Genomic DNA, 70,513 nt, shown 5'->3' with positions numbered 1-70,513 from the left:
CACATTACCGAGGGAGAAAGAGGAATTCCCTGTGCCCGGGGGTGTAAGCTGGGCCCCAGAAGCCGAGTGCGGACGCCTGCCCGACCCCGGCAGCACGGCCATCCCCGCCGGCTGCTGCTCCCTGCATCGCCCTGGCCTTTCCCGGTCCGGGTCTTCCCTCCTCTCCGGCCGTCTCCTCCTGCTACTCCTCAAAAAAAGCCCTGCAACACTCGGTAAGGGAGAGCCCAAAGTAAAAACAGAGGCATAAAGCTGTGTAATAAGCGCGTTTGAACTCAAATACAAACCAAGCCTCTTTAAAACATGCTCTCTTCCAGAATTCTTTAAAACTCAGGGTACATGTTTTCCCTTTTCTGTCACAGCTTTGGCAGATGAATGAAAAGCCGGCAACCAGCTTGTATGCGTTACGGCAATATTTTTAAGTTATAGCTCCTTTCAAAGCCTTTCAATCCTCTCAGCGTTCGTTCAAGCGCCCCAGCAGCAGCTGCCCCGGGAGAGCTCAGCAATTCTACGCAGCCTCGACACGCTGCGGGAAGGCAGGGCAGCTTCAGGTGTCCGGCCCTTTCCCAGGGCAGCCCGACGGCGATGGAAACGCCGATGCCCGCGGGAAGGCGCCCGGCTCGGGGGCAACACCTCATCCATCACAGCCCATCACAGCCCCTCGCTGCGCTCCTTCCTGCACGGGGGATGGCTTGTTTTCACATACATCTACGCACAAAGCCTATTTCAAGCTAGCCAGCGGCGTCTTAGCGAAGAAGTTTCCAGAATACATCTTTGTGAGGTTAAATACAAGTGCGAGCACACTTACACAGTAATTACTACCAGCCCACAGGGACCCCCATAACACACCAGCCTGCGCGGAGAAACTTCTTGCTGACTTCACTCGTGCCTTCCTAAAAAACCCCAACAGCCTGTGAACTCGGTCCAGGGCACGAGTCCAAGCCCTCTGTAGTGCTGAGCATTAAAAACTTTGAAAGGGGATCTTTATGAATTAACATTCCCCCCCCTTTCCCTCCCTAAAAAATAATGAAAGCATGCTATCTGCTCTGCGTTAACACCGGGAAGAGCGGGTGGGACAGCGGTGCGTTCGGAGGGGAGCACTTACCGGCCTGTATTTGGGGGGGATGCGTAAGAAGGGGTACTTCAGGAGAGCCCAAAGGCTGCTGCCCCCCGGCCCCGCCGCCCCCCGTCACCTGCCGCCGGCCCCGCTCCCCCCGCCCCGGCTCACCCTGGAGATGGTTAACGGGGCGCTGAAGTCTTTACCGCCCACCAAGCGAAAACCCCACGGCGAAGGACCGCGCAGGGCCACCGAGTGGGACATAGCGGCGGCGGGATGCTCCCTGCCCACGGGCGGCTGCGGCTCCGGCTCCCACTCGCGACCGCCGGTCGAAACACTTCGCGCGGCTCCGAATCGCCGGGACGGGTCGGTCCCGCCTCCCCGACACGCCCCGCGTGTCGGGGAGGCGGGACCGACCCGTCCCGGCCCTCCTCGGGGGGAGCTTCAAGCACGGATTTTTCCCAGAACACTTTTATCAGTGGGTTTCGGAGCGGCTGCTCGCAGTGGTAAAGCGCCTGCGTTTGGTGCGGTCAAAACCTCCGCTTGCTGCCCCTTCGTCCCCTGGAGTGGAAGGAAAATGATGTAATACATCAATAAGCACGTAGTCACAACTATTTTATTCACCGCAAGCAAGATGTTGAAGGAGAAAAGAGAAAAACTCAAGAAAATAATCAGGTTGGGTTTAAAGCAGTTTGGGGGGTCGCTTGGCCAATGCACCCCAGCATCACTGTGCCTTTGCAGGGTCTCTGGGGCAGCGCCAGGCACCGCAGAGCATCCCTGACCCCCCGAGCGCCCAGAAGATGCCCATGCTGCAGAGGGTGTTCAACGCGATGGCTTGTGGGCACGCAGCGGTAGCTCGGAGGTGGGGTGGGCGGGCAGCACAGCTGCTCGGCCTCTCCCCCGAAAGCTGAGAGCAAAACTCAAAACGCCTGGGCTTGGGAAAGCTCCCTCTCTTCCTGGAAAGGGCTGGGCCAGAATATCCCGCTTCAAAAAAGAACCTAACAAAGGATTCGTTGTTTGAAAAGTCCAGTTTCATCAAGTTACCTTCTCGTTGCTCGCTTTCCGTGACTTTGATTTATGTGCTATTTGCTGTGAAGTCTTTTTGCACGCGTTTGCTCCTGACACGGGACGGTTTGCGTGACCGTCTCGCCACCGTGCCCGTGTGATTTGGGAAGCTTTGGTCCGGGACAGCGGTGGGAGCTGAGACTTTTAGACACGCTCCCAGGCGATGCTGCAGCCTTGTGATTCAGCAGTGTGAATACAGCGAGCGCACTGTGTTACGAACCCAAACCACAACAGCCTCTGTTTCCTTCGCTAGAAAGGTGCCTACGGAGCACCTTTCACCTTTCACAGCTTTCACCCACACTCTTTGTTCCATGCGAGCGGGTGCCTCCACCGAGAGAGGCTATAAAAGCTGACTTTTGTCTGTGCAACTGGTGATGAATCATACCTCCTCATTCCTGTATGATATCACCGAGCCTGCAGAAGCCTGGGAATAGGCTGGCCTGAGGTTTCTTCGCTTGCGTTAGAAAATCCACCCAGCCAAGCACCGAAATTTGTCTTGCAGAGAGCTGGAGGACTAGCTTATGTCCCGCTTCTGCTGCTCTCGCTGTTTGGTGGCGAGGAGTGCTTCCCCGAAGGACTGAGTTAAAGACGTGCACAAATGCGGCGTGTTGGCACTGGCATCACTTTCCTTTCAGGAGGGAAAAGAAAAAAAAGAAAAATCTTTTCTCTAAGAGAAACTCAATTTGCTGGAAAATAGCAGCAATAAAATCAGGGAAAAGGAAAAGAGCAGGAAAAAAATGGAGACTGCATCTCTGTGGAGTCAAACATTTTCCACTGGCATTCATCGGGGCTTCATTATCGGGTGGTTTCTAAGTTGCGCTCAGGCTGTGAGTGGCAGGCTCTGCTGTGCGGCAAACCGTCGGGGTTTTCAAAGTAATTTGCTGGCATAGGAAACAGATGATCAAAACACAGAAATCCCCACTATTAAAGTATTCATTTCAAAAGCTGATGGGAAAGCTGCTGGCTCCGAGGCACTTTCTCTTCAAGGCCTTTTGAATGTTCAGCCTAGGTTACCCCTCATGTAACTTAAGGCTTGTCAAAAGCTTAACCCAAGTAAAACACAATTACAATTAGCCAAACTGGTATAAACTTGTGGGTGTCCTTGTTCCAGATGAGGCTATATTCCAAAATACATTAAATTGAGCTGAAATAGAGGCAGTTTTACTCTGAATAAAAATATCTGCAGTTGAATTACTCCTGATGGAAAGTGTCCACATGTAAAGCAGCCCTCAGACTTCAGAAATGCATCAGGAATTAATCTGGCACCCCTCTATCAGCAATAGATATTTTTTCTTTTCCTAGGATTTGGGGAATAAGAACGTTAGATAAAGAACTCCACATTTCACAGGTGCTTCATTTTCCTTCAGTTGCTCACACACCTTTTCACATGTGCTTTCTCCGAGCAAAGCCAATGCAGTTTCGCAGCCTGCTGAGGACCCAGCCGTAGCCTCCCTTTGGTCAACTGAAGTGGGCTCATTAATTCTTTTTTTTTTTTTGGTCTTTGATAACTTGAGAACTTTAAAATTATGTTTTCAGTCATTTCCAAAAACTAATTAGAGGTCTGCTTCTGGAGCAGAAATCAACCGACAGAGGTTTCTGTGGGAGCAAGCCTTAACATCCAAATCAAACAGAGAATCTCCAACATTCTTCTGCCGAGGGCTGAAACCCTACAGCGAGCTCTAACAAAGATCGCACGTTATTCAAGGGAGGTCAGACGTGGTCATGAATTCAATCTCATCACTCCATTCGCTTCACCTCCCCCCCCTCCCCACAATATTTTCCTCTGTGTCTGTTTCCAGTATTTTTCCACCCCCAAAGCCTTATCACCTCTTTGTTTCTTTTTTGAATATTCCATTCCGGCTCCCCTTTGCCGCTGGTGACACTCTCGGTTTCCTTCCTTTGTTATCACAGATCGACCGGGTAAACTACGGATATCCAGCTCTGTGTCCCATTTTGAATGAGCATTCAGGTTTTCCATCTGCCACGCTCCCAACGTCTCGCAGGGGCCCCGTGCTTATCTGGGAGGCCCGATAACGACTCCCCCCAGTGCTGCTTTTGAACACCTGCCCACATGAGAATGATTTCAAGCATCGTTATGGCTTGATAGTTCTTCTCCAGGTCAGGGGATGTTCTTGCTCTGCAAATTGCTGCCTTCCGGACTGTGGCTGTTTCTCCTCAGGTTTCAGGAGGCTGAAGTTAGCCATGAGCCCTCTGTAGCAGCAGGGTGGGTCTAGTGGAAGTAGAAACAAGATCCTCTGATAGTTTCACATCACTTTAAGGGTGATAAGTTGATGTATGGGTTGTTATGAACATTTTCTTCAGTGTTTTCCGTCTTATTAGGGTAGAAGTTAGTAATTCAGAAATTGCTGGATAGACACAATTTCATTGTCAGTCAGTGATAAATCGCTGCCCTCTTTGCACAGCCCCCAGGCCCTTTATGAGAGATTTTATCTTTAGACTGTGGAAAAAAACCCCTTGTAAGTTCCATAAATGACTACGTTTGTGAGAGAGGTCTGCAAAAGGCTCGGTAAGATAAAGCTTCTTTGTTTTTCAGTGTTTGAGGTAGGATTCAGCCACTCTCTAGATGGATGGGGTTTTCATGTGAGCCTAAAAATCTTCACCCGTGCAACTCTGCTTGCCAGAGCAGGGGCATCTCTCTTGGTTGCATATACCTCATCTTGACAGGTTGCTCAGCGTATCATCGTGCACTGTCTGCTTTATTCCTGGCAGGCGCAGCTTGCTTTTTGAAGTGGCTTCATGAGACTCATGTGGCACTCACAGCTCCCCTAAACCAGCAGCACCTTCTTGTAGAACCACCCAGATGTTTGCGGAGTCCCCAGGGACGACTGCTGGCACCTCCCTTACCTGGTAGTTACGCTGCTATCCCTCCTTTTCTAGCTGGAATGTTTCACTGCAAGATTAACTATTCAACAAGGATGTAGGGCCTGTAACTGGGAATGTGCTGGGAATGACGGTTCTCACTCATCCATCAGCCATGCCTAATTTACCTTCTAGAAAGGGCACATTTGGAAACGCTAATCCAGTACGTTGATGGAATGGCGTCTGAAGAAGACGAAGTGAACTGTCAGTCAGTCATCTTTTGGCCAAAGAGATAGATTAAAAGGGCATCTGAAGTGTGGGAAGGTGATTATTTGGTACTAGTGGAAATGATTAAACTTTATGAAGGCACTCTCTGCAACTACCTGAAAGGGGCTGTAGGGGGGGGGTGGGGTGGTCTCTGCTCCCAAGTCACCAGTGACAGGACGAGAGGAAACGGCCTCAAGCTGCGTCAGGGGAGGTTTAGGTTGGATGTGAGGGAAAATGCCTTCCCTGCCAGAGCAGTCAGGCCCTGGCACAGGCTGCCCAGAGAGGTGGGGGAGTCACCGTCCCTGGGGGTATTTAAAAGATGTGTAGACATGGCCCTTGGAGGCATGGTTTAGGAGGCCTGGGGGTGTTGGGTTGACAGTTGGCCTTGATGACCCTGGAGGTCTTTTCCAACCTTAATGATTCCATGCTTCTGTGATTCTGTAATAATGGTTTGTTTGGCAGGTCCCTGCTTCATATAGAAAGCTCTTGAGAAAAGTATTAACTGAACTTCTGTGGCATTCCCATGCCTCTGGGTGAAGAGAGGTCTGTAATGCATTTATGTTACAAAGACACTTCTCATCATATTCCTGTGTAACGCGGAGAGGACCTTTACCAATAGATGGTTCTCAGTGGAGTCCACACGATGCCCATTCCCCTCCCCCAGTCCTTCTCCTGCCGCCTGAATCCTTGGACATCCCCCCGAGCCAGACCGTGTGCCAGAGCTGGGCACGGCGCAGCTACAAGCAAGAGGGAACCTGGAGCAAGGCAGCCCAGCAACATCCTTCCTTTATACACCAGAAAGTGCAGCTCCATATCGCTCACTGAAGCAGCAAGCTCCTCTATGATGAAAAGTTCATTTTGAAGTAACATTCATCAAGTTCAGAAATACTTCTTGCAGCGCACTTACCCAGAGGTTCCAGGTGGGTGACCTCTCTGAAAGAGCTTTTATTGCGCTGACGTCTAACGTAGCCAACGTAAAATTCCAAACTCCAGTTAATTTTATCACCTGAGAATTTAAATACTTCTGCCATTAAGGTAAGGAAAATATTTTTATGGCCCCTCTGCTTCAACTCACGGTGGTTACCCAAGGTGCAAGATCTTTCTCTGCTGTTGGAAATGTTTTAAACTAACGTACTTACGTGTTTCATAGGATGCACTTTTTAATCCATACAAGCATCCATATTTAATTTTTAAACAAAGGTGGGAATCTAAGGTAGTTCCCTGGCTGCAGCATGGAACAATCCATAATGCCCCTTTAGACCATTTGTGAACAGATTTATACAGACATTTGACTTCTAAAAGCAGCTTTAACTAGATGTTACGTTGTGGGTTGGGTTCCAGGTTCAGTGACTCACGGTTTGTGTTTGAAACTCATTTGTTGTGAACGTTCAGTTGCATGTTCTAAGGCTGGTTGTTCCTCTTAGTACTTGTGATTGGAAACGGGCCCTGGAAGCGATGGTGAACACATGAATTCAAAATTCTTGTGGGAGTAAAGACGCCAAGCAATGTTTCATGGCGTTTGTGTGATTTGCCCTCCCAGTAGTCAGCATTTCTGAGAGTAAAACCTCTTTTCCTTTCTTACATTAATCAGTAGTCCTTGACAGTTTCATCTTAATTTCCTTTTCCATTGCCTAAACGATCCCTTTCTGGTGCCTTCCTAACCCAATGGGATTCATATACAACAGATTCTTAAGGGTTTCAGTTTATTTCTTTAATAATTAAAAAAAATCCAAAACATCCAAAAAACCAACATCCTGTGAAAACAGTTAATTTTGAAACTCATTATTTGGATTAAGTCCAGTCCAAATCTCAACCCTATGGCAGATTTAACTGCAGGTCTCCAAAGGATTACTTAATTTATAAGCTCGGATCTGAGTTATTATTTTGGCTTTTGAAAGATCCTTGGCGGATGCCCAAGGGTTGGGAGCTGCCATTCTGAATTCTATTGAATTAATTTGTTTGTCTAAATCATTTCTAAAAAGTTTATCTCGTGGAACTAAGCGTCCCACAGAGAAAAATCCAGCTGTGATAGAAATCATTAGGATAATGAAAGAAATCTCGTCGGTCCAGTAGAATTTCTTGTTCTGTAATTGCCTTCAGGTGGAGCAGACTGCTGCCTCCCAAGGCTTTCTAGCTTTGTAGGATGGCTACGGAGAAAACCGTACAGAAGAAGCTGTGCTGTGCAAGGTCAGTTCTACCTCCGATTCTCTTAAACACCGTGGAGCAGATGCAGATGCACAGTAAGCACCAACATAAATCCTTTGTAAAATATATTCAGAGCGTAACAAGCAGCAGGGCCTGACCCAAAATGTGGTTTATTCCTATGTTACGGCAAATATTAAGGAGACAGTTTTTACACATTATTCTAATCCTTGCTGATCAGAGCAGCCATTTACCAGCACTTCATACGGCCGGGGCTTTGCAGCCCACTGAACAGCAGGGATAAATCCCTACATCACAGACTTGCAGACAAAACACAAGATAAGAGCCAGCAGATGGATCTCCCGAGGGGGAACACCAGGGAGCGGTGACAAAGCGCGGTCGGCTCATGCCGAAGCCCAGCTTGTTCTCGATAGCGGGTAACTTCAAGGAGGGCTGTAGAGAAGGACAAGGCAGCTCGTCAGGGTTCATGGAAAGCTCACAAGATGTTCCATTGTACTGTCTGCAAACAAAACACAGTCTTTTTATATTCCCTGCTTCTTATCAATTTTGCTGAAAAATGAATTGGCTCTGCGTTCACCCCGTTCTCAGTCCCACTTTCCATCTCAGGCTGCAGAGCAAACGAATGAGCAAGTGCCTGTTAGCTCGGGTCTAATCTTACTCCCAGCCTATAATCTCCAGACTGAGATAAACCCGATGGCGAGCCCGGACAGCACGAAGCGGGCAAGTGGGGACCCTGCCGCCACCGGGGCCGTCCCGCTGCCGGGCCACCGCCAGCTGCCGCACCGGAGGAGATGCTCGGTTCCTTTTCATCTCGCCCGTGAGGTTGCAAGCCTGGAATATATTGGCCAGATGCAAGGAGCTGGTCTGTTTGCTTTGGGGGGTGCATGACCTCCTCCCAAGAGCTTCAGCTGCTGCCCTGGCTCTGACAGCGAGGGCAGGATTAACCCCCGCTCTTCCTCTCCATGAGCTGTAACCTCTTCGCAGGCACGGCAATGTGACCGATGAGCAGCGGCTGAGAAAATAAGAAATAATATTGGCATAATAATGTAAGCAGAAGATGAGATTAGAAGGGACCTGCTTTTTTTCTGTAAGGCTAATTGTTCCTATTATGGGATTAAACTGATTGATTTCCTGTCAGAAACGGTGCCTGGAAGAACAAAGTCAAAACCCCTGGTATAACGTGAGTCACTTCACCAAGCAGCTAAACACTGAGCTTTTGTATTTTTTTCTTGTGAAATCATGACAGCTGTCAGCTGCTGGTATATTCTGCAAACAAATTTGGTACATTTTCACTATCAGTGTTCCATAGAGTAGAAACCAAGCAATTGTACCCATTCAGCAGAGGAGGTCCCCAGCCTTTCTTTGGGATTCCAGCGTTTATCACCCTAACTCTTGACTCCGTTGGTAGCGATGCTTCCTTTTTTGGGTGTCGTACAGCTCCAGAATGCAGACAACTGGAGAAAATTAAGCTGAATGTTCCCAATTTATGCAGGTCAAGGAAAGTTTGCCTTTTATCGTTTGGAGATAAGTACAGCAAACTAGCTGTTTTTGAAAGGCCGAGTTCCACAGATGCCAGTATTAAGCCTCAGTAATCACCAAGGTTTCTGTAGGTGGGTTTCATCGAAGCTTCCCCGTCTATTTCAGAATGTCCCACAGCCTTACACCGATAGGGACAGAGGGACAAAAAGTAGGCTAAAAAATGGGGGGGGATAAGCCTTGTGATGTCTTATCCCAGTGCATTCTGCCAAAATTCATTTAGCCCAGTTCCTCAGCTGCTGTCTCGCCTGGTGCTAAGGCACCACCGCTGTGCCGAGGGTATCCGATACGCTCCCCAGGCAGAATCCGGAGCGAGCAGCCCTCATCCAGCCTAAAAAGCTGCACTCTGCAACGTGTATAATGCATGGCAAGGGCAAAGCAACGCCGATAAAATGGCTTAGGGCGTGGGGCCAGGACGTAAGGCACGCAGTTCAGCTCAGTGCTTAGCGTAGATGCTTTCTCCCTCCTCGCAGGCTGTTCTTCAGTGTTTACGGGGCTTTTGCAGATGTTCGCAATGGAGGCACACGCATCTTCACACCACAGGTGAAAACCGCTAATGCGCAGTGAATCACAGCATCGCTGCTTACTGCCGGGGGGGCACTGAAGGAGACATCCCCTAGAATTAAATGGAAAAGGCAGAGCATATTTAGCAGTGTTTATCCCGGATGAGAGGCGCGTTTAACAATTTGAACTCTCCCCCTTTCCTGAGTTCATCGGATCGCTGGAGGAGGATTTCAAAAAAATATTTTGAAAAATATTTTGCTTGAACTTTGAGGTGAAATGCTGTGATGTGCTCAAGCCAGACAGAAGAATAAGCATTCTTCATCCCTGAGCATTAAATGAAGAAACTCTCAGTAACACTAAATGAAGAAGCTCCCTACTGACGTCACGGGCTTTAGCTCAGCCCTGATCTTTTTGATATTGCAACGAGACAAATGGACTAAGCCTTCCTCTCACTACCAGGGCCTGCAGGCCAGAATTAAGGCACTTTGGTGTCCAAGTCATGCCTTTTCTGGGAACGAATCTCCTGGGCACCAAGTGAGACCGAAAGCAGTCAAATAACATGCAAATATAATTTTCCAAATTACCGCAATGATTCAAGATTAACCTTTTGAATTACTATGTCTCTTATCTTATTTCTCTCTTAATATTGCCCAAATTTGTATTTGTGCACCCAGATTACACAAATGTAACGGCACAAACTCCAAAACCCTGAATCCGGGCAGTAACTTTACTGAATGGGCAAAAATTAAAAGTAATTGCCAATATTTATGTCCTAACACATAAGCGGGAATTCATAAACCCTTGCAGGAATGTAACATATCAACCTCCTTAAACAGCCGTATCCTGTTTCTTTTGTTTCCTTCTCTGCTTTTGCAGTGACTGTTGCTACAACACTATCCATCACTGCTCCTTTCATCTGTCAGGCCCTCCAGCCGCCCGCCTACTGCTCCGTACCTGCCCCCTCAGGTCTGAGCTCTCTGGATTTCCCCCGTGTTTGTCCTTCTAGGGTGTAGATGCCCATCCTTTTCAGCTGGGGCTGTGTAGGCGATGAAGTTATCCCCTCCGGTTCCTCAGCACCCTTCCCATACCTGCTCAGCTGGTTGCATGAATAAGTTTCAGTCAAACAAGATTAGTTTTAACTGGTTTCGTTGTAGGGCATTCCTACTGGGACTGAAATGACAATTAGGATGGGCATGGTCTCAGCTGAGCTCCAGACCGCGATGGCTGCGGTCGGAGGACAACGCACATCGACATCCAGGCACGTCTTTGTCCATCCCTTTCCTCTGATATCATTAGGTTCTCAACACATAATTACGTGGCTGACAAGCTGCAGGCTCCTGCCACTGAAGACGCTCCTCTGATCTCTTCAGAGCATTGCACTAGGCTACCTTCTGGAGCATATTCCTTGAAGAAATTAGTTCTGCACAAATGGCAATTTAATTTCCTTTTTCCCCTTATTCCAAGCACGCAGTTACTCAGACGTGGAAAAGCTGAGCCTGAAACAAACGTTTAAAGCACTTTGAAGGATTTGTCATTACTCAGAGAACTAGGTCTGCTGTTTACTGGAGCACAAGGAAGTGGAGAGAAAGAAATGCGTTACTCAGAAACTGCATCGGCCAGGCCAAAGTTCTGCCTTCGGCTGCATCTGGGCAACTCATTTAGGTCGAGAGAGCTGCGTCACGTGATTTGGAGTAGAATTTGCCCTCAGAGTTTAAAGAAAATAAATGCTATTTAAGAACCTGCAAGGCTGTTAGGTGGTATTGTACAAAAACGTGTCTACCAGCATCGAAAACTTTGATCCAATGTTCAGCGATGTCAACAGAAAAGCTCCCACCAGTGGTGGTGGGGATGTCATCAGTGAGCAGCTTGGCCGTTACCCTGAGTGTTTAGTGGGCATCAGGAAAATCAGAGATTCCACCTAATGAAGGGTCGGATATCTTACGTTCTTCATATGTTCTTCATTATGTTCTCCAGCCTTTTTCTGGCTATCTTAGGAAAGGGTATGACCTGACTATGGAGTAAAGATGCCTCGTGTTAAGAAAAAACAACAAAAAACACTTAAAATTCAAGGAGCATGGGAAGCAAATGCTACGAACATTTGAAGTATTTGCCTGCTTCAAGCACAGTATTACATTATGGTAATGAATCTATATCTGAACTGTATTATTAAGAAAAAACCTCTATTTGCTTCTCTAAGCGTGGCACTTAAGGGCCTTTTGCAAATATTACCTCCAAATTTGTCCTTGCACACAGGATAAATAATGTTTCTAATAAATGAGTGGGACTATGGCATCAAATGGTTAAATAACTGCTTCCAAGACAAACAGGCAGCTCATGCTAGAAATAGTACCCGATCTTCTAATTCGCTCTCCTGTGGTTTATGCAAAAGATGGATGTGTCTGAAAAACCCACGAGGGACTGAGGGTCCCCTTCTGTCCCATCGTTTGCCCCAGCGTCCCAGCAGTTAGCGGGAGAAGCTAACGGTATTCCACCGAAAGGGAACGATCGAATCTTTTAAAGGTATCATATAAAATAACACTTGGTTGCCAAAGAATGTGGTATTTTATGGATATTTAGGAAGGCAAGGTGAGGTGTCACGAGATCAAACAAATCCTAGCAATTCTGGGGGCTCATAAAATGTGCAGGAAGGACGATTTGTTCAGCTTCTTTAATTCCTCTGTGCCTCTTTGAAGATTTAATATGATTTTTTGGTTGGCTTTAAGCCTTAATGGTGCTTTAAAGCTTGTTATTTTTTCTCAGGAGCAGTAACGTTGACCTATGGATGGTTCTGCTGAGTGTGGCCAGCGGCTGCTCTCGGGCCGGCTGCCCCTGCCGTGCCGTGGTGTTGCCTCTGGTTGCCTGTTTTCAGGAAAAAGTCATCGTTTTTCTTTAGTTCACCCCAAGAACCATTCACTGCTTCTTTCAACATCTTAATTTCAGCACTACTTCTACAGCGATCAATGTCACTGCCCGGGGAGAGAGCACACAAATACTTGGCGCAGGTTGATATTTACTTTTCTGTTTTCATGGATGCGGAGCCGATTGTGCCTGTTCGGAATGTCTCGGGAGAAGCATGAATAGTTTAAACATGTGTTCAAGGAAGCTTTTCAGTTTATGGTTCCCCAGGTATTTTTCCAAGTTGTGCTTTTGTAGAATTTCTTAAATAGGTGTACTGTTGTTCTTCTAAAAGAGGCTGAAAACATAATTCTGGACAGAAGAATAGAACATACTTTAGACCACACTTTGTGAAGGAAATGAAAATTGCTGAGTTAGTGCTAAGGGGAGCCCTGCACGGCTCCAGCCCCTCGCCCACCTTCCCAGGGGCTCCCACGCGTGGCCCCTCCGTGCGGCTCCCACGGGAGGCAGAGCCCGGCCTCGCCGCAGCCACGGGGAGCATCCCTCCGGGACAGCACGGCCAGCCTCTCCACGCCTTTCAGGTATGTGTCAGGTGAGTATTTCTCAAATCCTCTTCACCAGAGGTCAATGTAACCTTCCGGGGGAAATAAAAATTCATCGGATTTCCTGTGCCGCATTGGCGCAATTGTTTTAATTTACAGCCAAATAAAGAGGTTAGTTTGGGGGTTTTCCCTGTTTCACTCGTATGCAAAAACACGTGTGTGGGGGTTTGGGTGGGTTTTGGCAGCAGTTTCGCAGATTGCTTTGGGATGTCTCCAGTGGTCGGTGGCCCAAAGGTGGCGAAGCATCGCGGTGAGGAACAGGGAGCGCTGTGGGACGACTGCTGGGTGATGCACCCTGGCCAGGAATGGCTGCTCCCCTCACCCCCAATAGATGCTTATTGCAAAGGCTTGACTAGAGAAAGATTTTATAGTTGCACAGTTATTTTATGTTGGCTAACTCAGTCCGGGAGTGTAGTGCAGATGTAGCTGTGGGAGCCCAGGCCGTGGCTTTTGTATGCGCTCCAAGCTTTAGCCACACTTGCCTTTCAGAAATGCACTCGTTAGCAAGTGCTGGCCAGCATGCACTAACGGAACACCTTGAAGAATTATAGGGCACATGGGGTTGCACTGGACCTCCGGAGGTCATCAGACCTGAGCTCCGGCTCAAAGCAAGGCCAGCTCTCTAGTTAGATTCCCCTTTCCGAGTCAGATGGGGTCTGACAAGCTGAAGAAGGAGACGTGTAACGCTCTTGAGATGCCACAGAAACCTCGAGCATCTTGGTGGTTCCTAAACTAAAGCTGGGATGGAGCAGGCACGTAGCTGAGTTCAACAGCAGAGAGGTTTCTCTGCATCTCGCAGTCACTGAGCATCAACCGCTGATGACTCATTTGGAAATGATTTGTTGGCACCGTGTCCCCATCCAGCACGCAGCCTCCATCCCACTGTTCCTGCAGACCCCCACGCTGCACACGCCGTTTCTGTGCTGCCGGGCAAGGGTGAAATCCAGCTGACAACAATAGATACCAGGGGAGAAAAAAAAACATCCCTAAGGGTTTCTGATCCTCTAAGGGACTTGACAAAGGAAATATTGGAAGTGCCTTTGCTGAATTTGGCAAAAAAAGTTTGGACAGTGCTGTCAGGAAAATATTCTTCACTGGATGAGCGAGGCATCTTCTTAGGTCTTTTCTCTATTTCTGTGACTATGAAGACAGAATTAATGAGTAAGAGGCCGCTACAGCCGGTGTCCAACTGAATAGTTACAACATGCTTAGGGCAGCACACTTTTTCTTTCCTTTGGGACAATCAAACATGGTATTTTTAGTCCCGGACAGAGCTTCCTCCTCTGTAATGATGTAAGGTTCCTGTTAGCTCATCAGATTGGGTTGCCCACTGTAAAAAGCTAAAAAGAGACAAAATTGCACACCACATTAGGTCTGAGCGTCAGCTCGAGGCGGGACGATGGGGAGAGACTTTCCACTGCTGAATTGCACCCAAGCGGTGGAGCAGGCAGGATGCAGAAGCCCAAACAAACCACAAAGCCTGATTCTGGTTTAAACTGAATTCTTGTTAATTTCTCTCCATTTATGGAGTTATTTTATGTCAGACAGAATATTATGCTTCTTTACGGCTGCTTCATTTGAGACAAAATATGTGATGACCTAAACAAATACCAAAATCCACAAATTATACCCAGGTGGCAAATTTATTGTTCATGTTTTAAAAAGCCTTTTTTTTTATATAATCCTCCTCATGGGCGGCTAATCAGTGAGGCTGGATCTGTGGCTGTGCCCAAGTGTATTCATCTCTGCTGCTTTATGCCAGCTAATAGTTTGCCTCATATATTTTCATGTTCTTATACTGAGAAAACTGCGATGCAGAAAGAGGGCTTAACAAAGCCGGAATGGTTGTTGTAAGTGGTAAAGAAATACCTTCATTTTGCAGGGGTGTTGGTTTGTGAGAAGGGCAAGGGGGCTGTCCAGGTTGGAGCTGGCTGGGGGCTCAGCAGTCCCTGATGGCTTTTTGGTGGCCGAGACCTTGCAGGCTGCAGCCGCTCCGGTCCTGCAGGCTGCTCAGCGGAGCCTCTGCCGTGGCTGGCGCGGATCCAGCCCTTCGCGTCTCCCCCTTCCCGCATCCCAGCATCTCACTGCTTTGGACACGGTTTCTCTGTAGCTGGAGGTCTGAGCTTCTCCCAGCTCGCACCCCCAGGGTTGTGTAACTCCGCTATGAAGCGTTCTCGGGAGGGGTTTTTTCTGTCTCCTGTTTTTTCCTCTCGCAGGCAGTCAAATCGCATTCACCTAAAGCTTTCTGTGCAAGAAACTAAAGTAATTTCCTTTGAACGTTCATTTGAGGCTTGTTAGTTTATAAAGAAATCTGATTCTCTTCCATCGCCCTTCCCAGGCACTTCCTCTGCATTCCTGGCCTGCGGGTCATTCGGAAACGCAGGTGCCTTAACCTTCGGCTCCTGGCACCCATCGCCGTGGGAGAACAAAAGTGCGAAGCTGCGTGCCTCGAATCCTCAGCCTGATGATTTCCTAAATCCTTCCAGCATGGAAATTTTGCAGCTCCTAGTTATAGGTCCTTAGCACTCTTAAAGTTTTCCTGGAGAGTTATAAAATACAGAGGGTCAGCTCCTCCGGGGCTGTGAGTCAGGGTAGCCTCGGGGACTTGCACGGACGGCTGCCGTGCCCTGTCGTGCAGGGGGATGCTTTCACAGTGCTTTGCATAGAGCTCGGGTTTTTCTTGTCGGGCGTGTGGCCCCTCTTCAGCTGACACATTCACTGAAAGCAACAGGAGACTTTAGGTTGACGGATGCAGACAGACACGAGTTCCAGGTGAGATGTCATGCATAGCTGCTCAAAAGTGATTTCTGGGTGTAGAAAAGGTCTTTCTGGCCCATTGGAGGTCCCTGAGAGGGAAGTTTCTGAGTGAGGCTGGAGCCTAAATGGGATTTGCTTTTGCTGAATGCACTAAGGGGCCCCTAAACGTTTTGCGTATTGGCTCCGATCCAACCCACGTGAGCCTTCCCGTCAAAGTGGCTTTTCGGAGCAGGCCAGAAGAAGGAATGGATTGCTTGTGATATTTCCCAGGCATTTGCTTTATAGTCACTGAAGACAAAATGTATTTAGTTTCTAATGAAAGAGGGATGTTTCTAAACGTAATGAAGTTCTAGCCTTTGTTTTGCTTTTCCTAGCCCAGCATTATGTGACATATAAAACCACCCCATTTGTTTTCCATTGCCTGTAAGTAAATTCCCCCGTAAGACCACCACCGCGCAGATGCTATCGAGGAGGCCAGCCCTGCTCCCGCAGCCCCATCTCCGGGCTCAGCCAGACCCCTGGCCCCATCTCACCTCGCCGCAGAGCATCACTGGGTGATGCTGGGTGCGTCCATGCAGCGTCCGCCCCGTGCAAACGTAGCGCGCGCTTCCTAGCACGGTGTAGCCCATGCGGGCACAAGACCCATCTCTGTTGCGAACATGTCACTGTTGTGCCACAGCACATGTTTAGTCCTAATTTCCATGGGCCTTTTCCAGCCAGATACGCCCCATACTGCATCGTGCAGTACGGCTGGACCAGTAAATGCATTTAATATTTTTGAGCCGGTGCAAGCGCACGTGCTTTGTTGAGAACAGGGCTCTGCCTCTGCCAGAAGAAAAACATACCTGTGTCATAAAACATGATTGTAGTGAATAAAATCATATGGTGGATGTGAGTAGGATATTGCGGTTTTGGCCTTCTAGTGTAAGAAGTTTCTGTAGCAATAGTTCGTGTTTCTATAGCATCGTCCATCTGCAGGTCTGACGGCGGAGCTGCAGGGTGTGCTTTGGCACCAGGGCCTCTCTGTGGCTCCTGGGTGGCAGCTCCCCTGACCCCCCTGGTGTGACCCCTTGGGCTGGCCTTGGCCCTGCTCTGTCCTCCTGCCCTCCTGCAACTGCACGTGGGGGTAAACCCAGCCACCATGGGTAGGGGCCAGTATGTTCCCCTTCCTGGTATTGCCAGGGCTGATGGATGGAGGCTGGAAACCTTGCCGTGAGTTGGAGAGAACGAAGAGGTTTCTTTCAGGTTGCAAAGCTGAGATGTGCAGAAATGAAGTGACCTTCCAGAGGCCTTTGGGAACAAAAGCAAAGTCCGTGTCTTTCAAACTGCAATCCCATGAATTTGTACAGACCCATCCTTTCTGCTCCCCTCCGCCTGGCTGTAGGTGCGCCTCGGTGGCTCGGGGAGCCGGCGCCGCTCCCGAAGGGGCAGCGGCATGGGAGCAGCAGGCAGCAGAAGCCAGCCTGGGGTTGTCACGCCTGGAGGGGCCCGCGGTTCCTCTCCCCTGGCACTTGCTGCTCTCCCAGTTGGGTGTTTCAAAAGCACGTGGAGAATCAAGCACGCTGCGATGGATGTTTGCCACGTGAAGTCGGCTTGCCAGGGCTTATGGGCTGCGCAGTGTCTTCATTTCCTTCGGTGTCTGGAAGTCACGTTAGGATCACCTGCTTCTCTTCACGGACGCTAACTAACACACAGTCCTATATTTCTTCTGCATTTAATGAAGGATTTGCTCCCTAAAGGACTCAGTACAAAATTCCTGTGCTGTTAAAGATGTGCCAACATTTCCTTTGCAAATCTTTGGTTCCCACTAAAGTTAGTGGAAAGACGTTTTTTAACTTGCTGTGGCTGGGATGGGGCCCTCAATTGGGTTCACTTCAGGATAACCCTGAGGAAACCTGTTGTTTTCTGAATGTGGAAGAAATCATATATTCCACTTGCTGTGATTGCCAAGGAAAAAATTATAAGGTTGGGGTTTTTTTAGCTTTAGGCTTCTTGCTTTAACGCTCTAGGAGCAGGTGCTCGCGAGCCCACGTATGCTGATCTACACCGTGGGTGTAACACTGGTATTAATAACAATGTGACCAGCAAAACAATTCAATCCTGTTAAGCAAATATGTTCCCACCACGCTTAGTGTATCTTGTGTATCTTGAGTTGGACTCAGCCGATGGTGATTAATTTGACTTTGACTACTGAACATACTGCTGTAATTGAATTCAGGGCAGCAGTAATGCTCTACAGAATGTGAGTTTCTAATTAATTCAAATAAATGTTTCATTAAAGTGAATGGATCTGCTTGGATGTATCAGCTTCTCCTTTTTGCAGTGCTCAGAGAATATAAAGCTGCTGAAATCCAACATACATTTGCAATTAGTACCACCGATAATGTCTCATGAATGTGAGATTTTTCAGGATACTCTCTCTGCGATCGGTTTATAAACCAGCTAATTTATAAATCAGCTTGTTAGCAATCAGATGTCAAACCTTTGGATGAGGGACACCTAAGGAATGCCAGCTTCTGCTGTGCTGAGCATCGGCCTATTCCACATGTAAAGAAAACCAGCCTCCCTTCAGACTTCCCCATTTCAGAACAACAAAATTAATCCATTCTCCCTGAATTTTTAAAAAGACAGAGGGGGACACCCCTGAGCTGACTGCTGGGTACCCCTGTGGCCTGTCTGGCAATCAGCGCAGCCCCGGCTGCCGCACCTGGGACCCCGGAGCATCTGCGCCGGCCCTGGCTCTGCCACGGCATGAGCCGCACAAGCCCCGCACTCCTCCCGTCCTGCTGAACACCAGGGAGACGCCTCGGCTTCTGCTGGAAAACCCTTGGAGATCCACAGAGACGGAGCAGCATCTTAGACTGTTATTGCTCTGGGTGTAAAAACCCTCTGAAATAGCCTCTTTCTTCGGGAGTCTGCTCCCCCCCGCCCCAAATCAACCGCAGTATTTGGGATTATTGGCTCGGTTAGAAACTCCAAAAGGCACTATGCTTCAGAGAAGTTTTAAAATAAAGGGTATTTTATTTTCTCCTTAAAATAGGCTCTGAGCTTCATAAAAATTCACTCTTTATTTACTCTTTGAGCCCAACCTACAATTTTTTACCCTTTTTGTATGTGACGGTAGCCAAAACAGCCGTTGCAAATCTCAAACTGCAGTGTTATGTGAGCCGGTGTCTGCTTTTACATCAGAAGGCAAGCTGGGGCTACCACTGGGGTTGTTTATATGGAAACACGTTAATTAATTGCTGAAGATATGCTTTGGGTTTACATCACTTCATTGTTATTGGGCTGTGCTCATCCTGGCTAAACACTGTTTATTTTCAGCTGCTGCCCATTCCCTTCCAGCTGTTCATGCCGCTGTGCCCCGGCGTGAAATACACGGAGGTTTTTTAGCCAGCACCCCCAAATTCCTGTCACCACCTTCACGGTGGTTGCAGCTGTGAGTCCTGCCTTGGGAGAACATCTCCAAGAGGCTGGAGCCAGCGGTGCCGGCCCCGGCTGCCCGAACCCTGGGGATCCATGTGGGAAGCAGCTCCTCTGCTGCCCTTCCCCGTGGCTGGAAAGTGCCGTTCGAATTAGTCACCCACACAACTACTGTAAGCAGCTCGCTCAGACTCTCTGTTTGCTTTAAAGTCTGGAGAGCGCCTCTGCAAATGAAGCTTTGCCAATTTGTCTCAGCTAAGCTTCTGGCCCCATGCGTTGATTGACTCATTGCTAATTTTTTTATTTGGGGAAATCAGCGGTGGTTCTTAAATGAGGATTTTGACTGGCAAACCAGCACAGGAGTCCAGATTCTTGAGCGTATCCACTCGGACGGGGCAGAGAGGGCAGGCCTGGCCAAGCACCACCATCAGCAGGGATGTCTGCCTGCGTGGAAAAACAAGCGGGTGTCTAAAAGGAGCCCACTGGGTGCACCAACAGGGACGGGACGGGCTGGGGAAGGCAGAGGTGCAGCCGCTCAGCACCGCTCCCCTCCAGGGTTAGCATCTGTTGTCCAAATGGCGTTTGGTTACCGCTCCGCTGCAAACACCCCATCCACAAACAGCTCCGCGTAGCCGGGCTGCTCCGTGTTGTGCCGAGTGTGGTGGTGCATGAGCCGGGCCAGATCACAGCCCTTTGCCCTGCCTCCTCCTCCTCCTCGCTGTCCCTGTGGGACACTGGGCTTCCTCCTCATCCTCATCCTCTGCAGGAGCAGAGCGAGGGCTCCCCTACCCCAGCTCCGCACCGTGGTGATTCCCAGCGGCTCTCCTTGGGGCTGCCCCCTGCCTCATTTTCCAAACTTCTCTTTAATCAAGTCAGATTCAGAGAGGCAGAAATGCACTCACCTCTCCCTCCAGACTCAACATCACGCAGAATTAGCAGCGCTGAGTCTGTATTTCTGGTCTCCGAGGTAGACAGCAGATGTGAACAGGGACTGCAAGCTCTCCTGATAATTTAGCGTAATAATGGTGTTAGCAAGGGCCAAATTGCTAACTTGATTGTGAATGAAACTAATTACCCTGCCAGAACATTGCCACGAATACTTTAAGACCAATGAAAACAGACTGGCCCGGAATGAAATCCACTCATTGTATCAAAATCATCATAACATCTTGCACGTATTTATCGCCAAGTATGTTGGCTTTTGGGTTATTTGACAAAATAAGGCCTCAGCTGCTCTCTGCTCTTTGGCACTGTGTCAGGAGGCCATGGAAAAACAGGGAATCCTATTCCACAGGCTTTTAGAAAGGAGGTAAAAAAAAAATGAGAAGAAAGTCAACATGGGGTATTTTTCACAATAATGTCTTAATTACGCAAGCAAGCAATTTGATGGATTCTGTGTGATTTTTATTTCCTGGCTACAAAGAGGGGATTTTTTTTTTTTTGTGGGGGAGGGCATTCATAAAGCCTCTCTGCTATTTATCCCTTTGACCTCTGCATTACCCCAGCTGTGGCCGGGATGACAGATGTACCTCCATGCGCTTGGAGCAGTGAGGTTAAAAGGAAAAGTGACTCATCCAGTATGAAACCCCCAGGAAAAAAGAAAAATCCCTTCAGTGGAGAGAGGTGTTAGACAAGCAGCTTAATCTGGGCCGCTCGCTGCCTTCTCGCTGGACTGACGTAGGGGTTAGCTCGGTACAGCCACAGCGGCTTTGGGGTAGGATTTCTGGACTAACTCCTTGGAAGCGCAGGCACTCAGGGGGAGGATTTGTCTGGCCGTAGGTGTTGGCATCCACGTGCAGGTCACCCAGGAAACAGCCTTTCTCCAGTGCAAGGGGGGAACAGAAAAATCCTCCAGCCTTGAGCGCCCTTATCAAAAGGCAATGCGATAGGCGCTGTCTCAGCTTCTGCCAAGGGCAGGAGCCTGTTTATCAGAGCTGGAGAAGACACAAAGCTAAAAGAGCCTGCAAACTCATTAGAGAGACATGTCTGAAATAAGTGAGATCCAGCTCAGTGGGGACACGTACCAAGTATGGACACTGCATAGCTGCGAAGCGAGGAACAACCGATCACTTCTGTTGAGAATAGGTGGGGGGCAAATAAATCACCAGCTCCAGGCGAGTCCCGCTGGGGTGCACGGCACTGTGCTGGAGCAAAAGCAGGAGAGCCTCATACGGGACAAGGGAAGGGCCCCTTCTGCTGCGCCTGCTGCAGGACAGGCCCCAGCCGGCGCGGCTGTGTGTCGCACACGCTGGTCCTTTTCTGGGCCGGAGCCATGAAGTAAATGACCTTTTTTTGACAGTTCCTGTGTTTTGGCATGCTGAGTATAGCCATGCAGTGTTGGTGGGTTGTGACTGGGGTTCAAAATCAGACTTTTCCCCCTTGTGCTTTTGGGTTTTTTTTTAAAATCTGCCTTTATTTAAGGAGCAAAAGTGGCATTTACAGCTCTCTGTGTGTAAAAAGAGTTTTGCTGTAACCGCTCTGAGGACAGCTTCATCCTGAGGGTCCCAGTCCTGTGCTGCGGGTGTGTCATGTAATAACCCATCCGCAAAGATTCCCATGGTGGAGGGAGCAGCTTGAACCATGTAACTACCCCAAGGTGGGTATGTGGAGAACTTTTGATGTTGCTGATGAACTGACTGGAAAGGGAGCTGTAACCACAGAGCTCGTGTCTGGTTTACACCCTTTAACTCCATTGATTTCAGTGCGCTTCCCGCTCTGAGCTGCACTGATGCGTGGCAGTCCTCAGCTGCCTTAGCAGTCTGGGGTGACTTTGGGCTGCAGGATCAACAAGAGAAGCCGCACGGGCTCTGCCTTTCTGCCTCAGCTCAATGTCTGGACATTACCACCACTATGTTGGATTTCTCTCAAGCTGAGCCTCTAAGTTGTTGCTCTGTTTGCTCCAACACTTCCAGAAGTACTTGCCTGCCCACGTGCTTGGATCCCCTTGGCGGTCACGGGGCCCTCCGTCCCCGGGCAGAGGGAAAATTGCATGATCGTATGGAAAATACCAATAATGTTGTTGAGTTTTGTTGCCGTGGGAATGGGAGCTCAAACCAGAAATACGGCACATCAGATGGCGGAAGGCTGCCTGTTGTGGAGGACGCCCAGAGTTCTGTCTTTAAACAAAGACATAGCAAAAGAATGAGGCACGAAAGGCCAAGAGCTGCTCTGCGGGTTAGTCTTCCATTTCTTTTGACCTTTAACTATAAATTGTCCCTCTTATGATTGTCTCATAATATAATCTTATATTGTACGTGATTTTTCATACACTTGCATTAATAAATGGGACTATGTATTCCCCGCTTTCTCTCTTCGTGTGACTTTCTGTAAGTAAAATACTTCATCAAGGAATGAAAGCCTCTATTCCCCTTCAGCTCACATAAATATCTGACGTTCACACACAAATGCATGAGTCCTGCAGTCTGTATCCAGATGTAATGGCTCTTCATCTTTCAGCCTTACCAGGAATGAGTAGGATTCAAAGAAGAGGTGAACACTTCTGTGGTTAGTGAGCACATCTGCAGCTATAAAAACGCCAGGCCACAGAGAAATAGGAAGGTCAAACTGCCCCACACGTGTCCTGCAGACAGCAGGACTCTGCCAAGCTCCCCGGTGCTGATGGAGGTGCTTTAAATAGCATCACACCCAGCTCCAGCCCCAACTCCCTCTGTCCCCAAAGTCCTTTCCCACCAGCTTCTACTGGGATCCACCCTGTGCTGAGGTACAGCTGGTCTGATGCAATTAGAACCAAGCTATGGACTTCTGCAGCTTTGCAGTGAGGTGATGGCGAGCAGCCAGCTTCCGTCATTTCTTCGCTGGGGCATCTCCACCTGCGCAAAGACAGGGCAGGTGAGTGCAAGGCAAGGATGCTGCACTCCGGCCACTGCCCTAGCCGCATCAAGGCACCAAAAACACCCAGTGAGAAGTGTGGTCCTAACACCCCCCATGGTGGATGCTCAAACATTACTGTTTCTTCAAAGCTGGTGGGAGTTCGGTCTTTTGCTGGCTTACGACATCCACATCTGCGATGCATCACCAAAACGCACAGCCAAACATCGTATCAGCAGAGGAGGAGGAATAGAGAGCTCAAGCTAGCACAGAGGAGCGATTTTCACATGGCAGGGTGGGGCGATCACGCCACGACTCCCTCGGCTTTGAGCTGGAGGCCCTTGACAGCAGCGCTGAGCAAGAACTCGGCCAGCTGAGTCAGCCTTATCGGCCGGGGCCGTGCAGGAGGGAGCGGGGTTATGGATGGGCTGTCAGGCCCTCCTGGCAGGGCCTGCCTTTATTAGGTAGCGTCACAGCTGCTGGCCACTTTCCATAGGAGTTTTAAAAATGCTTTTAAAAAATCTTGTAGGGAGGGTGTACTAAACATACTGTACTGCAGTGAGAAACAGACCCAGCTGACAGGAGTGTCTGCTCAGGACTGGCTAAATTCCTCCTGTATTTTTAACATATTCATCACCCTTTGCACTACGTGCCTGTATTAGCTTTCAGGAGTTGTGTTAAATTTATGTTTTCTTTTTTTACTTTCCCTCTCTCAAGCCCCGGCTCCTCTGCCCTCTCCTATGGGGTGGAGGTTACATGCGGAGAGTGTGTGCGTGTTGGGCTCTGCTCGTGCCGAGGAAGCGGCCGAGGGCGGCCACGCTCCAGGCAGCCGCAGGGAGGGGAAGGCCTGACCCAGGGCGGTGGGTGGTGGGACCCCCAGCTCAGCCGTGCTCCAGGATAAACACATAGTGTTTGCAGGTGGCTCCATCCCTTCTCCCTCTGCATGATGCCTCTCCGCTTCCTTCGCACCCTCCTCCCGCAGCCAGCCCAAAACCCAGGCCAGGAGGGTGTGGGGTGGTGCCGCAGCAGCTCCGAAACCTTCGCCCGTGATGGCTCTGTCACGGCCCTTGGGTGTGTGCAGCCCATGCTGTGCAGAGCTGGGACCAGCGGCGCCTGGCCGCAGGGAGAGGAGCTGGTGCTCATCCCATGGCCAGAGGAGGGGTGGGGATGCAGGGTGAAGTCCAGGCAGTAATATGATGAACTTTGGGTCAATTCACTTTGCCTTCCTTGAGAAAGTGTCTCTAAGACCACGCAGAGAAACATTCCTGCTGTGTCTCAATTGCTTTTTCAGCCAGCAGAGTCTGTGATGCAACTCCAGGCTGGCCGGCACCAGGTCAGATGCAGAGCAGCTAACGCTGCCTTCCCGCTCACCTGAATCCCCTCCCAGCGTGTGGCTGTGCCAATTTAAGTACGTTAATTTAGAAACAGGCTCTTACGGGCCACACAGTTTCTGTAGGTCTCCGGGGAGCGGGTGCCAAAGGGAGCTCATTCTTTCCTGCTCCCTTGTTCCCTGGCCACCCACGCGAAGTGGTGACAAAGGCTGCATTGAGCAGGAGCTGTGGCAGCGGCCGATGCCATCCGGACATTGCCCCGCTCGTGCCCATGGTTCAGAGGTTGTCGCAAACTGCCTTCCCTTCGGAGCCAGCTTGGGCTCCTGCACTGACAGCGGGGTGGGAGCAGATTTCCCCTTCAGCTGAATCAGATCAATCCAAAATAATTCTGTCAAGATCAGGAGAGTAACCGTGGCCTTACCCATGCCAGGGTGACCGAGAGCCTGTTGATCCCACTAAGTCTGCGTTTCACTATCAAGCTGCTGAGTCTGTGTTTGGGTATGTTTATTGTTTTCAAGGACAAGGTCAGGATCCTTGGGTTTTGCAGGACATGCTTCTGTTCCTTTGCTTTAAAAGAATCATGGCACACATTCGAAATACAGAAATACCCATCGCTTTCCAGCTGGGTTATAACAGAACTGTTGGAGCCATTAAATCCACTTTCTAAATTTTGTGCCAGAGTTGCTTTGTTAGTACCCAAACTATGTACAGTAGAAGCTGGTATCATGTTAAAAATTATCTGTGTGATGCCTAGTGAAATATTTTGCTTACATATGTAGCCACAACATGTCAGCAAAATGTGAATTTGTATTTAAGTTTGATGGGAGGTAACAAGTAATTGCATATTATCCTGTCCTGCTTCCTTGGCTAGCCGAGACTCTTGCCTCCAGGGACAATAACTGTTTTACCGTGGCCATGCTGAGCCAGCACAACTATTGAGGGGAGAATGGATTTGTTCTGAGCACCTACAGCAAGAAAAATGTTAATTATTTCAATGTTCGATTTCAGCTGTAGAAGTTTTCAGGATGGAAAGGGATGCACAGAAGTGTAGAGCTAGACGAGGCATCCAGTCCCTCACCCTGCTCCAGAGGGTGAAAGATCTGCTTGATCAGGGATTTGGTTGATCCTGCTCTTTCCCGAAGATGCCAGCCCAAACTCCTCCGAAAGCCGGCTGGCAGACTACTCCTCCTGCCTGCAGAGCTGCTTGCAGGAGTTGCAGCCCCAGCAGCTTGATAATAAAAATAGTCATTTCAAGCTTAATCTCTTCTGCTGCAAATTAAACCTGACGCTATTTATTCCCCACCCAGCCTTGTGGGGGGAGGTTTTCAGCCCAAGCCTTTGCTCTCTTCCGAGGCTCGGCTGTGCTGCAGCGTCCCAAGAGCTCCCCCTCCGTGTCCGTGGCCCGAGCCACGGCCCGAGCTCGGCGTGCTCCCTCCCGGCCGCTCCGGGAATGGCAGCCGGAGCATCCCGAGCCTGGCTAGGCTCGGCTCACCGCCGGGCTTAATAGCCCCCGGCTCTGCCCGCAGCGCCACGGCAGCCAAAGCAGCGGGTTGCAGAATCATGGAATCATTAAGGTTGGAAAAGCCCTCCAGGATCATCAAGTCCAACCGTCAGCCCAACACCACCATGTCTCCTAAACCATGTCCTGAAGTGCCACGTCTACACGTCTTTTAAATACCTCCAGGGGTGGCCTTTGCCAAAGAAGCATCCTCTCACCAGGGCATGGCATGCTTGGGCATCGCTGCTCTGCGAGGGTGGATGCTCACAGTGGGTGCTCATGGTGGGTGCTCGTGGAGGGTGCTCTGTGACTCGTCTCAGGTCGTTTGTTGCAAGGGATGGCAAACCTCAACTTGGAATTTAGTGAATTAGTCAGAGGACGTGGCCTGCCGGAGGGGAAAGGGAGGGCAACGGGGACCAGGGGGAAGTAGAGTGGTTCTCCTGCTCGTGTGGCGTCCTGTAGCAGGATGGATATGTTTTTCGGTAACCCTGGCTACGGTGAGAGCTAATGGGTCACCGGAAGAATGTAAAGCTGAGCTATTTGTGGCCCTGGGGGTGAAGATCAGTGCCAGCTTTTCCTGAGATGCAGTTCAGTGAGGTACAACTAATGAGGAGCTAATAAAGTATTAGGAACCACATTTAATTCTGCAGGATGAAAAAAGAGGTGTTTTGCCCTCGTGGGAGAGGGTTGGTAGGCTGCCTGGGCCAGAAGCTGGGGCCGGGGGGCAGAACAGCTGTAGCACCTTCCTTTGCAGGAGGAATTGCAGCTGGAGCCCTTGGCGAGCAGTGATGTTTTAAGGACATTTCCCAGGGGTCCTGTGGAGACCTGGGCAGCAGCGCGGGGCCAGCACTACGCTGAGCTCGTGTTAGAAACCACAGCGTTGCCTTGAGATGGCTCCTGTGAAATAAACAGGTAACACTGACAGAATGGGGCTTAAAAAGTTGCTTTGCCCAGCCAAATGGCTCAAAAGGAACTTTGCAACTGTCCAAGAGTGTCCTTTAATTTCCTGCAGCACAACGATCCCTAAAAGCGATGTGGAAAGGGCAGATCCAGGCATGCAAGGCCCCATCCGGCAGTGTGGGCGCTGGCGTGTAAAACCACCGTTGCAAAGCTGTGTCACAAGCTGCATCCCTACAGAAAACCTAACACAAATACTAGTTTTGCCCATGGTGGTTCATTTAATTTTTGGCTCCTCAAAATCATTATAGGGACAGCGTATTAGGCCACAATACTAGGGTCTGATCCACAGCTAATTAAAAATAGCTTCGTCTCTCAGGGCTTGAAGCTTTGCTGATTAAAGAAGAGTCATTCTACTGGAATTAGTAGGGTTTTACAATTTAGGCTAGCTGCAGACTCGTCTGTAGGGCCAAAATTATTTTTCTCTTTATAAGTTTCCACTGTCACACCCATACATGCAATATAATCCAGATTCAGCAGACTGGAAAGGTGAATGAAGATTTATGCTATTTTAATGTGTTTATTGAATCAGAAATTAGAAAATATAATTTCATTTTCTTTTGAATTTCCAGCCAGCTCTACAGAGAGTAAAAAACCCAAGGGACATTTCTTATGTTTAGAGCACATATTGTTATTTACCCTCTTGGTTGCATTAATACATGTTTTCCAAACATATTATTTTTCTGCATTAACCATGGAGATTTAAATCTTCATTAACTAGAATGCCTCGGCTCAGTAATTGCTAAATAGAGCTGAAGTAAAGACATATATAACAAGAAGCAGACTAGCAAATAAAAACACACAGTTATATCATCGCAATTATATCAGGAGTTATGAAAACGCCCATAAAGAACCCTTGTATCTGCTCAAATGCCAGAAATGGTGACACGTATATACTCTATGGATATGGCATTACATTTCCTGCCGTTGCAGTTTGAATCCTTTGCCTGTCTACTTCTTTCTTTCTCTTTGTGTTGGGGATTTTATAATCTGAGGGAAGAACACACCGCAGCCTGATTTAAGCTCTTTGGTTTATTCAAATGTGCTTAGAAAGCGAGGAGCCGAATGGTGCTTCCACCACGCGCTATTTCCCGTAGAACCAGTTGTTATGGGAGAAGTCTCTGACTCCTCCGCTGCCCCTGGATCACACCAGAAATGAAATGCCCTGAGTGTTCTATCACAGGCAGAGTGAGGGAAAGTGTTTGCTCCGAAATAACCCGAGCAAGTGCATGGCATGGATTTACACACGGAACTGGAGCATGGGTATATGTAGAAGATGTGCTTTTCTCTTCCAGCAGCCGAAGTGAAAGGAATTCACTGCCTTATTTAATACCTCTACATGAACATCCATGCTCAGGCATTCACTGTTTACTTACGCGGAGTATACAGTGCACACACTGTACTTCTGCCTGGGAAGGAATAAAGATCTACTGTGCGAGTCAGCCAAATATTTTTAAAATTGAGTGATGTGCCAGAAAGGATTTCTGGAACTCCAGAAGTTAACGATTCCACTGCTGCATTTTGCTGTGCAGATGTTGCTGCTCAGAAGAATGATCGGGACTCATGATCTCAGCATTGCCCGTCTTCAAGACTGAAATGGGAATTCAGAAAAAGACCCTTTGCTCCTGATGGGACAGAATAGGAGAGACCTCTGAGGAGAAGAGAAGGGGGACCCTAGCACCTTCGGGAGGCTGCGCATGAGCCATGAATGATACAGAACGCAAATGAAGGGATGTCATGTGTGAGCATGATGAGAAGCTGAAGGACTAAGTGCTCTGCAGATGGAGGAAAGATACATTCCCTTTGCTTGCTTATTCCTGGCAGGCCTGGAAGTCGTGGTCAACATTGCTCTCTCAGAGTAGGACCTACACCTGTGCTCAGTCAAATTTAGGAAGGGTGCTGTCATCCTGCCTAAGATTTTAATTCTGAGATAGCCGAGATTTCAGAACCTCAGCACAAAGCTAACGAGTCCTCTGCATAAGCAGTTTTCATCAGATGGGTTTCCCTTCTAAGACGCCTGTAAAATAGGTTATGTGCGGAGAAGGGATGCGACAAGCCAGCACAGGCCAATGCAGAATGAGTAAGGATGTGGAGCTGACAGCACCGGAGCTAGTCAGCAGTGAAACCCCAGAGCCTGCTAGCAGTGTTTGGCTGGGCTGCTCTCTCTAGTGCAAAAAAAAAAAAAAAGTGACCTTTTCCTCATTTATGGAATCTCTTCTGGATAAATATAGCTCAGTTCCATGCAGAAATCCCCCCCCACATAGAAGGAGCTATGCCCAGAAGATGGTAGCCACCTAAAGCGCTGTGACTGCAAATTATCCTCTCTCTGTGGAGAAAGGATTCGTGCTGATCTGACTTCAGCCTGGTTCAATGTGTGGGTTTTTTAAGGTCTGGCTTTTCATCTACTAATTAGTAGCCTAAATAAAATACAAGCTGAGGTTTCTGGGTTTTTTTTCATGATCTTGTAATGTCTTTTACCCACATTTCTTAACTACATCTTTCCCTAAACCTAAAAGGAATAATGTGACCGGCTGGCCTTTCCTATTTCTGGATTTGATTTATGCCGGAGTCTGCGAAAGAATGACTCATAGACCCTGCTTCACATTGGCCGCTCAGTCCTGTACAAAATCTGTGTTAAAATCCAGGGCACGCAGGGAGGAAGGTCTGCACAGCACAGCGTGGGATGACCCGAGTCCTCTTCCACGTTCCCTCTTGGGCTGTTCTGTGGCAAACTGCGCTTCTCCTCCCCTAACCTCTATGTTAAAGGTGTTGCAAGGCTAAAACCCTTGTAGGTCGCTTTCTGAGCCTCAGCCGGGGTGGTCTGGCTGCCTTACTTCAAAGCCTTCTTTTTTTTCAGTTGTTAACGTGAAAATTACTGCCGTGCGGTGAGCGTAGAGGTCAGACGGGCAACACTCAGCAGCTGCGTGCTTGCCAGCCGCCCAGGTAAATTCCACACCGCTTACACCCCAGGGTGCAGTGACACGGGGAGATGGGAATGTGTCTTTCTGCCACAGCTGGGGCTGCTGCTGAACCTTGCTGCAGCTATTGGCATCTTCCCTTGGGCTCCCACGGCTTGCAGTATATTCTCCTTAGTTCAAACAGGGAACACAGGGTGATTCATCATTCCTGCTAGCCAAGTTTATGAAGAGCTTACTCATTTGCTGAGGAGGGGGCCAAACTTTGATTATAAAGCATCAAACATGGATATCATTTAAAAAATGTTTCAGCCGGGGCAGTGCCTCCTATGCACATAAATGATCGGGGCTGCCGTTGCTCAGTGCTTTCACAGAGCTGCCCGCCTTATGTGTCCACGGACAGATTTTGGAGCAGAATACCAGGACACCATTTATAAAAGCTGCCTCACCCCCTGCAAGCCCCTCCAATGCTTAGCAAGGGCTACGATTGGCATCCCTACGTCCCCTGGTTCTTCTGGACATCCCTGGAGAATTTGGAAAATCTAACTAAAACATGGGCAGTGTCGTTTTAAATAAGATAAGAAGGGAAGAATATGTGTCTTTTCCCTTCCCTGTAGTCAGACACCTCTAATTCTGTGTGGGTGCACTCAGACAGCTTTAAATAAGCTAGTCAGGCAATTACCAGTTATTTCTATGTTTGCAGAAGTTTAAATGACCTTGTGAACGTGCAGCTGCGCACAGTTCTGAGCGCTGCCAGACCAGCCTCGGCTGTACCATAATTACGTTAAACGGGAACACGAGCCGTCGGATTCCTCCTCGGGCTCATCTTCCCGGCATTCCCAGTGAATCTAGCTTTAGTCTCCCAAACCTGGCATGGAGACAGCTGGAGCTACCGCTCTGTGTGACAGACCTTTTCCATCTGCACGCTCTGCGTTTATCACACTTTAACTCTCATCCGGCTTATCTACAGCAGAATTTAACAGATAAATCCCATCCTTTCTTTTCTCTTGGTTGCACTTTGGTGTCCTCAAGGGGTGCAATCTTGAATAACACTGACTGCTGCCTGCAGCCTCCCCGGTCCGCTCAGCTTGGCTGCGCCCCAGTGTCAGAGCAGCTCCAGAACTCGCAGGACTGAGCTCCCAAAGCGGTGTAAGAGCAAAAGGCCTTTCACCCATTCCAGGAGGACCCTGGCGCAGGTCTGTCTGCTCGGGAAACATTCAGAGCAGGGGTTTGCAGGCAAGGTCTCTGAGTTTTGTCAGAGGACAAAACTTGACGTAGTTGACACCTCAGTGTTTCACAGCTCGGTTTGTTTAGCCTGGGCAGGTCAGCCCTGTACAGAGACACCTGAGCTCAGCCTGAGCTGGCTGCCGCACAGATTTAATTGCAGTCCGAAGAGCAGATGCTGAGCGGAGGCTGTTTGGGCTGTGGCGCTGCACCATGGATGTGCACCAGCCTGGCATAGCTTTCTGTTGCTGCTGTGCACAGTGTATCATTCAAAGAGGAAATTGCACCCAAGTCTGCTCACAGTGAGGTGTGTACGTCTGGCTGCATAGCCTTTCTCCCGCGTTTGGCCAGTCTTGCGTCTTAGTCACACCTTTCCCTGGTGATGGACTGTGTTCCTCCAATGCTCAGGGGTTCTGATTCAGAATGGCTTCCTGACAAATGCTCAGGAATTTTGCTATAAGCAAATGCTCCGTGATTTTGCCGTCGGCTGGGTGCCAGACAGTGACTGGGTAAGACCAGAACTGAGCCCACAGGTGCAGCCAGCACAGGAGACTCATCTGAGCCCTGTACCAACCCTCTCCCTCACCTCAGAAGTCCCCCTGCTTCTGCCCATCATCGACTATGGAGTTAGTATTTCCCTTGGTGCACCAAATTCTACAGTTTGCAAGATCCACCTGCCCACACACTAATGGAAGACTAATAATTAGATGATACTTCAGCAGACACCACTTCAGTGGTGTAGCGTGATCTTCTAGCTATGGTAGATGTAAAGATGTTGGTCAGAGTTTTGGCTGAATCTTTGAACAGAGAGGATGTTGGCATGCCTTGGGTTTTGGCTTCCATTCCTGCTCTTCTAGGATCTGGTATGATTATTTTTTCATTCATAAAAAACAAGAGACGAGCAACAGACATACAGCTAAATTTAGAATTATTCGTGCATGAGGTCTTTTTACACATGTATGTTTTAGCTACAGTTTCAGGGAGAAACCTGAGCTACACTGAGGTCAGAAAGAATTCTGTTATCCAGACATATCCCTGCCTCCTCCGTTCTGACTCATCGTTTTATGGGAAATACTATACTGCGCTATGTAAGTACTCCTAGATAGTTTTAATGTTTCCTCTGTTAAGGTCCCAGACAAAAGCCTTGTAATATGAGAGACAAGGGGGCATCCAAAAATACTGGTGGGTGCATCTGGCAGCCAAGCTCTTCGCAAAGGGATTTTGACTCCACTTTTAAGGAAGGTAAGGGCTTGAAACACTCACAGGATGCTTGATTCTCCTGGTTTGAAACCACACCTCCACGTCATAGCTCTTCAGGTGCCAGCTGGGGTTGTGCTGAAGGGAAATCAACCTGGACTGGTAGAATCAAATGTTAAAAAACCACCTCCAGCAATTGCCCCCTCCTCTCCACGGCTTGGTGAGCAGGGTCTCCTCCTTCTCTTCTACCAGAAATCTCTCACCCTCGTTCCAGGGGCAGAAGCAAAGGAGCTGTTTTTAACCCGAGACATGCTCCTGGTGCCAGCCAGGGCCACTCTGTGAGCCCAGCAGCTTCATGTAAAAGAATTTCAAAGCCAATATAGCTAAAGGAGGATAACACTTAATATAGTATTTAGAAACATTAAAAAGTCAAGGCTCTTTGCTGTAATGCTACATCGTATGGTCTGTATATACAGTCGAAAGGATAGCAGAGCTGGTTATCCACATAAACAAAAACAGATTCATGTGTCCTTGGGGTCCCTCTACAAGCACACTTTTGGTCCTTTCCACTCAAATAGAGAAAAAAATTCTCGGTAACATAAGAGCAAAAAGTCTATCATAAGAATAGGTTAAAAAAAAGCACTGAGTAAGAACTGGCTCTGAATCACATCATTGTGTAGATGCAAGACTAACGCTGTTTTTACAGTCTCTAAAATGTACTAGTATCTTTCGTGCAGTCACGGACTTACAGATTGCTTCTTTCATTGACAGTAACGCAAGATTTTCTACATCTATGATGGAAATTAACTTCACCCAAATAAATGTTAATGTACAAAGTGTATGTATGTGCAGCATATGGAGCTCTGTTAGGATGTTCTGGTGGCAGGACAGCCGGACCCTTTTATTATGGTTTACGATATTAGCTGTTGCTAAAAGCTTCAGTGAAATTGCACCCTTATGTTTGATATTTATTTCCCTATTTTCCACTTTCTTTATGGATTCTGATATGGTGAGTCATCTCCCAAAACCTTGCTTTTTCAGTCACATTTTGCTAGGTCTCTGTTTAGCGAATGGACTTGTGATGGTGGAGTGAATCTGGAAAGTTAGAGGTAGCTTGTTCTTGGTGTTTTGTATGGTCCGATTTGTTTTCTGACTCTATTTAAGCGAGGTTATTTTTGGCTAAGGTAATCATTATGTTCACCGGTAATGATGATGGTCGCTCTGATTCGATGTGAATATTGGTTTGGGTTGGGGAAAGAGAGTGAATTAGATGTTCCTGGTGAGCTGGGCAAACGATCTTCTCCGGCTTTGTTTCAGCTCTATCCATGCCTCAGTCGTTGAGTCCGTCCTCGCTCGAGAGCCTGCCGTGACCCCTCGAACCGCGGTGGGGGCTCAGGCACTCCTTGGCGGGGCTGGCATGGAGACCGGCCGCTCCTTCCTTAACCCGTCACACCCTGCTCCTGCGTGCGGGTCACGCTCCAGTACAGAGGTCGTCACCTCATTTTCCTTTTAAACAGAGTTTTGCTCCTCCTTATGAGTCTGCCTGAGGCTTACAAGATGGCGGGTGATGGAGATACCCCAACTCACGCCGGCTTGGCGGCCATGCAGGGGCTGCCGGCGCCGCGGGAACAGCGAGACCGCAAGGGAAGGCTTTCAGAGGTGAGCTAGCAGTTTTTAGAAAACAAGCTGGATTTACAGGCGGGGTTTAATTTCTCTGTGGAATCTGTTTCCAGGCCCGGCCCCACGGTCGCGCCTCAGGGGCCTGAGGTGATCCCGGGAGGGGCGCGGCGCCTCGCGGTGGGTGGGGATGAGTGTGTGCGGGGGTGGGTGTGCGCCGCTAGTCGGGGCATTACGGCGGGAGAGGCGGGGTTAGGGGCGGGGCTTCAAACGTGGCGGCGGCTCAATAGGAGCGGGGCCAGGGGCGGGCGGGCCGGCCGGCCGGGCGGGCGGCGGCGGGGCTGGAAGGGTCGGGGCGGTTCTAGAAGCGCGGCGAGAGGCGCTACGTGCTGCCGGGTGAGCGGGGCGGGGGGGGGCGAGAGGGTCCCTCTGGGCTGGGGGGGGCGACGGGCGCGTGCAGGTGAAGCCCCCCACCCCCTCCTTCCCGCCTTCAGCGCTGAGGGGCGGCAGCTCCCCCCGGACCAGCCAGCCAGCCGCGCCCGCTGCCACAGCCCCCCTCAGGGCTCAGAGTCCCCCGGGACCCGGGTGGAGGGGTTCCCTCCTGGGAGCCCGGTGCGGCAGCGGACACCCTCCTCCGGGGGGACGCGGGGGGTCGGGCCGGGTGGGCGCTGACTGGAAACGGGGACCCAGGTTTGCAGTGCCGCGGCTGAAATGCTCGAGCGGCCCCGAAGGGCGCCTTCCCCGGTGCCGGCGGGGGCCGGTTCGGCGCCGCGTTGCGGGGTTTGACGGCCGGGTGAGCGGACGGCGGGCGCCGGGCTCTGCCCTGCCTCCCTGCTGCCGGACTCGCCGGGGAGCTGCGGCTCGGCTGGGGGCGGGGGGCGGGCGAAAATGGCACTAAAAAACCCAATAATTGGCTTTTTCTAAAGATCTTAGAAGTGTCACCATTACACAAAAGATATAGAAGGGCTGATTCCCCTTTTCCTTGCCCTTTGGGTTTAGATAGGCCTGATATTACCGCTTAGATTACTGTGTGTCAGCTGCGTTAATTGATAAGCACCCTTCCAGCCTGCCATAGGCTCAATATAGAGCGAACATTGTCTTAAGCTTCATCAGGGCGTTCAAACCCCCCTTGTTCTACTCCTGTCTCATTTTGTTTTAACCTGAGATTTGTTTTCCCAAAAAATGCTTCTCCTTATTTTCCTCAGCGGGCGCAGATGCGCAGCCGGGCTGTGGATAAGCCAGCAGAGCACAGCCAGCTGTGCCCGGTGCGGTAGTGGAAGCCTTGGTGGAAAAGGGTTGTGCAAATGCGGCGGACGGTGGGCTGGTGTGCAAGCTAAAGGTGCTGCCTATAGGGTGTTATCACAGCCCAGCTGGGGACAATAACGTGCTGTGTCACAGTAATGCAAAACATGCTTTTGACTGGGCAGGAATAATTTTATTTCAAAGAACGTCCTACTAACCTGGAAGCAAGGATGTGTAAATAAAGACTATGCTTGGGAGCTCCCTGGCTTTGTGGTGCTTGGTGCTCCTAGCCAGTCATCACCCCTGTTCCTCAACAGTAAGTACTGAAGGTAGGCTTTCTAAGAAGATGTTTTTGTAACAAAACCCTCTTGCCCCTTATTTTTATAGGTGCTCTGTGAAGGCGGAGCTGAGCTGAAAGGCCACCACAGCCATCTCATCCAGGGTAATACTTCAACTTTCTGGCAATAATCCCACAGGTATGTTGTAAATATATATAGCAACCAATAACTGCCAGCCATATTTTATGGGCAGAATGTTATTTTACAGTTGTAAATTAGCATTGCTGTGATGCTAACAGACAAGAATTTTGCTTCTTGCTTATGCCACAATTTGAGATTCTTCTTTTTAATGTAAGAAGGACAAGAAGTACAAATCCAGAGTATTACTATGTATTTCAAAGATAATAACAGCAGAGGGAGCATGAGTTACCATTTAGTATAAAAAGTTTTTCATTCTAGGTTTAAGTCAGGAATCCAGTCTGTTTATAATTTCCATGCTGTGCATATTGGCAAACTTCCAAAGAAGCAAGCTGCAAACATAGATATTTTTCCTGTGACTAGTTCTGATTTTTGTGTATGATTTTCTGTATGTCTGAGAAATGAGAGTGTGGTAGGGAGCATGTTCTAGGGTGACGTTAGAATAGAGTCAACCCCCGTACCTCTGAGATAATGTCTGATTTTAATTAAATTGCGGATACTAATTGAAAGAAACAGATCACTGATGGTAGACCATCTTTATGTAAAAAACCTTCTGAACAGGAATTTAATGCTGTATGAGCATATGGAAGGTTATGCTAAGTATTGTGATATATTAAAATTATGGGCTTTGCACAGTAAAATGTGGTCTAGATTTTAATGCTGAAAAATAAGATCTAGTGGAAAAAGAGCATGCAGTCTTGCTGTCTTCACTAACAGTGTGGGATTTGACTCATCTGCTTCATATGGGATAACTTGCAGATGCTGTAGGGTGAGGTGCAAGCAGATTTTCTGTGCCTTAGAGTAGCATGAATTTTCTTGCCAGCTGGAGTGTAGAAGAAATATTCTTTGCTATGGTTTTAAAAAAAACCTACACTGTTGGGAGCTGATTGAAATGCTTATAGTTTTTAAGGTTGTTATAACAAAGCATAACACACCATTCTATATTAGAAGAAATGCATGCAGTTTTGCGTGAATGTACTCTATCCTTGTTAATGCGTGCAAATGAACAGCTTTTCCTCCTTTTCTTTTGGCTTGCCTTGAAAAATACAAGGCACTTGTGTTGTATTATTTGCTAGGCAATTATAATTGTTTTCAGATGCACATTAAGCCCTTTGGCAAGAAAGGTAATGGTGTTGGCATAAGCTGTTTTGAGCCGTAAATCCTACATATACTGGATGAAGGAGCTGGGGAGCAGTTATATGATGATGGAGACGAGAACTCACTTGTGAGGAGACACCTAATGTTGAAAGGGAGCAATGCCTTTTGCATCTCCCTGGGTAGGACTGATGACTAGCTGTTTGTGGCAAGGTAACTAACTGCATGCTGCATGTCATGAATCCTGACAGGAGGTTCAGGACATGATAGAGCAGTCTGGGTGGGGTGCTGACAGACGTTTAAATCCAAAATCCTTTGGGTTAGAGAGGAGCAGCTGAACACTGGAGCATCTGAGTTCATTGGGTAATTCATTTTGGCCCTGAATTACTTGTTTCAAAGTCTTCAGCCAGTGGTGAAGGTTTGCTTTCTTAGAATAAAATTAATGTTTCCTTACTATTTAATAATTTTAAAATAGTCTCATAGCTGCTGTAATGTGCCAGGCATCTCCTGGCTAATGTGTCAGGCTAATCTGTAAGACTTGAAATATTTCTACAAGCTGGATGTTTTTTTATGGCTGCTTTTCTCAGAGAGGTATTGAGAGAAGCTTTCCTTGGCAACATCCTGAAAATCTGTTTACAGTTCAGCCCATCTTTTGGCTCTAAATAAGTATGTAAGCAATCTTGCAGTTTTTTTGTTTGTACTAATTTCCACTTAAATATCTTTAGCCTTATCTACAGCCATCAATGCTGATAGCAAGTTGTTGCCTACTTTTGGAGGGGAAAGGGGATGAAGCCAGCTGCACAGCCAGGTCAGTGTTTCTCGCTGTGTCTGCAAGCAATAAGACAGTGGGTGGAAGGCACTGACATTTGGATAAGCCCCAAACAAACCTCTGTCATCCAAGAGTCCAACCTCAAATTGCTGTTTGAGGACGGGCCATTCTTTAGAGCCTGGCATGTGGGCCTCGGCTGTATACACACCAAGAACCCATCTGTGGCCTGAGGTGGCTTGGAAGCAGTGATTTGCTTGCTAGATTTCACTGTGATACTTCAAATTTAGCTACAATGTGGAAGCAGCTATTTTAGCTGTGATTTTCCAGGTGTCTTTGATAGCATAGGCAAGCACAGAAGAGGAGACCAGCTGTAACCCTTATTTGTATCATCAGCTTGTAAGTTGTTGCATTGTAATTGTTCAAAAAAATGGGGTATTAATCAGATCTTGACAGTATCTAGTTATGATACTTTGTCTCACAAACTTTATTCCCCTGTAGCAAAGTCTGGGTATAGGTCTGTAGGAATGGAACTAAACCAGGGAATAGTAGTCTGTCCTAATTGTTCGGAAGGAACTGTGGCTGTATGGGGAGGGGGGGGAAACTAAACAACAAATCTGGAAGAAATAGAAGACTAGAGCTGTTAGGAGTAATTGAAATTTGTAATGAAGAAAACATTGTGCAGAGAATGTCTGACCTAAGATACAGACGAGCAGCGACTTCTGCTGTGATCTGTGCTCAGTGTAACATTCTGAAGCAGTGAGTTGGCAGTCTGCTGTCCAGTGATGGTGCACAGGGCTCGGACTGTAATTTCATATGGATCAATGAAGTATTGCACACTTAGTGCTTTCTCCTCACTTCTGAGCTATCTGTTACATCCGTTTTAGGTGTTATCCAGCTGCATCCACCTTGTACCACTGGATGGTACTTGCTGAGGCTCTTTTGTGGGGCGAAGGGGAAGAGAGGGGTTCATGGTTTTTTTAGTGTCTGTAGCTTCAGGATATGTGGGTAGATGTGCTGCCTCCTGTCTCAGTGAGGAGCATGCTTTTGTTGTGTGGCATACAAAGGAGACTGCAGCCTATCAGTTTGATCAGAAGTAGGGAGCCCTAAAGGGACTGGGTGTGTAATAGGTATTTGTTTCCTCTTCTGACCTGAAAAGTCCTCCCTTTGGCTTGTGTGAGAGCTGGCTTGAATCCCCCATGGCTGGATGTGAAATTTGGAGTGGGTGCAAAACTGAGAACCCTGGTAGATGTGCAAGCAGCTTTTCTTTTACAAGACAGGTCCATGATTTTATAGCTTCTTGATTAAGAATTTTTAGAAAGCTTATTTAACAAAGAGTTCAGTTGAACTTGTCAAACTTTCATCCTGGTCTATTTTGTCTAGAACATTATTTCCTTCTGCTAGTGCTATGAAGTCTGACAGCAGTCTTTCCAGTGGGAGCAATGATTCACTGAGGTCTTAAACTCCTAAAGAAGTGTTTGTACAATATCTATTTGGTTGGCTGGCTGGGCATCTTTAAGGGAAAGAAAGGAGCAAAGCATTAAGTGTGTGTTACTGTATGCAGAGAGGTTTAGCTCTATCAGTGTTGCTGGAGCAGCTTCTTGCTACAGTGAGAACAGTCCCTTGGGTAAGGCAGTTGTGTAAGTGCTTGTCCATGAGGAGCACAGGGCCTTAGGATCCCTGTGCTGGTGGCATGTGGCAGAGCCTGACGAGCCAGGGCAGCATGCTGCTTGTCCTGGGCTGTCCTGTAGCCCTAGCTCAGGGCACTGCCTGCTCAGTTCCTGCACTGGGGGTGGGTCTTGTAGGCCGAGGCTGAGCCTAGCTCAGTGGCTCTGCTTAGGCCTTCTCAGAGGAGTCTTTTTATTCTCACTTAAATAAAAGGAGAACCTAAATTTACCTGTCCAGCATGATGACTTTGTGGCTGTTGAAAAAAAGCCGGGAATGTGGGTGGTGTTTGTCCTACAGACTTCTTATCTGGCATTTCTATGCAACAAAGTTCTTCCTTTCTCTGTTTGAATAAAACTCATTAAACATTTGTCTCAATTTAGTTACTGAGGTAGGAGGTGCTAATGTCCCTTCTGCCTCTCTTACCCTCTTTGTTAGCAGATGGTTTATAGCTGCGGTGGGGTGGGCATGCATACGTGTGTGCATGCACACATGCTCGTGCTGTCCAAGAATGTGGTTATAACATTATGCTCAGCCTCCTGTAATTCATTATTTGTGCTGGTTTTCTGAGTAACAGCTGTGAAAAGAATGTGTACAAACAATCTGAAAACCCTGCAGCCAGGTGTCCTGCTTGTTCAAGCACGAGCTGATTTCTCTGTTTACTGAGGTTTCTGTTTATTGACTCAAGTAAATCTGAGTAGGATGGCAAAGCTGTTAAAGATCTGCTATAAAGACAAGCTGCTAGCTGTAAAGTGTTCTCCTTGGCAGATATCCTCAGCCATGAGAGAACATGGTGGGGAGGTGCAGGGCGGACAATGTAGAGTTGTGTTGTTTTAACTGGAAAATTCCCTTGTAATTGTTTTGCCAGGCTTGTGTTGTGCATCCAAAAAACCACTCTGTGAAACGATGACAGACTATGCAGATGGACAGTTGTGGCTTAATATATCCAAATTAATGTACTTCCCAAGTGCTCTTGACTTGCTGTGCGTTCTGCTACATCACTTATTGTGGCTTTTAATATTGGCAGACCTCTGCATGGTACTATTCATTCAGCTTTACTCAATTCTCAGATTACCCATGTCCGAGTTCTGAACTAACTTAAACAAGCAGTTTGGGAATATGTGGTTTGCGGGGGGGTGAGAAACAGAAGAGGGAAAGGAGAAGACTAGTTATGATGCTGTGAGACATTTTCCTGCTTACTCATGCTTGCAAACTGTTGTGGTAAGTGTTTCTGATTCCTCATGTAGCCTATTAAAGCAATCAAAATAATAATTTAAAAACAACCGTCTTGCCATGCGATAATGCATTGCAGAGGACAGAGCTATTTCTGATGTCCTTAGTGCTGGTAGTATCACTGATGGTGTTTGGTGTTTCTGTCCATGGCACCGATGAGCTCTACTGAGGGCTTCTATCATGCTGTGGGCTTGAAAAACCCATGAGGAAGGGGCAATATCCACGTGCCACCTCCTGTCTCATGTTGTGCAGGCAGATATGTGGGGCCCAAGGGAACGACGAGCTAGAGTTGTTCCAGAATCGTTTTAATACCTTCCCACTTGCTGCATTGCTTGAAACTTTAGGGTATTCAACGTATTTTTCCTTTCCCTTCTCCCCTCCGTCCCCCTTCCTCATCAGACTTAAGTGATTCCATTTTGCCACAAATATCTGCATGTTCCTTAAAGTATTTGGAGTAAGAGTGGGTTGGAAGTGGTCGTTTCCAGCCACCAGTTTACCCAGTTACAATGGGTATAAAAAAAAGGATAATTGCTTCTTGGATTAAGGTGAGCAGTTGTTGTGTTCCCTTTGACAATGTGTGTGGGTGTTAGGAGAGCTCAGTGTTTGCTGAGCAGCGGTGCTCGTACATGAGGGCTGGCTGTGGTGGCTGTTCCTGCTCAGCAAACAGGCAGCTCTGAAGTGAGCTCTGGGCTGATCCAAGTGCATTGCAGGCTCCTCATAAATCCCCTGAAAGAGGCGGTCCTGCCCATCAGGTCTACCAGGAGATTTACAGCTCCCAGGAGGCTCTTCTGTACAGACCTTGCATCCCTTACTTGGCTGCACCCTTAGCCTGTCTGCTCACACTGGCTTCCCCTTAAGTGCCCTTGGTGGGCTGTGCTCTTAGAAATGTAACAGTCTGCTTTCAGTCTCGATCTCAAGGGTTGGGTTTCTAAGCTGGCACAACCTTTGAAATACAGAAGTCATAAAGGCTGCGCCCAGAGGCCAATATGCTGGGTTGATGCATTTTGAATAAGCAGAGTTGGAAATTTCACTTTCAACTTTTCCAACCATTGCTGCCACTTCTACACTACAAAATGTTATATTTCTCTATTTGGCTTTCTCACTGTTTGACTTTCTAGACAGTTTTTATATAACTGAGTTTCACAGCATGCTACAAGTCTGACCATTTAATTTGGGCTTTTATTATTATTGGAATATAATACAACTTTGTATAGTCTTCTATTTTCCATCTGTAATTATGCATAGAATCATTAAGGTTGGAAAAAGACCTCTAGGATCATTAAGGCCAACAGTCAACCCAACACCCCAGAAGTGCCACGTCTACACATCTTTTAAATACCCCCAGGGCTGGTGACTCCCCCACCTCTCTGGGCAGCCTGTGCCAGGGCCTGACCGCTCTGGCAGGGAAGACGTTTCCCTCACACCCAACCTAAACCTCCCCTGACGCAGCCTGAGGCCGTTCCCTCTCGTCCTGTCACTGGTGACTTGGGAGCAGAGACCAACCCCCCCCTCACTCCAGCCCCTCTCAGGCAGCTGCAGAGAGCGAGAAGGGCTCCCCTCAGCCCCCTCTTCTCCAGGCTAAACCCCCCCAGCCCCCTCAGCCGCCCCCCAGCACACTTGTGCTCCAGACCCTGCCCCAGCCCCGCTGCCCTTCTCTGGACACGCTCCAGCCCCTCCAGGCCCTTCTTGTCCCGAGGGGCCCAAACCTGAGCCCGGCATTCGAGGTGGGGCCTCCCCAGGGCCGAGCACAGGGGCCCCATCCCTGCCCGGCTCCTGCTGGCCACACCAGTGCTGACACAAGCCCGGGGGCTGGTGGCCTCCTTGGCCACCTGGGCACTGCTGGCTCATGCCCAGCCGGCTGTCAGCCAGCACCCCCAGGGCCTTCTCCGCCGGGCACTTCCCAGCCCCTCTGCCCCGGGCCTGGGGCGTTGCCTGGGGTTGGTGTGACCCAGGGGCAGGACCCGGCACTTGGCCTTGTTAAACCTCACACAGTTGGCTTTGGCCTGTCGATCCAGCCTGTCCAGGTCCCTCTGCAGAGCCCTCCTGCCCTTGAGCAGATCAAGATCTGTTCTCACTGTCTCTGTGGTCAAATATATTGCTTCCATTACTTCCTTCATGTGGGCTTTTCATGGACTGCAGTGTCTTCCATGTCAATCCCAGAGAGTATGTGAGACTGTTAAGTCACAGCTCCCGTGGTTAAAGACAACTTTTTTCAAGCTTTGCTGATTAGAATTCAGTCTTTCAAGGATGTAAATCATTTTCATGAGGGTGAAATGACTGAAGATGAAGATTAAGTTAATAATTTTTACTCCTTCTTTTCCTTTTAATTTTTTACAGGTTTGAGCTATCTGGAAGATGAAGCCCTGGTTGCAGTTGGTCTTCTTTACCTGTATTTTCCTGATCTGGCACGCAGAAGCAGAGTTCTTCACCTCCATAGGTATGGGAAGAACCAATGCACAATGTTGTGATGTAGTTAATGTGATTGCCAAAACTGATAAACTTTAAAGTTGAAGCATATGGTTTTCTTCATGTGGCCCTATCAAATACTGTCTGCATTAAGAAGAGCTACTCTCTGCATCCTTGATGCTATTCTGCATTGCAAGTCTTGCATCAAGGCACTTTGTTTGCAGTTGGGTAACTTGGCACATTGTGGCCGATGTGATAAGTTTCTCTGGGGACTGGGAGTAAAATAAGCCAGTGCCTCTGTTTTATTAATAATTGTGCACCTGTTGTTGTCTTGAACGCAGCACAAACCATATGCTGAAAAGCTTGGTCCTGAATTTATGATCTTTGCAAAGAATTTAAGTGATAAATATGTGAAATATTTTCTTTTTCCAAACCTGAAATCTCCTGTCATCTCAAAAAGCTGGAGTTAGGTGTACAAAGGAAAAATTAATATCATCCATAACTTACGTGTGTTTTGTAAGACCAAGTAAATGCTGAAGAACTTGCATTGTTATAAATCCTGAAAACAGATTGATTTTTATGACATAATGACATTGATTTCTGTGTTCTAGTAGCTGAGACATGACCATGTGTGATTGTGGTAGAGCCTAAAAATAAGCACGAAATTACTTTTCTGCTGTCACTTGGTGTCGTGGTTGAGCCCCAATCAGCAACCAAGCACCATGCAGCCACTTGCTCACTCCCCTGCCCCCAGTGGGATGGGGGAGAGAAATGGAAGAATGGAAGTGAGGAAGCTCATGGGTTGAGATAAAGACAGTTTAAGTAAAGCAAAAGCTGCACATGGAAGCAAAGCAAAACAAGGAATTCATTCACTCCTTCCCATGGGCAGGCAGGTGTCCAGCCATCTCCAGGAAAGCAGGGCTCCATCATGCATAACAGTTACTTGGGAAGACAAACGCCATCACTCCAAATGTGTCCGTCCCCCCCCCCCCCTTTCTTCTTCCCCCCGCTTTATATACTGAGCATGATGTTATATGGTGTGGAATATCCCGTTGGTCAGTTTGGGTCAGCTGTCCCGGCTATTCCCCCTCCCAGTTTCTTATGCACCCGGCAGAGCATGGGGAGCTGAAGAAGTCCTTCATCAGTGCAAGTGCTACTTAACAACTAAAACATCTCTGCGTTATCACCACTGTTTCCAGCACAAATCCAAAACATAGGCCCATACTAGCTACTACGAAGAAATTTAACTCTATCCCAGCTGAAACCAGGACACTTGGTCTAATGTCTTCCTATGGAAGAGTGTGGGGAATTTACCCTCACAAGGATGATAGAGGTTGATTAACTACAACTGGCTGTTCTCCAGAATGTGCCCTGAGCTCAGTGGAGCTGTGTTTCTGAATGGTAAAGCTCAAAATTCCTGGTGGTTGATCTTGCACCACTGTGTGGAACTGCTTGGCCAGAGCAAGGCAGAGTGGTGTTTCACAACCAACTCCCAGCACATGCTCCCATGCTCTGGAGCTGGCTGAACAGTATTTAACTGCATGTGTATTACTTGGTTCTCTTATTTTTTTCTTAAGCTAAGTAGCTTTTTGTACAAAGTTGCTGGGAAGGATCACCTTTTTTTAACACTTACCTATTCCTGAACTTTCCTAGCTCTGAAAATAGCACAGCCTGCTGACTTCCATCTGCTTAGTCATGCCTCATTAATTACTGTGGAATGCTGAAACCAAAGCTGTGGCTGCATTTATAAATCTTGTCTGGTCTTTGAAAAGCAAAGTTTGTCATAGCAATTAGGATTGACATGCTAGTGATTTCCAGTAATGCTGATCAGGAGAGAGTGTGTGTCAGTCTATAAACATTGGGCTGAAATTCCTCTGTATTTAATGTTAGGTTGTGTTTCCACAGTTACCCATACTGAAAAGCTGTAATTTTAAGTGATGCCAATGGTTAGACTAAAAAATTATTAGTGTGACCTAATCTGTATCCATATGCAGAACGGATGCTATGGCAACTATTTGGATCTTTCGTTGCTTTGACTCAATAGCTGTATTAATGTTAAACCTTCGTTTTGATAGCTTTGCATACGTTTAATACTAAAAGCAATTCAGAGGCAGTGGAAGAGTCACAGCAAAGCTACATGAACCACTGAAACTGGGATTTTAAAAGCCTCTTGAAGCATTTGAATGCCAGACCTGTATGTATAATAGCTTTTGTGGTTTAGAGGCATTGAAGAGCACACCCTTAATTTTTGTTTATTCTTCATGGTGGTTTTAATAGCCCTAGAGCACCTACAGTCTGTCTTCTCTACCATTGGAAATTGTTACTTTTTTAGGTCTGACTAGCATTTGCTTGTACTGTTTTTAGGTCAAATGACAGACCTGATTTATGCAGAGAAAGACTTGGTACAGTCTCTAAAGGAATATATCCGAGCAGAAGAGAAGAAGCTCTCTCAAATTAAAAGGTAGGGGGGGAGGTTTGCTTGCTGAGGAGTGACAAAATGGCTCATCTGTGTTCAACTACACTACGCATCTGTCACCACTCTTTGCTCTTAGATTTGGGTAGTATTTCCTCAGTAGATAATCAGTGAGATCATGGGTACTAATTGGTTGTCATTTATTCCCATAAACCTGCAGAGAGGGGGTCCTGCTTCAGATATCTTTTAAACTTTGCCTGCTTGTTTAGAGACTGTTGTCCACTGGGCTCTTTCTACTTTTCCCTGTCCTTGTACCATCACAGTGCTCCTGTGGAGAAGACACTGCTCGTGCCAGAGGAGCCTTGTCTGTGTGAGTTGTGTGCCTCTGGGTGCCAGTGCTCTGTGCTACCTGTTGTTTCACAGCACCAGCACTGCTTGCAGGGGCCAGCTGTGTTATTTAGTGGAGCACACACCGAATCCCTGGCTTCCTTCTCATGTTGGCTTGGCTCTCGGGGATAGCTCTTCTGCCTTGTTCTCTTCATCTGCTGACCCGGATACAGCACATCCTGGACACTATCCTGTTTGCTTACATCACTTGAAAGGCTCTTGCTGACAATCAATATTTTCTGTGCCCCTTAGGAAGACTGTTAATACTTACCTAGCTGAAAGTAATATCTAATAGGATGTGACACTAGAATAGTCTAAATGAGGTCAAGGTTCAGAAGAGCTGAGTACCTCTAAATGGAGCCATGCTTTCCAAAGAATTTCTGAACTCTAGGCTACATGTGGCAGCTTGATCTTCCTTTCGGGGTGCAGAGTGGGGATAGGGCTATGGAGTAAGTGAAATGATATGCATCCCTTGTCACTTGTGTACACAAATATTCATTTCTTGAAAAGCTGCTCCTTCCTTTTGAGGAAAAGCAACCTACTTTCTGAGTATTGTTGAACTGACATTCTCTTCAACCTCTATATAAACTGGACTTTTTTCATGGGCTGACATACACAAGTGCTTTTTTAATATGTTAAATTTTCAGTGGACTTATATTTTGGTGTATTTGTGAGCACGAGTATTCTGCCACTGTGTCAATATTTGAGCCTTCACACCCTGCTAGTGTATGAGGTATGTGCTTTGTAACAGGTGCTAAATCTTATCTTTTGAATATGGTAACACTTTTCACTGTGTTATCTACTAGTTCCATGATTCAAAAGCATTGAATAGACTAGAACTTGACAGTATTTACTACTTTGCAAAATAAATATTAGTAGTGGAAGTCTAAACTAAAAAAAGTGCAGATGAGACCAGTCTTTATGCTGTTAAACTGATATCCCTGCAAAATATCTCCGGAAAAATCTTACTTTTTGTTCTGTTGCAACATCATAGAATAGAGAAGCTGCCAGATAGTCTGACAACATTTACCTGTGTTCATGTAAAGTTGTTTGTAACTGTAGTTCATTCATGGCTTACTGAGTTTGAGATTACAGGCTCAAAGGGGACTTCTTATCTTCAGTTGTTAGCTTATCTCAGCAGTGTGTTCTCTTCCTCCTGAGTACTGAGAGGGGAACATAGAGCTGAGCCAGATGTTTGTGCTAAGGGATAACATGAAATACTCACTGTAGCATCAGCAATGTAGTTGGCAGTTAAATGTACTATAACACAGAGGGTGAAGTTTCCCACTACTGCTTTGAAGCCGACTGCCAGTGCAATCTGGGTGACGGGCAGCACTGCCACTGTACTGTCTGAGGGTTTCCAGTCTGAAAATCAAAGCTTATGGCTTGGTTTCCATAAAGCTAAAAAGCTTAGTTTTATTTGATTGTATTTTTACTAAGATAGATAAATGACAGGGTTTGTGTGCTATATCTTGTTGTTTTCTGATGTATGCTGAAAAGCTTTTTAAAACTATGCTGAAAATTGATGGCAAAGACTTAGTGCAAGTGAGATGCATGCCCACTGTATTAAGGTTTAAAATAGTAAGCAGGGAAACAAATTCCTTTTAAAAGAAAGACTGTTGTAATGCAAAAAATCAGTGGTACTTCGCTTTATCCTTGTGAGATTGAAAGCTACAAAGCTGGTTATGATGGCGAAAGCAGCAATAAATTGATTCTAGCTGTGTAATTGAGATGACTTCAGAAGGAAGACATGCATTCACAAATTGTTGTCAGACTGAGGCATATGCTGCTTCTTCCAGCTGGGCTGAAAAGATGGATGTACTGACTAGCAGATCAACCTCTGATCCAGAAGGGTATCTGGCACATCCTGTAAATGCATATAAGCTGGTGAAGCGCTTAAATACTGACTGGCTGGAGTTGGAAAACCTGGTTCTTCAGGACACAACAAATGGTAAGGAGTTACAGGGGAGAAGGTATCAGTAGGAGGTAGCCTTAGAACACAATTGCTTGTCCTCCTCGTATTCTGGAAAGCTGCGAACTCGGCTGTGGTTTGAATGTTACTGCCAAGTTTATCTGAAACTTAAACTAATGAGTGGCCTCTTGTTTACTGGTTACCCAAGCGAGTGAAACTTGGCACTGGAACACATCTGTCAATACTGAAAGAAACTTATGTCTTAGGCTTGTCACATTTTTGTTTGGCTTGTGCTGTTTGGGGAGAATAGAATATACTAAAGTGGTCAGTTGTGTTGGCAACTATTGTTTTACACCTAGTCTTGAGCTTTATGTTCTAAAAAGACTTACTCATCTGCTTTCCCAGTCTGCCGCTTCACTTGGCAATCACTGGTGTTTTGACCACGTTCATCAGTAGATTAGATTTAAGAATCAAAATGAGACCCACGCTGAATCGGTGAAGGAGTTCATATCAGCCCTAGCATTAAGAGTTGGCAGATGCTCTAGTCAGTCTGACGATAACAGGATTATATACAATTACTATCTGTAAACCTATCCTTCTATATCAAATGTTTCCAGTAATAATCTTTGCTTCTGCATCATATTGTCAAAACATCTGCCTGAATTTGTTTCCATAGCTTTTTTTAAAATGCAGGTTTATTTTTACTGGACTCCTTAAGGCAGAACACTGTTTTCCCTTTCTACTCTGCATATGCTAAAGTTTAGGTACTTGGAAGCTTTTTACAGCCAAGATTTTTATTGCCTTTTGGAATAGTTGTCCTAGATGGAAATAAAATACTCAATTCTATTGAGTACTTCTGTCACTAATTCTTTTTCTAAAGGCTTCCTTTTCCAGTTCTGCTCGCTGCATGACTAGAAATGGCTGGGTTGTTTCCCTCCAGTTGGTTGCCCCCACTTTTGCCCAACCAACCTGCTGTACAGCCTTGATATGTTTGTGTAGTGCATTTAATTTTATTTCTGTGTCACCTGTTTTTACTTGTCAGGTTTAATAGCCTCTTACTCAGTAAGGTCCTATCCCTATTTAGGGGATCCTGGATCAGGGTCTCTGTCCCTTGAACTGAGATGTGAAAAGCTCTCATGCCTTTACAGGTTGAAGTACAGAGTCTGAAATCATTGTGCTGTACTATGATCTGCAGTTGTCTCTGGCTATTGCAAGAGAACTGATGGAAGCTATTAAGCTGGCATGCTAGGAGGAGACATTACAGGATAATCACAATACAGGACAATCGGGAAGATCATTAGATTCACATTGTACTTTAGTGATTGTGTGGCACATGAAAACAGGTTTAGTTATTTATCCTTTATCTCTGGCTCATGATTTGTATTTCTCACAAAAACATTGTTTTTTGTCTCATTTTAACTTGAGAGCCTAATAAAAGGCTTTAAACCTGGATTATTTGAATCCCAAATCCCAAAACAAAGCAGATGTTTCCTCTTCTGTGTTAGTCTAGTACAGATATTTATTCAAACTCTGGAAGTAACATCTTTCCCTCTTACTGCAAAGGCTTTATTGCAAATCTTACAATTCAGCGTCAGTTTTTTCCAACTGAAGAAGATGAGACTGGAGCTGCGAAGGCTCTGATGCGCCTGCAGGACACGTACAAACTGGATCCTGAAACTCTCTCCCGAGGAAACTTACCGGGTAAGCGCATGAGGGTCTCCCCTGCTCTAAAACCAAATGAGAACATCCTTAAACTCTCCCCAAAAATCATTTTTCAGCAGTGATGAACCACCGTGGTGCTGACAGTCCATGTGGTTTAGATGCTTGAGAAAGTATCTACTTCAGCGCTTTGATAACACCTGTGAGGCTGTTCCCACCTGAGCCAAGGCGCCGTGGTCTTCAGTGATCAGCTCAAGTAGCACTTTTTAGTATTACTTTAGAAGAAAATGCTGATCTTCATAATCGCTATACCAGAACAACAAAGGACAACACACTTTCTTGCACTGGTTTCTGTGTAAGCAAATACCATAGGTACTTCCTGTCCCCAATAACTTATGAACTGAGGGAAGGAGCTGCTTCAAGATTCATTGCTCTGATGGCTCTTACAAAGCTTGGCTCTGTTCTTGTTTGCTGTGGTCTTCCAGTGAGGCTTTGGTTGAATCACTTTGTTCCTGTTCTTTGTGAAACAGGGACTAACAGTTTTTGCCACAGAGCAATGTTTTGGAAAGTACACAGATATATTGGCATGCTTCAGTGTTTTGGCAGCTGAGTCCTGATATGTGTGTTTGCTGCTACTTACAAGAGACTTACTGAAACAGGTTATAGTTGCTAGCAACAGGCTGCTTATAGACTGAATGGGCTTCATGAGGGTGTGGGTAGATGAACTGACAAAGCAGTTTTAGTTGTTATATATAGATTAAAACGATGAACTTAAAATGAATTTTTATCTGTGCATCTGCTGAGCTGGAGCAACCGGAAATCGGCGCATGGTTAGTCAAATGGGTACCCAGTTTGTCTAAATAACACTCAGCTTGCTTATGCACAAATATACATCTCCAGTAAAGAGCAGACAAGCTAGTTCTGCATATAGTCAGGCTTCTCTGATCATCTAAAAGTGTTGATTTGTAGGTTCAGTAAAATCTTTTAAGCTCTTAGTCTGCTCTGCCTTTGTCTACAACAGAACACTGGCTTAACGCTGTAATTTCTATGTTAAACTTCTCTTGGTTTCCAAAGCAATTAATGCCATAGAATTATGATAGAATGTAATCCTTAGTTCTGAGGGTGATCGCTTTGGTACAGAACCTAAAATATTGTCAAAGCATTGTCTTTTAGAAGCCTTTTTGGATTATAAAAGCATGTATTTACAGATACTCCTCAATGTGCCCCATGTCTTTGAAGGCAAAGATGCTTCTGTATGGATTACTTAGATCTTTTTTGGTTTTTTTAGGAACAAAGTATAGATCCTCTTTGACAGTAGGTGACTGCTTTGGTATGGGGAAAACTGCTTACAACGATGGAGACTACTATCACACAGTACTCTGGATGGAACAAGCTCTAAAACAACATGATGAGGGGGAGGATACAACAGTCAGCAAAGTGGAGATCCTAGATTATCTCAGCTATGCTGTTTTCCAGTTTGGGGATTTACACAGAGCCATGGAGCTTACCAGACGTCTGATATCCCTTGGTAAGAACAAAAAACCTGCTATTCTAGCGCTGGGGAGTGTTGCCAGCAACATAGCCAAGAACAGTCAGGGCCCATACATACTGGTGAGCTGACTGGAAGGATATCCTGCCAGAAGACTTGTAATAAACATAGGTCCTGGGAAAAGTCTACTTATACATGAAGTATCTCTAACAAGCTATCTTATAGTCCGTGCTGTTATTACCCAAAGCCCAAGTGTGTGTCTGCCTGTGTGCTTTGCTTCAGTGTACTGAGGTGTTGTGTTTGATAATGGTTAAAGCCTGGGTTGTCTCAAGGCTACCATGGATTTAGGCAGAGGGCTGTAGCTTCTGTAAAGTCCTGCTTACTTCCTCTTTATTCCTCAGTGCAGGTACTCTTTGATGCCAGAAGAATACTTTGCCCGAGATCTTAAAGTATTTAATTCTGAATATTTGGAACAGATTGAATTCCTTAAAACCTCCTTTTATCTCTGGTCTGTTTTCTGCTTTGTCTTGCGTAGGAGATCAGCTATTCCTATACAACTTTGCCTACTTCCTGCATTGGAAAAGCTTATCTCCAATTAGAATTAACATCTAGTGTGTTAGGTATTTGTATGGTTTTTTAATCAGCTGTGGTTCTTAATTTAGGTGCTAACTGCATCCTGAGAGTGGGTGAAGCCTTTCTATTGAAAAATATGTATCAGGCTAATTTCTGCAGACACTGGAATTCATAGGTTAAAATTTACAATAAAACAAATATGTATTGAATCTAACTCCTTCTGCAATAGTAGGGTTTAGCACTGGTAGCAGAATGCAAATCCTTATCAGCACCAAACAGTGGAACAGACTTGGCAGTCCCCTCTGGGAGCAGCAGCTTCCTCTGCTCTGGCCTCAACTTCCTTATCTGCCCCCCGTTAGCCTGTGCTCTAATAGTGGTTACTCCTGTGGCCTTCTGGGTTAGTTGAATAAGATAAGCACAATAAGCTTGGAGAGGGTCAGAAGGGAAAGACACTCTTCTAGGTGCTAGTGTCCAGAAACACTTTGTGGTGAACAGGGAGTTGTTCCTCCATTTTGCTGGATAAAGATCTATTGATGATGTTTATTTTTTTCATACCAACATAATTAATAAATCACTAATAATAGGTCCAATGATGCTAGTGATCCAGGATCCCTCCCATATAAACCTGTTATAAACATCTAGAGATGGACGCTGTAGGCGGTAACATGTACCTCTGAGCTGCCTGACTTCGGAGGAGGTCTTTGGCACTGGAGTCTGGCTGGGACTCCACCGCAGTCCTTGGTTAAAGCATGCTTGTGCAGTGCAGGTGAGAGGCATGGTGGGTAGGGGTGCAACAACTAGACTGGCTTGATCTCTGCTGATGAGCTCTATGGTCTGCTTATCTTGGGTAGAACAGGGCAGAAAAGTTGAGAGAGCTCAATGTGAAGAGCAGCATCTCCTATGCTTTTTTCCTGAAATACAAGTTTTGTGATAGATCCTTCCAGAAATGGTTCTTTCACAGAGTATGCCTATCTTGCCTCTGCAAACCGAACTTCCCAGCGCTGGTTTTCAGTGCCGACTGGAGCCAATGCCTTTGGCTGCCCAATAATGCTTTAAGGAGGAAAGAATTATTGCCATCTTGGTACAAAGACTTTTTTGTATTAACAGTTCCTAAGATTGCATCAATCACTTGTCTGTCTGTTTTTCTTTAATGAAGACAGTACTCACGAGAGAGCAGGAGGTAATCTGCGGTACTTTGAGAAGTTGCTGGAGAAGGAGAGAGAGGAGAAGGAGAAAGAGAAGTCAATAAACAAGACCATGACAATGACAGAACCAGTGGTGCAAAGTAGTGCCTATGAGAGGCCTCTTGACTACTTGCCGGAGCGTGATATCTATGAGGCCCTCTGCAGAGGTGAAGGGGTAAAAATGGTAAGAGAAAGGCAAGAATTTCTAGACTGCTGCCTTTGCATAAGGGTGATCAAGCTTGGTGGGACGTCTTAACAGCTTCACAGAAGGAAAAACTTTTCTTAAAAAAAATTAAATGTAGTTCTGTCCAGGCTGAGGACAGAACCTTATGTTCTGTACCTTATGCCTTGGCCTCTCTATCTTTAGTGGTTAATCCTAGGCAGAAAACCAGCGCTCAACTGTACCTCTTAAAGGTTGTTGAAAATGGATTCTTCTCAGTCTGTCTACTCAGCCATTTCAAGTGCTGGCTGTACAGATGCGCTAGGAGAGCTGGTTGTGCTTTGCCATGTTTAACAGAATCATGTTATTCCCTCCCTTTTGCTTGTTAAAGACCTGTCCTTCTGGGGTGACTATTTTGACCAACCAGTCTCCACTACCTCTCAAAAAATGTGACTAATTCTCAGTGAAAGGCAAGGAATCCGTTTATTCCACCTGCATAGTCTTAATTATAAGAATGAGACTGTTTTTTATAGCTTGCCCTTTGTGTAGTTATTTGCTTAATCTCTAACCTATTATGATTTAATTCTCCTAAAGCTTGGTGTTTCAGATGTTGCTCATGGGTATCTTGAGTGGTGTATGTTGGTTTTTATTTGCAGTAAACTGCAGAGTCACTCATGCTTACCTCTTAAATCTGCTAGTCAGTTGATGGCTTTTAGTGTTTGTAGAATGAAGCTCTTTTTTGTCTTGCCTGTTTTAAGTTCATGAGAAGTGGTTGAGCAAACAACAAAAGTTTTGTTTGGTGTTTTGTTTCAGACGCCTCGGCGACAGAAAAGGCTGTTTTGTAGGTACCACGATGGAAACAGAAACCCTCATCTGCTCATAGCACCCTTTAAAGAAGAAGATGAATGGGATAGCCCTCATATTGTACGGTACTATGATGTCATGTCTGATGAAGAAATTGAGAAAATTAAACAACTAGCTAAGCCGAGGGTAAGTTTTCTCCTCTTCCATCTCACTAATGACTGCTAATTCTGTGCTTTAATCTCTATTAGCAAAGACTAAGCAACGGATTTGAAAGATTTGGTTTCATACCACAGATGATACTCTGCAGCTGTGAGCCTAAGGGGAATGATTTCAAAACTGCCTGGTGATGTAGGACCATAAAGGCCAGGGTTCTGAAGATATTTATGCGTTGTTGCGCTTGATTATGCAAAATTCCCAGTAAGTGGCTTAGAAACCTTCTGGGAAACTAGGGAGTAGGCCTGAAACAGTAGATGACTGACTGGCTTACAGTGGTGGGGGTAGGTGTCCAGTACACCTTAAGTCTGCCTTCTGACATGGAGCCAAACTTCAAAACAAAATTTAAAAAGCCCCAATCCCCACAGAAGTGGGAAAAAATAATGGGGTTTTTAAATTGTGCTAGAAGAATATCTAGAGGTTTGGGTTTTTTGCTTCAGGTAATGTTTTTAAACTGTAGTCTAGACCTGCGCAGAGGCAGGCCCTTTAGATGCTGTGGTGTATCCACAAGCGGAACTGCGGTGTTCTGAAGCCACACACAGCTCACTGGGAATAATGTGATACAGTTAACAGAGTGGAGAAATCATTAGTGCTCTTAAGCAATTCCTACTCTTGGGACTTGGGAAGGATGGAGTCCTTGTAAAGATGAATGCACAATGCAGTCAGTCTCCCAAAGCGCTTTAGACCTGACTTTTCCAGCTAGATCGCTGTCGGCAGCAGAGAAGCAGATGTGACAGCTTCAGTATGCGAAGTGTAGGTCCAACTCAGAAGCAGCAGCTTAGAGTGGGGACCCTAGTTTCGATGCCATGCCTGTTACCCATGGTGTGAATTCTAGTGACTCTGCACACAATATAAAAAGCAGCTATCTAATGCAAAGCTAGTAATTATCTCCTCTGATTTTTCTGGAGGTGGAATTTCCTGTCTGTTTTTCCTTTCTGGCAAAAAAAGTGTGGCATTGTGAGGTCGGTAGTAGGTGCTGTGCCTTACTTCTCTGTCAGGTCTGACAAGCATGTAAAACTAAACACTTCTATTTTTATAGATGATTCATTTTAGCGCTCTGCTAGCTACTGCTATAAAATGTGACACTAAAGTTCCAGTCAAGAATTACTCTTCTGTATGTATATCTAAATGTAAACGTAAATAGTTAGAAACAGATGGAGAAACTGAAGCTTCCTAAGAACATTAATAACTTGATATGTTTGTGAAGCAGGACATCTATGACTGCCAGCCAGCTATGGGAGCGTTGGCAGAACACTCCTGTCTCAGTGAGGACTCTCACCTCCATAAATGGAGACTTTTTCCTATTACATCATAGTACAAAACTTCAAGAGCTTCAGATAAAATGGAAACGTTCAAACAGAGCGTATCACTTCGTCTATTTTATCAAATTTAGCACATTCTAAATAAATCAGCTATTAATTTTTTGTGATTTCTTTTCTCTTTTTGTTCAAAGTTTTATGGAAAGTCCTAAGTCTCACTCACTGAGTGTTGCTGCTTATATTACTCATGTCAGGAATTCTTCATGTAATCTACGTAGTGTAGAACATGGATCAGCCCTTGTAAGAGTAGGTGAATATCGTAGCCTTAAGATTCAGAAGGAAGTTTTCAATTAAAAAACAGCAACCATTTCCTTGATTTTTTTCCTAAATCTGCCTTATAGTTCAGCTGCAGGAATAGCTTTAAATTCTGCAGTACTACTGAAAGAATGGAAAACGCAAGTCCTGCAGTGAGATGGTCCTTAACAAATATAGCTTAATTTCAGCCAGGAAATTTTAGTTAACAATCATGGAAGCTTTCAGACAGAACTCTGAAGTAGGATGTTCGTTTTGGGCTCAAAGACGAGCACTTCCTTCATTCTAAAATGCATTTGCAAGAAACTGCTGCTTTTGGGTCCAAGCATTTTAACGCTATCTGCAGTTTACGCTTGCCAGTATTTTTTGTTTGGTAGAGAAACAACATCTGTACGTGATTGAGAGTAGCTGTATTTGAGTTGGTTTTCATGCTTGATTTGCAAAACGCAATCACTTTTTACTCCAATTCCAAAAAGTAGTTCCAACTTTTCAGACAATACGTCAGAGCTGACTGGGAAGGGTCAAGAAATTTCTGAACTTTATTGGTGTCGATAGCACTGGGACAAGTCTGCCATGATATCTTAAATGAAGAAGCCTGCCTATCAGTAGTAGTGCTCTGTTCTCAGAGGAGATATGGAATAATACGAATGTAGTCAGGCTTATTTTAGTTCTGATTTATTTAGATCAAATGCTAGGTGCAGAAATCAAGCAAGCATATACAAGCTTGAAAACAGCAGTGGGATGAAAAGTTTGGGAAGCTAAATTATATCCCAAAAGCTCTGCTCTATTATACAAGTGAAGAACAACATTCAGTCAGCCTGGCTTTTCTGTTATGATTTATGCAGGAGAAATCTGGAACAAAATAACAGTGACTCAGAATTACAGGAACAGCTGTGCCAAGAACCCTTGTATAGGGACAAGACAGCTGACATGGATTGTAAAGCTGGCTGGAGACTTATTTGAGGAAAAATGAAGGAAATAATGACTGCATGCTTTGAAGAAAATGCAAATAAAAAGGCTTTCTGTGACCTATAATTAAGTGGAAGGAAGGAGGCATGATTTAAAGTGTTTGTGGTTTGCAGGAGTTAAATTTAAATGTGGTCTGAGTTTACAGTCAAAGAAAGGAGCGTCCCAGTTCTTGTTCTCAGCTGCAAGTATAAAACCAAAGTGACTTGTTGTGCGATGCTAGCAGTAGGCTGTTGTTCTGACACCAAAGCAGATCTGATCAGTTTTGCCAAGCTCCAGGTTTTTCCTACAAATGTGGTGATGTGGCCTAACGGTGACAATGTGTTACTTGCTGTTTAAAATGTGCAGGTGAACTCTGCTTTTGCAGAGTTACCTTCATAATGGAGTAGCGTTATCTCAAACTGGCTCTGTGAATTAGATGTTCCAGGCATCTTCCAGATGGCAAAATCGGAGCACTGTAATGTTGAGAGTTGCCCTCAGGAGTTTTCTACCGTTGTGGATTTCCCTGCCCCAGAATTCATAACTCATTCTGTAAAAGTTTTCACTTGTTGTTTTTTCACTGAGGAATGAGGTTGGGTTTTTTCAGTCCACGTGAGGAGTAGGCTGATTGGATTTATGGCGTATCCAATAATTCCCTCTTTGCCAAGAACTTGGGCTTCATATGTTAACTTTTGTTGTTGTTCCCTCTTGTTAATATTGACTCCAGCTGTTGAAAAAAGTACCTTCAAAACCTGTTTAGTGAGCAGCACTTGTGGATTTAATGAATATAACTGCTTGTGCAGTCAGTCAAATTCTTTTTCCAGGATCAAATGCAGGTGATGGATTGCACTTGTGTTTCTGCACGCACTGTTCTAGCATGAAATCAGAACAAACTCTAGGTTGGAGCTGTAACTTTCAGCCAGTGGTATACCGAAGGTGAACAAATAGGTGTTGATTTTGGTTAAAATGAGAGAAATTTTTTCTAACCTGTAGTTGATCTGTTTCTTCCCCCTTGGGATTTTTTTTGACACAGCTGGCACGAGCCACAGTACGTGATCCCAAAACTGGTGTCCTTACAGTGGCTAGCTACAGGGTATCAAAAAGGTAAGCATAGAGAAGAGCTTAGCTTGAAGGTTTTTGTGCTTAACAGCTGTCATCTGCTACCTACAGCTGAAAACTTGAAGTGCTTTGCATGCAGCAAAAGCTTGCACAATAAATGCATGGTGAATGGCCCTTAGCCATCTGGCTGAGGGCAGAAGAATCCTTCTGCCTTGGGAAATGGGTTGTTGTGGTGGGTATTCCAAAATAACATGTTTGAATCCTCCCCTTATCCTAGCTCATGGTTGGAGGAAGATGATGATCCTGTTGTGGCCAAGGTGAACCAACGAATGCAGCAGATCACAGGGTTAACAGTGAAAACAGCTGAACTATTACAGGTTGGTACCACTTGTCTTGCCAGCCTTCACCCTAGTAAAATTAGCTGCTGGCCGGGGTGGTCTGCTGGCTCTTATCCGGTCCCCCTTAGGAGTTCTGTTGTCTGCTGCCGCAGCACGTGGAGGAAGTGAAGTGTGTATGGAGTGTGGGGTATTCCCAGCTGCTGCTAGCTGTAAGGACCTGGCAGGTAGATGTTTCCCCTTTGTGTGCCAGGCAGAGGCAGGCGGAGATATCAAAGAAATAAAAGAGAACTTTTTGCAGGGATCTGCGATTCACCGGTTTGTTTTGGGGGAGATGCCTGCCACTTACTTTCAAGTCTGCAAAAGTTGAACCTTCTTCCTAGTTGAACCTTTCAAAGACCTGCTATATTCTCACATGAAGTCTGATCTTTGGCTGTCTGTTGGGGAGAGGAGGGAGAGTAGGAGTGGTACAGCACTGCAAGAATAGCTGTACCTTAGCCTGTTCCTCTGTACTCCTTGAATTCCTGTTTCAGAGCCTGATTGAAGTGTTGATTACTGGATATCCACAGAAACCAGGTAATTGTGTAGTGATCTGGGAGACATGTTAAGCGCAGCCTCCGAATAACGAATCATAAGTTATGTGATCTTCAGAAAAAGTAAGCAAAGGGGTGCATTTAAGCTGCCTCGAGCCTTCTGTGTTCCTGGATGGGCATGTGTATGTAACAGGCCATCCATGTGTGACACAGTCTCATTCCAGGTTGTGTGTCTCCTAGTTTGGACACATACTAGAGAAATACACGCGCTCCGCTCCTGCCTCTTCAGCAGAGGGAGCAAGAAAGTGGTAAAACTATTGCTGCTCATGCATGTTAAACGCTTTGTAGTGTTAAGTAAAGAGTCCTGCCATTGAAAAACATTTGGTACTGAGAAATATTCTCAGTGAAACCCTTGAACTATGAAAGGGAAAGAACACTTAAGTTGTTTCTCATCCAGATACCTCATTTCTGGCAATCTAAAGAGAAATTAAGTGTGCTGTAGATATGAATCTTGCCACAAAGTGCTGTTTCTCAAAGCATGTTTTGGATCTCTGATAGCAAATGTTATCTTCTGCAGCAGTCACCTGCGGTTCAATGGATGTTTATGCTTCCTTCTTCCACGTTGTAGGTTGCCAACTATGGAATGGGAGGGCAGTATGAGCCACACTTTGATTTTTCTAGGGTAAGATCACACTTCCAATTTTTTGTTAGTGGGTGGGGGAACAGTTTGTTTTGACAGAAAACTTTTGAAACTGTTTTCTGTAAAAACACTTAATGTAAAGTCCTGTTGCATGGGTGGATTATGACTTTTGAAAAGCCTTTGCGCTGCCTTATCTCATGCTGAAAGGTCAAGAGAACAGTGAACAAATCTGCTTATCTTTGTCACCTTGGTTCCTTGCACGGTATAGGGACATCAAAAGATAGTCACGCAGCACTAGAATGTGCTCTTTCCATTACTTTATTTGGAAACTGAGGTCTGCAAGCCCTGGGTTGTGAGTCTACATTGTTCCATGAGGCTTCTGAGTTCAGAAAGGTTGACTAAATCCTCTTTTGGTGGATATTAAAGCACTTTGCAGGAGGAGACAACATCCCACCTTCCCTCAGAAAAGTAGCCATAATGGAAATCTTCACGTTGTCAGAGCCCTCCTGGCAAAAACGCTAGTGTGGCTGCAGCTTCAGGGTCCAAAGAAGGTTTTTTGGGTTGGTGTTCTGGATGGCACTTGCTACTGTGAGCAGAACTTGCAGCTGGTTGGTGCTAGGTACCCAGTAGGCACTAGAGGGCTCTACCTGGCAGGTAACAGCTCTGTTTTGCTGCAAGTGGGGAGAAAAGAGGAACAGAAATACTTAATTGTCACCCTAAAACAGTATACGAACGTGCTAATCTTACTGAAGAGCTACGGTGGCTGGTAGTTTCCAATATAAAATCCATCTGACGCCTTGGTTTCCAGTAGAACCGTGGCATTTCAGTGGAATCTGGCTTAATTCAGGCTGTCCCCGTGGTTTTACCTGGTAGAAGGGATTGCTGCAGCAGAGTAATTCAGTGCAGAATTAAAGCCACCCAACTTAGCGCTATTTAAAAAAATAAAAATACAAAAAATCCTGAACTTCAACACTGTGGAAGCTCATATTCGTTAGCTTTGGCCTGTTGAGAGAATTTTCCTGTTAAGTTAAAGACTGCTTTGTTTCCTGAGTCAAGCAAATGCTCTTAAATTCTCTTCAAAGCCTTTGAACTCAAGGACCTCAGCCATCAAATTGGCCAGGGTGGACTTTACTTTTGGATTAGGCAGCTGGGGCAGAGCTCCACTTGGAACATAACCTTGGCTGCAGTCATCGGTTAAGGCAAGGCAATCATAGTTTGCCATAGTTTTGGACTGGTCCTCCAGGCTCTCTGTGCATCACAGATTTCTGTACTGAAATACAGAGATACTGCTGTGTCTCCCCATCTCCTGATCAGCCTTTTGTTCCCTTGCGGTTCTCAAATGGGGACATAGTAATAGTTACACATTACAGTTGTGATGTTTTATTGGTTGCTCAAACGTTAGAGAAATCTTTTGATACTGAAGTTCAGAAATGCATGGCTGGACCTGGGTTTGGCAGCGGTGGCAGAAACCAGGGAATCCCTTTGCATATGCAGATGCAAGAGTCTTACTTTTTATGAACCCATTTCAGGAAAGACCTTTTATTTCTTGAAATATGCTTCAAGTAGATTGAGCTCTAATGTTTTAGAGATGGCTGTCATTTTCCTTGCTGTTTATTTTTTCCAATACTGATTTCTGCCTTTCTTTAAATGTTGAAGATTATTGGTTTTGTGTAGGAGAATGCACCTTAATGTCTCCTGGCTGAGATGGCTTCCTGCCTATTAGCAATGTAAATAATTTTTTAACTGCGTTTTCGTGAAGGGAGGAGACACACGTTGGTATTCTAGATGTTCTTTCCACTTCTAGACTGGAACCAACATGATCTCATACTTCAATGAACAAAACTCAATGTTTACTACAGAGTAAAGACAATTTAATCTTTTTGATGTGGTCCTTAATCCTAGACAGGCAACCACCTGAAAGTAGTTTGTTATTGCTATTCTGCAATTTTGCCTGCTGGCAAAAAAAATGCATTTTCTCCTCTCATGACAGTGTTTCTGGGAGTCACTGCCACACTTACAAGAATCTAGTGTTACCTAAAGCCAACTGAAGATGAGTTTTTTTTCATATTCACCTCAGTTTTTTACTTTGGATCACTGTCCAGTACAGTAACGGCCTGTCGCTAACCTTAACTTGGATAACAACTGTGCCACAGGCCCTGAAAACATTGCTTCTACTCTGCCCTAAAGAATTGCTTCAGTGCTACTTCTTACAGCATCCGAATGCCATATGCATGCGTTTATGCACCCTGGCTGCAATTTGTAATGGCTTCAGTGTTGGCCTGTATCGATTGTCTCCTTTTTATTCCAACTCTTTGAACTGGGCTTAAGGATCTCTCTGCAGAGCTACGCATATGTAACACTAGTGTGAGCCTGTTTGGAACTTGGGTTAAAGTTGTTGTCTGTTACAGCGACCCTTTGACAGCACACTCAAATCGGAAGGAAATAGGCTAGCGACGTTTCTTAACTATGTAAGTACCTCTTTGACTGCTGTCTGTGAGCTTGAAGTTTGCAGTTTTTCTCATTTAATTTTATAGAAAGATGAGCCAGATGCTTTCAAGCGGTTAGGGACTGGAAATCGTGTGGCCACTTTTTTAAACTATGTAAGTATGATGATCCTTTATGCATTGAGTGTAACTTTAGCAGCATCTTGTTTACAGCTTGTGCAGTTGGTTATTTGTAGAGATTCCCTGGCATCTGGAAGTAGGGATTTCATTATTCTTGCAGCATCAGGTGCTGTCCCGTCTGACTTGATAGAATTCTGGTGGTATTTAACCTCAGAGCAGAAAATTTGAGTATAGGGCCTAGCTTCCCCTTTTGGCCACTCTGCTATGAAATCTTTGACTTTGGATTCCTGATGGTAGGAGAGGAGAATTTGGCTTATTTCTCAAAGATGGGTGCTTGGGGTACTCCTCGTGTGGTATGCTGTTTGAGAACTTGACTATTGGGCATTTACTGCAAGGCAGTCATGCTCTTCCACCACTGTTTGACAGCACTTGATGTTGTGGTCTGTCAGCCTCCATTTTAGCTGTTTGTCGAAGCTAGAGTTACTCTGGCATAGCTGTTGCTTCAGCAAATGGAGGAGACATAGCTAATAAACTCGGTGCAAGTGGGTTACGCATGCAGAATTGAAAAGATTCACTAGTTGCATGCATTATACAGCCTACAGACCATGTACACTGGAACCATAAACATAACTGCCACTGCTGGCCTAACGTGTCAGAAGACTATTGTGAAAACTATTTTGTCTATCACTCTGTACTTACTATATCAGTAATTAAGATCACCTAATCTATGTCTTTTGAATGAGGCAACTTTAATATTTCATCACAGAATTTAAAATTTGATGGCTGAGCTGGTATCTTCAGTGTGAAATGCAGCTCAAACAGAACCAGAAATACTTTCAACCTGATATGGGGGGGGGATCTCTGAAATAAGAATTGGAATAAGTAGCAGTGAAAGTCTGCTAAGAGGCTTTAATTTTAAATTGTCTCGATCTGGGTTTTGTTTGCTTCTAAGCCTTTTGGACAAGCCTTGATTTAAAGTGAATGCTACGCACTTTATTCTTTGCCAGTTGTACATGGTCAAAGGTGATTTACCCTTGTACGTCCCACATAGAACATATCATACATGTACCAGCACCCTTACTAAAAAGAGTGGTTGTGTTGCTGAGACATAGGTATTAACTTGCAAAGTTGCATGCACATGCTTTCTAGTTGGAAGGGGCAAAAAACCTGTGCACCTATGGCATCTTATGCCCTTTTATTGTAGGTACCAAGCAGGAGGACACCAGAGTGGTAATAACATCTGCTTTAAACAGAAATCCACGTTACAACAGAGAATGTGGGGACTTGGGGAGTCTATTGATAGTAGTTCTGCTGTTTAAATTTGGTGGGAGCTGGATCTGACTCACTTGTTTCTTTTCATTAGAATCTGATCAAAAACTCACTGAAATGAGTGGAAAGGCTTTCTATTTGTAATGGGAGTGTTTCCAGGAACTTCAGTGGGTTTTTGGATTGGGTCTAGAATTTATAGTGAATCCATTATTACTGATGAATTCAACAGGGTTAAATTCATTCCTGTGTAGAAGGGCAAAGCACAAAGATGGATGCTTTTCTCTGGAGTCATGTAGCTGTATGTATTAAAGCTTGAGATACATAAAGCACTCCAGGTGGCATAACGTTCCTGTGTTGTTCACCAGTGACAGTGCAGAAAGTGAGGTTTCTCTAATAGTTGGTATAGTTTTTGAAGTGGCTCACCAAGACGTATAAACTAAATTATGAAAATCACTTCCAAAGACATGGTTTCAATTTATGAGGAAACCTGTGGTTTAACAGACACTTGTCTTGCTAATTGGGTTGTGAACTAGAATGCCATTCTTGAAACTGATTAACTCTGAAGTCCTCTCCCTTGTTCTAGAGTACTAGCTCATTAACACTGCAGGTACACAACTTCTTATGGCTAATTGTTTGTGCAATAGATGCGTATATAATCTAGATGGAGTGCTGAACAAAAGCTTCAGCTGAAATAAAAGCCTTCAACAGCAAGTACTGTTACTTCTGTAGTTCGTGCTAGTTGAAGTGCATCCTTTCCTCATCGGTGCCTCTTGTAGAGGTGCAGGTAGAAACCTCTGACCGTTAGGGCTTGGGGGCACTTTAGTTTCTGGGACTGTGTGTGCAAAAAGCGTTGTAAATGGACAGAGTTTGCGGACTTTGTTTTCTCAGATGAGTGATGTAGAAGCTGGTGGAGCTACAGTTTTCCCAGATTTTGGGGCAGCAATATGGCCCAAGAAGGTAAAGTTTGTTCATGTGTCTTGCTTGATTTCTCTTCTTTCCTGTTACTGTCTCCTAGTACAGTCCTGCGTCCATTTAAAAGTCAGCTAACGTGACAAAGTGCTGCTCATTGCACCTTGATCGACACGGTGCTGTGTATTAAGGCAGCTGTAGCTGATCTTGTAGACTGCAGGGCTGCTTCCTTTGTTTTACAATGTATAATGTGAACAGTTTGTGTGGAGCTGTTATTAATAAAAACCTGTGTTCAGGTAGAACTCCTCTCTACTCTGAACATGGCTGAATTAATAGTGGGACTAAAGGGGTTTTTATGTGCTGTCAGTGGTGGCCTGTGTTGAAATGCTTCATAAAAGCCTGCGACTGAATTCATAGGCATTTTCCCTTCCTTCCTGTAACCTCAATAACTGTATTGATTAGGCTCTGACTAACCCAGATCTGATTTCACTTTTCAGGGAACAGCAGTGTTTTGGTACAATCTCTTCAGAAGTGGCGAGGGTGATTACAGAACAAGGCATGCAGCTTGTCCAGTACTAGTAGGGTGTAAATGGGGTAAGTAACGCTCCTTTAGGAACAAAGCCTGAAGGAAGGCTCACGTGTACGCCAAGCTGGTGATATACTGAACCCTTATAACAGCATTTAATAACCTGGGTGTTGCCATTTTAACTACTTGAGTCATTAGGCCCTAATGAAAACTCCCACCATCGATATCAAGTAGTATTAAGCAGCTACATCGTTCAGCTGTAGTTTTTGTAGTGAGTTTGTTTTGTGTCACTGATAGCACAAAAGGCACAAGGATGTCGCTGGGTTTGTGTAGCTTATCAGCATCAGGACGGCTTGATTTATCACCTGACTAGAATCAGGTCTGTTTCTGCAAAGATTTATGCATAGTTTTAACTGTAAAAGAGAACTTGTAAGGTAAACGTGAATGTCTGGACACTGGGAATTTCTGCTAATGGCTGGAAGCTTCTCAAGCTTCATGTCATCCATTTCCCTATCCACCTCTCCCAGCCTCCACGGTATTCCCCTGGAGTGCCGGACCATACTGGTCTGTAAATGATACCAGACCCAGAACACACTACTGTTACTGTTTGGCCCCAGAATTGTGCAATTGGAAAGATCCTTTCTTCCCCAGCCCTTTGCATCTTCCTGTGTCTTCCCTGTTGGATGGGTAGAGAAGTATAAGCAGAGATCCTTGAACTGAGAGATGAAGTTTTACTTGAAGTAACCACCTGGGTTGTGGTGATACCGCCACGTACCAGTGTGTGTAACTAATTTCACATCCTTGTTCTACAGTTTCAAACAAATGGTTTCACGAAAGAGGAAACGAATTCTTAAGACCTTGTGGGAGAACAGAGGTTGACTGAAACCCTACCTGCTGCGGGCCTTTGTTTCTCTGTCTCCTTTTCTACTGTTGGTTTGTTCCAGTTCATTTCTAAGAAATGATCCACCTTTTTCCTCTGAGAGTCCTGGCACTTTACCAAAAAAAAGACATCAAAATATGTAACACCTGTGAAAGAAAGTAAATGGCATTGTACACATACTTGTGTTTTGGTTGCTCTTATTTCCATGTTCCCCCTGCCATCTTCCTTTGAGCTGCCTTCTGCCTCCCCAAATGCCTCTGTACTAGTGGTGCAAACAGCGCTGTGGGCGATTCAGTATGTTTGGGTGCCTGGTCTTGTGCCTTTCGTACCTCAGATTTAGATGTTAAATATTTCTTTGAACCAAAGGGTTTTTTAAAATTTTTTGTGTACATGTTGATTTTATTGTATTTCTATGGATCACCAATTTTAAAACAAAATAAATGTTCTTTCCATAAAGTGATGCTCTATTCTGTGTCCTTAATAGGTATACCAGTGCTTCATTAGAGGGAGCAGTTGGCCTTTGTTTTTACTGAGGGACTGTGCTTTGTTGCCTTTTTTATGTAGAAAATACATCCTGGTTTGGGACAGTGTCTTATTTAAGGCTCCAGCACGTGACACACAACTGTTCTACCTTCTGCTGAAGCTGGAAAGGTATAATTTGTGTATTGAAATGATAATGTATCCTGGGAGCAGGCAGACTGCATGTCTTGGGCTGATGGCAACTGTGATCTCAGTATTATACTTAGGAGAATCTTTTCCCTGTGATAACTTTTCTCTTGTGGAGTACTATCTATTTTTGATGCAATCAGTTACAAAGATCTGAAGCCTTTGAAGACTTTCAAGTCTTGACAATGCTTGATTCTAAACATAGGCATCTCTGCTGATGAAACACTCCATTTTTACCCCAGGAGCACCTGATCTGGCTGAGCTCAACACCCACTGAAGTCAGTAGGATGGCTTGCAAGCAAACCTTAATCTACTTTTGTAGGCTGGAGCAGGGCTTTTTTTTCTTGCCCTTCAGACAGGCTGGGAATAATTGTGCCTCTTGAACACGAGGATTCAGATTCTCCTTTGCCTTTCTGCTTTGTTAGCGTGTGTGTAATGGCCATGTGCCAGCACATGGAGGACAGTGTTGTCCACAATAGAAAGGAAACCCCATTTCTGAATTAACTCTTATTTCTTCTGAATTTTAATTGCTAAAAAAAAAGAGCCAAGTTATGAAGAAACAGGCAAATGTTTCAGAAATGTAGAGACTTCCTGTTAGGACCAGACTGTTGTATTGGTATGTCACTGTGCAGCACGGATTGACTTTGGATCTCTCACTGGCCACTTCTAGGGTGGGCATGACTTCATGGGAATATGGGTGATGCAGGTGAAGTTAAAGCCAAAAACGGTAATAGTTGTACAACCATTAGCTTGGGCAGTTGTTAATATACCAAATATGAAACTGGCTTGAGAAAGTGAAAGAAATTTCAGTTGTCACGGTCAGTGTAAACACTTGTTTCCCTGTACTTCTCCACTGCCCTGTGTTAAGCTCTGCTGAGCAGGCCCTGGGGGGCAGTGAGGTGACCCTGAGCCAGCACCGGGCCCTTGGGGCCAAGGGGGCCAGCGGTGCCCTGGGGTGCATGGAAAGGAGTGTGGCCACCAGGGCGAGGGAGGTTCTCCTCCCCCTCTGCTCTGCCCCAGTGAGGCCACACCTGCAGGGCTGCGGCCAGTTCTGGGCTCCCCAGTTCAAGAAGGACAGGGAACTGCTGGAGCAAGGCCAGCGCAGAGCTGCCAAGGGGATCAGGGGCTGGAGCATCTCCTGTGTGAGGAAAGGCTGAGAGACCTGGGCTTGTTCAGCCTGGAGAAGAGAAGGCTGAGGGGGGATCTCATCAGTGCTTATAAATATCTGAAGAGTGGGTGTCAGGAGGATGGGGCCAGACTCTTTCCAGCGGTGCCCAACGCCAGGCCAAGGGGCCACGGGCACAAGCTGGAACACGGGAAGTTCCCCCTGAACATGAGGACAAACCCCTTCCCTGTGCGGGTGCCAGAGCAGGGGCACAGGCTGCCCAGAGAGGCTGTGGGGTCCCTTCCCTGGAGACATTCACCCCCCGCCTGGACACGGCCCTGTGCCCCTGCTCTGGGGGTGCCTGCTCATGCAGGGGGTGGGTGGGGTGAGCTCCAGAGGGCCCTTCCAACCCCCACCAGTCCAGGATTCTGTGACTGAATGACCTGCAATGAAGTAATGCTTAAACCAACTGTCACGCAGGATTAGAAGCAACACACCTGCTCTTTTCCTTAGGAACACTTGTGGAACCGAAGGGTTTTATGTATTGGTAATAAAGCAGTGGGACTTGGCAATATGTTTGTGTCCCTGAGCTTTACATGTGAGCAATTTAGGAACTTGATTGTTCTTGCTTTAAGTCATTTAGATGCAGCACGTAAGTATATGTATTCATTAAAGTTTTAATTTTTCTGTTACATGTAAACAACTGGTTGAAGAGAGAAGTCTTGGATTGCCCAGGCAGAGACTTGTTGAGCCCCAGTTGTTAATGATACTGAAATGAGAGGATCATCTAGTCTTGTAAATAAGCTTTGCGTGAACAGTTATAGCAGGTAGCTACAGGAATCGCAAGATTTTGTTCCTAAAAGCTTTAATGACCTAACACAGCATAGCTTGATATTTGCTCTCTAATCTCTCACAGTGCTCCTTCACTTGCCATGAATGTTGTGGTTATTGGCTGGCTGTTCAGAATATTTCATTGCTGACCTCTAGTTTTCTTAGTAAAAATCTCTCAGTTCAACATAAACTTAAGAAATAGAGAGTTTTGCTTTATAACAAAGCATTCGGCATGTGACAGCCTCGCAGATGCGAAGAAGAAGTGATGATGAGCCAAACCCACGGTCTCTGGTTGGAACACTTTGGATTTCAAGGGGAGGAAGAGGAATCTTGGACTTTCTGTCAACGTGGTATGTTGACAGATAAAGTTCACATCAGGACTCTGGCCAAAAAGCTGCACATCCCACTTCTGAAATAGTGTAGCTGGCTGAAGAATACCATTGTTAGCTGTGTTGTGCCGATCTTTTTAGGCTAATTTTACTTGCTTGTTTTCTCTGGGAAAAACTCTTGTGATGTTCTCCGGTTTGTCTCCAAGCTTGCTTCAGTCTGTCCCTGAAGCAGGATGTGATGAGCGTGGATGCAGAACCGCTCGAATGCTAAGCTTCCCTGTGTGCTGTGTGCAGGATAAGCTTCCTGCTAATTCCATCTGAAGAATAATAGCTATTTTAGGGAAAACAGCGTATGTGACTCACGGGCATTCAGTGACCTCCCAGGCATCTTTGTGTAGCCTGGCAGATTATATTCCCTGTTCTGTCTCCTTTCTTTCTCGAGGATGAATAGAATAGAGCAATTAGCCTAAAATTAAGCCTAAGGGCTAGTTACTAGACCTAAAAGAGAGAAGATTCATATGATGGTACAAATAAGCCTTCCTCCATCGAGGTATATTCTGCCAGTGTATCTCTGGCGTGGTAAGTACTTAAGTCTTGCTTAGACTGAAACAGTTTTTCTTCTGACATCCTGTTGACTCTTCTTTATTTCGCAGGGTTTAAGTACTTAGTACAGATTTTACACACTACAAAGGCTTCCTGTGGACAAGTGGCTGCCAGACGCTTCAAAGTGCTTTGGGACCGTTCGGAGAGATCTTCAGGTTGCATCTGCTGGCGTTAGCTTGCCGATGTGGTCTCTAAGGCACTGCTCTGCATGACAGGTACTGATGAAAGCAGATACCATGTGAACTCTCATGTAAAGATGGTCTCTTATCATGGCTTATGTAGACATAAGAACAACCACCACCCCCAGCCCATGCCCGTAATCCACATCCAGTTCGAGCATGTGGTTTCTTAACTGCTGGCCTGAATACTACTGTGTGGACATACGCTGTGTCACTGAGCAATTATGCAGCCCTCCAGCTGGGCTAGGAAATCACCTAAGCATAAAAGATTAGCTGGGTAGACTTGGTGAAGTACTTATCATCTTTTCTGCATTAGAAGTTACTTCTCTTTTCTGTCACAGTGGAAAAGCATGGGGAAATCATCTCTCTAATTGCCTTAGAGGGGGGAAACTGGCATCCAGGCTAAAATGTGTACTGTGAGTGGAGAAAGGGTTTGGCTGTGAGGGACGAGGGAAGCCACGTGAGCCGCGGCAGAGCGCAATGGGAGTGTTCTGCTGGGAGGGGGACTGTGTTTATATTGTGCAAGAGCTGGGTACCTCAGCTGAGCTATAGAATCCCCAATGGGAGAAGAGGAAGGGTCTTTTTTTCAGTGATGCCAAGTTTTATTTGAGATGAGGATGGTGGTGGGGTGTATAAAAGGCAGCCTAGGATATAGCTATCCCCCAAGCCTCTTCCTTCTGTTCCTCCTGTAACCAGTGATGATGCTGGGGTATGGTTCAGTGTAGCATGTGCTCCTTTGGCCCAAATAAGAGGAATCCCTGTCAGGGACTTTGAAAAGGGCCTAAACCTGGCACCTGTGAGCTCTAGGTGATTTTAAAGGCAGGAATTTAGACCAATTTCACATGTTTAGTCCTGAATCTGTCTCACCCTGTAGGGGAAAGGCTCCATAGACTGTGTGGGGTGAGGATGTGTTCATTTAACAAGGTCAGCACTTGTCCTCCATAGAGATTCAGATAATCCCTTCCTAAATGCTCATGTGGTTACTGCTTCCATGCTGCCCTTTGGGGATGGTCGTCTGCTGCCCCTCTGAGTTGGAGGTGAACCAGAAAAGGAGGATGGTGCCGGTTAAGTGCTTCCAGATCGGTGCAGCCCCAGGAATCCTTTTATGTTTGATCCGACTCCTGTCTTGGCCTCTATTCTCCCTCTCGTCTGCAACATCGCCTTAACTCTGGAGAGGCATCTGTGTGGCACTGCCAGCAGCGTGAGGGCAAAGGTGGATACCTGGCCTTCCATGTACCTTGCAGTGGTACGGAGTGCACAGGTCAGGATCTTTCTGCGGACTGTCACGGGCCACCCTGCCCAGAAAGAAAGCGTGTTCTGGTGTCTTTGGACAAGAGCGCGAAGATCATACAAAGTAAGAGTAATGTTACGGTATGGTTAACCCGCGTGTACCTTGCGCCTCAGTGATGTACGCGGAAAGCTGGCTGATGGCTCGTGCATCCCGTAACAAACAGTAAGTTTTCAATAATTGTAGGATAACCCCAGCTCGTCTCTGAGCTTTGATCATCCGTAGCTGGGATGTGTTCATGTGTTTACCCCCTGTGTGAAGAGGGCAAGTAAAGCACAGTAAGGGAGAATAACGAAAGTGAGGGTTTTCATGAGCGCAGGAGAGATGCTGGATATCTTGGACTACCCGAAGACACAAAGCTAACCCCAGCGCCTCGCACGTACCCTCTGGGATGCTTGTGCAGGTAAGAGGAGAATCTGGCCTACCCTCTGCAGTGCTGTTCGGAAGCTGACCTTTCAGCAAAGCCAGGCAGTCCGTGCCCTGTTACCCGCCTCTGCTTACTGTTTTGCACACAGAATCACCACAAAGACAAACTTTATTTGCAAAGCCCTGGGAGAAAAGGCCTCCCAGGTGTTCTCTAGCTTTCAGAGACGGCCTTTGGCTTGAGCATAGGCTCTAGGATGTTTCTTTTGAAATTTCTAGTGAGTCCTTGAAAGTAAGTCAAGGATAAAGCCAAGCTGCTCGCTTGATATCAAGCATCAACTGGGTCAAAACTTGCTACAGAGCTGAAGAATTACTTTTCCTTGAGATCAGGTTTTCTCCTATGTTCTGAGGTCTCACAACTGCATCAGCAACTTATATGGGAAACCAGGGTCCCGGGGACCTGAGCCCTCCTTGCAGCGTGTTGCTGTGCGTGGGCAGGTGTATCCAGAGTGTGAAGCAGCACCCACCTCTCTGACGGGAGGAAGGATTGCAGCTTTAGTTCCCAGCTGCTGGGGCAGGTGGGCAGTAGCAGCAGGAGGGATGTGGTGACAGCTTGCACGATGGCGG

The 70,513-nt window shown here is 46.2% G+C and overlaps 2 protein-coding genes across 11 annotated transcripts in view; one reads left to right on the top strand and one right to left on the bottom strand.

Moving 5' to 3' along the window:
• The window catches only part of PDLIM4 (PDZ and LIM domain 4), a 56,306-nt gene extending 54,889 nt beyond the window's left edge, over positions 1-1,417 (bottom strand). Inside the window, exon 1 of the mRNA XM_075102957.1 lies at positions 1,226-1,417. Coding sequence (XP_074959058.1) covers positions 1,226-1,318 — 93 coding nt within the window. The 5' untranslated portion in view covers positions 1,319-1,417. The remainder of the gene's footprint in view (positions 1-1,225) is intronic.
• A 32,507-nt stretch (positions 1,418-33,924) lies between these two features.
• Positions 33,925-64,978, top strand: P4HA2 (prolyl 4-hydroxylase subunit alpha 2). Of its 10 annotated transcripts, none has more exons than XR_012662166.1 (17): positions 33,925-34,010; positions 35,244-35,332; positions 42,429-42,528; positions 44,862-44,958; positions 47,097-47,248; positions 48,773-48,910; positions 50,157-50,396; positions 52,087-52,298; positions 53,088-53,264; positions 56,841-56,911; positions 57,144-57,243; positions 58,363-58,416; positions 60,909-60,974; positions 62,143-62,168; positions 63,096-63,164; positions 63,614-63,710; positions 64,455-64,978. XR_012662166.1 is itself a non-coding variant. In XM_075102955.1 (16 exons), exons 3-16 carry the CDS (start codon positions 42,447-42,449, stop codon positions 64,523-64,525), a joined length of 1,626 nt encoding a protein of 541 aa, XP_074959056.1. In that variant the 5' UTR covers positions 33,925-34,010; positions 35,244-35,332; positions 42,429-42,446; the 3' UTR covers positions 64,526-64,978. The 10 variants fall into 10 exon arrangements, 2 of the variants coding, with proteins under 2 accessions (XP_074959056.1, XP_074959057.1); XR_012662167.1 differs by lacking the exon at positions 60,909-60,974 and adding an exon at positions 60,783-60,842; XR_012662165.1 differs by having other exon boundaries at positions 60,783-60,974.
• The last annotated feature ends 5,535 nt before the right edge of the window (positions 64,979-70,513 follow it).

Source organism: Phalacrocorax aristotelis, chromosome 8, assembly GCF_949628215.1.
Source record: "Phalacrocorax aristotelis chromosome 8, bGulAri2.1, whole genome shotgun sequence".
In the NCBI taxonomy this organism is placed as follows: domain Eukaryota; kingdom Metazoa; phylum Chordata; class Aves; order Suliformes; family Phalacrocoracidae; genus Phalacrocorax; species Phalacrocorax aristotelis.
The sequence above is the reverse complement of the archived record's forward strand: the minus strand, read 5'-3'. Positions and strand labels throughout refer to the sequence as shown.

What these genes read in the sequence shown, in the direction of transcription:
- P4HA2 (XM_075102955.1), top strand. Translation starts at nt 42,447, where the DNA reads ATGAAGCCCTGGTTGCAGTTGGTCTTCTTTACCTGTATTTTCCTGATC. An exon ending in GAGGTGAAGGGGTAAAAATG is followed by an intron (nt 52,299 to 53,087) that starts GTAAGAGAAAGG and finishes GTTTTGTTTCAG; the next exon opens with ACGCCTCGGCGACAGAAAAG. An exon ending in TGGCCACTTTTTTAAACTAT is followed by an intron (nt 60,975 to 63,095) that starts GTAAGTATGATG and finishes TTGTTTTCTCAG; the next exon opens with ATGAGTGATGTAGAAGCTGG.